The sequence below is a fragment of the Equus quagga genome, chromosome 8, assembly GCF_021613505.1.
Source record: "Equus quagga isolate Etosha38 chromosome 8, UCLA_HA_Equagga_1.0, whole genome shotgun sequence".
Lineage (NCBI taxonomy): Eukaryota > Metazoa > Chordata > Mammalia > Perissodactyla > Equidae > Equus > Equus quagga.
This window is the reverse complement of record NC_060274.1, coordinates 117,713,729-117,785,817: the sequence shown is the minus strand read 5'-3', so window position 1 is coordinate 117,785,817 and position 72,089 is coordinate 117,713,729. Positions and strand designations below refer to the sequence as shown.

General features: G+C 38.8%; 1 protein-coding gene across 1 annotated transcript; it reads left to right on the top strand.

Moving 5' to 3' along the window:
- The first annotated feature begins 11,626 nt into the window (after positions 1-11,626).
- KDM7A (lysine demethylase 7A) lies at positions 11,627-63,197 on the top strand. Its single transcript, XM_046669363.1, has 19 exons — positions 11,627-11,759; positions 16,772-16,889; positions 19,156-19,316; positions 21,347-21,488; positions 21,798-21,984; positions 23,174-23,336; positions 26,798-26,885; positions 28,124-28,230; positions 31,247-31,338; positions 34,473-34,562; positions 40,906-41,115; positions 42,640-42,764; positions 42,977-43,131; positions 44,361-44,458; positions 44,946-45,094; positions 45,234-45,442; positions 46,836-46,921; positions 55,715-55,988; positions 56,652-63,197. Coding segments are annotated over exons 1-19 (2,550 nt in total). The 5' UTR covers positions 11,627-11,758; the 3' UTR covers positions 56,747-63,197.
- The last annotated feature ends 8,892 nt before the right edge of the window (positions 63,198-72,089 follow it).

Below are 72,089 nucleotides of genomic sequence, written 5' to 3'. Positions count from 1 at the left end.
CAGACTGACTTCAGAGAACTCAACCATCGAAAATTAATTAAAAATTGAAAACAAAATATCTTTTCCCCCCTTTAAGAATGGCCATTTGAGTGTCTAGTATGTGCTCTGAAGAGACGTCATTGAAGAAAAAATACTAAGCCTAATTAAAGTCAACTTTGCTGCTTAGGCTCAAACCTCATATAATAAGTCCAGAGCTATATGAGCTGTGAATGGTACCTAAGAGGAACATGATAATGTTAATGGCTATCATTTATTACTTAATATATTTACAATACCATTGCTTGCTGTATGCCAAGCCCTCTGCTGTACGTATTTACATACGTTGTCCTATTTACTCCTAGGGGAACTCCTGCTCAGGGAGATTAAGAAACTTGCTTAAAGTTAAAACCTGCTTAAAGTTAAAACTTGCTCAAAGTGAAGCTAGAAATCAAGCTAAGCCTTTCTAGTTCCAATATTTATGCATTCCACTGAAGCCAGTTGACCCTTGTTTATGTGGTGGCATGGAACTAGGTTGGGTAGGCCTTCCCTGTTTATAGCTGTCCCAACATGTCAATGACCCCAGAGTTATGATATGAAAGGAAATATGGAGAGCAGGTTATAAGCTATCCTCTGTATTCTTGGGGTTAATTCACCTCAAAGGCCGCTCCCTACCCCCTTGGATGATGTTAGCATAGGGCTTTGGAGGGGTTGCATGATGACTCAGACCTCCGCTAATGAAGAAATTGAGTAGTTTGGCGCTTTGGGTAAGAAAGTGAACTTCTGATACACAGGTGAACCCTTGTACTGAAGCAGAATTTAAAATGAATGAATTTTATTACCACAGCCTTCTACCATCTAAGGAAAGATGAAAAATCTGCTAATTCATATGTTGAAAGATCTTTTCCTTCTTACCAACTGTTGCCTTTAGTTCCTGTACCAAATTCTTAAAAAATTCAAGCTGAACAGAATTTTTTTTTAAGTTGCTTGTAACTTTACCACACAGTATCAGTTTTCAGATAAGTTTTCAGCACAGTTAAAAATCAGCAGAAATTTACTGAGGTCGTCTTGTTGAGGGGGCACTGTACTTGGTATTGAGAGAAGTCTTGGGCTCAATTCAGGAAAGAGAGTACCTAAAATAAGTCAATATTAAACATAAATGAGTAGAAATGCATATCAGTAAAAGGTTGAAAGACTTTCTGTGGGATGAGCCCGTGACGTTTTCCCAAGGAGTTGGAATTTGAGTGGGGCTTTGAAGTCGAGGTAATGGAAGATTGCTTGGTGAAGAATGGGTGGAGAATTTGAAGCAAGAGGAAGATCTGATGAAGTTCACTGACAGTAAGATCTTAAAGAATTTGGCCTCGCACTCTCATAACAACGGAGTAGAGAAAATAAATGGGAGCATTATCCAAGAGGAAAAAAGAGAATGTTTGGCAGATCCTAGGGAATTCTGATTAGTCATTAATTCAGTTCTTTTCTCGTCAAGTGTCAAAAATAATGCCAGCTAAGCAACAATTTCAGAAGGTTAAGACAATAGAAAGTGCTAAAGTTGTCACTGTCCCACTCGCCAAATGGCAGTGGGGCTGTTCTTCTATAGATGGAAGCTATTCAGCAAAGGTCAGATTGTCACCCCTATAGGAGATCACCCCCTACCCCAACACACACAATGGTATAATAAACTTTGAACATTTTGCTGTTAGGAAAAAGTGGGGTGATTTGTGTATGAAGGAAAGTTTTATAAGAGAAGTACATGGAGTGAGAGAGACTAAAGAAGAGTCGAAAGTGATTTTTACGAAATTTGCTTTCAGAATTTTGCATTTTGTGTGTACTGCTGCATTTACTCTTAACATGTCTGTCATAGCTACATTGATTCTAGAATTCTTTTAACTGGGGGCATGTGAAGGGTGGAAGAAGTTATCCTTCCCTCTGAGAGAGAAACTGAAATGTTTGTAGTAGTTCCTTTTAGTGCCCTTCAAAGATCTGAAATAACGTTCTTGGTTTAGGAACATTTAGTTTTTATGTTTAATTTGATTTTTAAAAAAATTTTATATGATTAATTGAAAGGATTTTTTTCATATTTACTAATTTATCAAATTTGTTTTTACTGATTTACCAAATTTACTATTAAGTTCTGAAATTTTAAAATAAATGTAGCTATAAATGTTTTGCCAGTTAATTAGAATTGGTGGAAACCTGAGGACATCACAGACATTTTAGTGTAGGGGGGTATATGGGTGAGAGTCGGGGTAAAGAGTAGAAGCTGGAGAGAGGAACTGTGGATCTTTGAGGATTATTAGCCAAGTTTTGCCCAAAGCATCCTTGATTAATTGGGGTGTCCCTGTCTTCTCTTTTTTCCCTAAACCTTGTGGGAGTCACCCTTGTCTGTGTATCTTAGATATTCATAGATGTGTTTATGTTATATGCTGGTCTAGGTTTTCCAGGACGCATCTAACCTTTTTTCTCAATTCTTTTAGTGTAACCATCACTTTTTAAGAATGAGGAATGTGGCTATAGTCAAGGTTATGAAAAGAGAAACCGTGAGTTTCTAGAAGTGTCAAGTTGGTTTCTGTGGCCTTGAGTTTCTGTTCTGATTGGAGTGTAGCACCTATGACTGACACCTAATGAACCTGACTGTCAGAGGGAAGTTTGGTTTTAAACTCTGATTGAGTACAGAGACACCTCTCACACATCTTCTCACTTATCTACGGTGACCTCTTTTCTCCATCTTAGCCACCTCCTGTTATTACACTTGTACTTTATCACTGTTGTAGAATATACTACCTTGGAAATTTCGAATTCTGAACATTCCACTCATTGTGCATAATCTCTGCCCCTTAGAGAGCCCTTGCTCAAGGCCTTCCACTGAGTCAGTGCTCGGAAAAACACATTGAGACCTCTGAGACCATCTTGCCCTTTCCTCACCACCTTCTCTCTTCATGCCCCTTTTGTCCAGCTCAGATTTCACGGTCCATCATTATATTAACTTCCTTCTAAATATCTTCAACTCCCTTTCTGGTCTTTGCCTACAAAACCCCAACTCTAGACGGACCCAACCTCCTCCTCTGGGCCTGTACTGTGTGATGGAACATTGTTGAAAAAACAAAAACAAATCACACCACAGTGCAGAAATGGTTTCGCTTGGAGTTTGTGATCACAGACCTCAGGTGGACTTTCAAGACTTATGAGCAATGTTACTGTGTTTTTTCGTCTTTCATTCTTCAGATCTTCAGATCTGTTTTGTACTTTGTTTCCTCCTACCTCTCTACCACTTTCCATACTCAGCTGTTTATCTCACCTCAAACTAAGCTGAGAAAACAGAAGCCTTCAGACTGTAGTGTGATGCCCAATTTATCTATTTTTTCTTTTGTCCCTTGTGCTTTTGTTGTTGGTTCCTAACTTAAGGCCATGAAGATTTACTCCTATGCTTTATTTTAAGAGTTTTATGGTTTTAGTTCTTACATTAAGATATACAATCCATTTGAGTTAATTTTTGTCTGGTGTATCGTGGGGGTCCAAATGCATTCCTTTGCATGTGGATTTGTCTCAGTACCATTTGTTGAAAAGAAAAGACCCTTGTCAAAAATCGGTTGGTCCTAAATGTAAGGGTTTATTTCTGGGCTGTCATTTCTGTTCTGTTGATCTGTATGACTGTCCTTATTCTAGTACCACACTGTCTTAATTACTGTAGCTTTGTACCTAAGTTTTGAAATTTGAAAGTTTGTACCCTCTATTCAATGATTTTTAACCTTTTATTTGGGCTTGAGAAACTCTTTGGGGTATCATACAAAAAAAAAACATGGACCCTGGACATTGTACATAAATAGGTAGAAAATTTTGTGTAGAGTTAGTTTTATTGGATTGGGAATTCATAGTCTTTCAGTTAAAAAAAAAACTTTTTAAACAAGTATCATTTTCACCTTTTTCTTTCTGTGGAAATAAATGAAGTAAATCTAAACTGGACAAATAAAGTAAATTTCAGTTTTACTCAAAAGTAAATTGCAGTTACTCGGTTCAGTTACGTGGATTGAATATTCAAATGGCAGTGTCTCGTTAATTTTGACAACTGGTTTTGACTTTTTTGTCTTGATTGCAGCGAACTCTACTCAGACCCTCAAAGACCTTGTGGTGGCAAATGTACTGGAGTTCTCAGATAAGAGTTGGCTTGTTTTGGGGTGTCTAAAGATCTCTAAGATTTCTTGTTTTTGGTATTTTGTTGTGCTTGTTGGATTACACATTTCAGAGTTTTTGTTTGCTTAATTTTTTTTACATGATTGTAGATAGAATTTTATCCTTAAAAGTATTTTAATTGTAAAATAACAACACAGAGAAGTGTCTAAACTAGGGACCAGCCCTGTAGCCAAGCAGTTATGTTTGTGTGCCTCCGCTTCAGTGGGTCGGGGTTCACTGGTTCGGATCCTGGGCACAGACCTACACACCACTCATCAGGCCATGCTGTGGTGGCGTCCCACATAGAAGAACTAGAATGACTTACAACTAGGATATACAACTACCTACTGGGGCTTTGGGGAAGGAAGAAAAAGGAAGATTGGCAACAGAGGTTAGCTTAGGCCCAATCTTCCTCACAAAAAAAAAGGGAAAGTGTGAATCTAGAAGAAAATTATTGTATCCTTTCAACAAATCATTAAATTTGACTTCTTAGAAAGAAAAAAAAAAAAAAAAGGGAAAGTGTCTAAAAGATAAGTGTCCAGTTTAATGTATAATTACAAAACATACACTCTTGTAATAACAACCACCCAGCCACCCAGGACCCCAGGACACATCTCCACCCCCGTCCTTTTCGGATAACAACTCCCTAGAGGAAACCATGATCCTACTGTTATGACATGATCCATCCCTTCCTTGCTTTTCTTTCTGGTTTAATCCCTAAACACTGTGCTTCATTGTTGCCTGGTTTTGAACTTTATGCATAAATAGAATACACTGTATATATTATCTCTCTCTTTTTTTTAACTCAGTGTTGACTCCTTCATAGAATTTGTGCATTTAGTGCATGGGGCTATAGTTATTTCATTTTTATTGCTGTATAGAATTCCATTGTGAGAGTATACTGTAATTTATTTATTTTATTGTCGACAGACTATTACAAATAATGATTCTGTAACCATTCCTGTATAGGTAGGTATCCTGGTGCACATGTGCATGAGTTTCTCTAAGATAGATTTACCTAAAAGAGAAATTGCTTGGTCATAGAATATGTGATTCTTCAGTTTTGTTGCAAAATTATTTTCCAAAATGGCTGTACCAAATTTATTCCTGCCAGCAGTATACGAAAGTTTCTGTTGCTTCGTATTATCTTCAACATTTGATATTATCAGACTTTTTAGTATTAGCCAATTAGTATGTTGTTGTATTGTATTGTGGTTTATAATTTGTATTTCTCCCAATTATTAAGGAGGTTGCACACTTTTTCCTGTGTGTATCAGCCACTTGAATTTCCTTTTATGATGTGCCTATTCAAGTCTTTTGTCCCTTTTTTTTTTTTTTTTAAGATTTTACTTTTTCCTTTTTCTCCTCAAAGCCCCCCAGTACATAGTTGTATATTCTTCATTGTGGGTCCTTCTAGTTGTGGCATGTGGGACGCTGCCTCAGCGTGGTTTGATGAGCAGTGCCATGTCCGCGCCCAGGATTCGAACCGACGAAACACTGGGCCGCCTGCAGCGGAGCGCGCAAACTTAACCACTCGGCCACGGGGCCAGCCCCATGTCCCTTTTTCTATTGACGTTTTTTTCTTATTCATTTGTAGGAGTTTCTTTATATGCTGGGTATAATTCCTTTGGTGGTTATGTGTATTATAATGTCTTCTCCCAGTCTGGTTTATCCTTTCATACTTTATGGTTTAACGAACAGAAGTTATTTTGTATGATTGAAGTTACCAGTTTTTTCCCTTATGTATAGGGCATTTTATGTTTTGATTAAGACAACCTTTCCTGCCACAGAGTCATAAAGATATTTTCATATTATCTTATACAACCTTTAGAGTTTTCTTTTCATATGTGTTTAAGTTTTTAATCTACTTTGGAATGAATTTTTATGTTATGAGATAGGTGTCTAATTTCATTTTTTCCTCCATACAAATATCTAAAAGGTGTCTCAGGACCTTTTATTGAAAAGTCTGTCCTTGCTGCGGGCTCTGCAGTGCTTCCTGTGTTATATATAAATGTCCACACATGCCTGGGTCTGTTTTTGAGCTCTTGCATCTGTTCCTATAACCTTAAAATAAGTCTTGATACCTGGGGGCAGGAAAAGCGCTCTCCCAAGAATGCCTTGTATATTCTTGGCCCTTTACATTTCCACATCAATTTTAGAATCAGCTTGTCAGGTTCCACAGATTCTGATTTGGACTAAATTGAATCTATAAATCAGTTTGAGGAGAATTAATATCTTTGCGTTATTGAACTTCAAATCTGTGATCATGATGTATATCTCTGTTTTTATTTTTTTTATTTTTATTTTTTTTTAAGATTTTATTTTTTTCCTTTTTTTTCTCCCCAAAGCCCCCCGCCGTTACATAGTTGTATATTCTTTGTTGTGGGTCCACCTAGTTGTGGCATGTGGGATGCTGCCTCAGCGTGGTTTGATGAGCAGTGCCATGTCCACGCCCAGGATTCGAACCAACGAAACACTAGGCCGCCTGCAGCGGAGCGCGCGAACTTAACCACTCGGCCACGGGGCCAGCCCCTATATCTCTGTTTTTATTTAGGTCTTCCTCAAAGTCTCTTAGTTATGTTTTGTAGTTTTCCTTATAGAGGTTTTACATAGTTTTTGTTAAATTCCAGGGTACTAGACATTTTTAATGCACTTGTACATAGTGTTTTATTTCACTTTTTAGCTTTATATTGTTGGTATATGGAAATATGATTACTTTTTATGTGCTGATATTGAATCTAGCAACCTCTCTTTTTATTGATTCTTATAATTTATCTATAGGTTCTTTTGTATTTTTTGCATGTGTAACCATAGCATTTACAAATGATAGCTTTGTTTTTTCTTTTCTAATCCCCTATACCTTTTTAATTTTTTTTTCTTATTTTACTATACTAGCTAGACTCTCCAGGATAACGTGTTCACTAGAAGTGGTAACATCAGACATTCTTGTCTTGTTCTTAATCTCAAAGAGACCACTTTCATGTTATTTGTATGGGATTTTTTAGAGGTACCCTTTACCAGATTATGGAAGTTTCCTTCTGGTCTTAATTTTCTAAGAGGTTTTGTTTGCTTTTTAATCATAAGTAAATGCTGAATTTTATCAAATACTTGTCCTGCATTTTTTTAAATGGTCATAGGATTTTTTCTTTTAATCTGTTAATGTGGCAAATTTGACTGATTAAAATTTTTAGCATTCAGACCACCTTGCATTCCTGAGATAGACCAAACTTGATATTTGGTATCTTCGATCGTAAATGAAAACAGCTTATAATTTTCCTTTCTTGTATCATCCTTTCCAAGTTTTAGTGTCAAGGTTACGCTATCATAAACTGAGTTAGGGAGTAAGTCTTTTTTTCCTAGTGTCTGGTGCAAATTTTATATAATATTGGAATTATTTGTTCCTTGAGTATTTGATAGAACTTGTTTGTGAGACCATATGGGACTGGGATTTTCTTATGGGACAATTTTAAAAATGACTAAGTAACAGTTACAGAACAATTCAAATATTCTGTTTCTTTGTGATTCACATTTCCCTGTCTTATCTATATTTTCTAATCTCTTAGCATAAAATTGTTCATAATACCCTCTTTTACATTTAATGTCTGTAGAATGTATAGTTTTGTCCTTCTTTTCAGTCCTAATATTGGTTATATATGTCTTATCTCTGTTTTCTTAAACTTGCTGGAGGTTTGCCAATTTTGTAGGTCTTTTCAAAGAATCGATTTTTGGCTTCAATGCTCTATTGCATGGTTGTTTTCTGTGTCATCAGGTCTGCTCTTTTATTTTTCCATGTTTTAAGTTCATTTTGCTATTCTTTTTGTAACTTCTTGAGATAGATGCTTAGCTCCTTAATTTCAGCCTCTGTTTAATTCATGCATTTAAAGCTATACATTTGTGGTTGAGTGGTTAAGTTCACGCGCTCTGCTCCAGGCGGCCCGGTGTTTCATTGGTTCGAATCCTGGGCGCGGACATGGCACCACTCATCAGACCATGCTGAGGCAGCATCCCACATGCCACAACTAGAAGGACCCACAGTGAAGAATATATGACTATGTCCTAGGGGGCTTTGGGGAGAAAAAGGAAAAAAAGAAAATCTTTAAAAAAAAATAAAGCTATACATTTCCCTTTACATGTTTTTGTTATGTAGTATTTTTCATTAGTGTTCAACTTAAAATAATTTTCAGAGTTTCATTATGATTTATCTTTTGATCTGTGCATGATTTAGAAGTTTATTCCTTAGTGTCTAAACACATGAAGATTTTCTAGTTAACTTTCTGTCATTGATTTCCAGCTTAATTGAACTGTAGCCAGAGAATTTCTGATTTTCAGACCTTCAAAATTCAGCTGTGCCCAGTGTTTGGTCACTTGTTATGAATGGTCCATGTGTGCTTGAAAAGAATGTGTGTTCTGTGGATGTTGGATATAGTATTCTATAAATGTCCGTTAGGCCGTGTTTTTAATCCTGCAGTAAAAAATATTTTATATTTCATAGATTTCTGTTTTGCTTACTTATTCTATCAGATACTGAGAGAGTTGACAAAATCTTCCCTACAGTTGTTTCTGTTATATCCTCCTGGTATATTAAAATTTTTATCATTGTAAAGTGAATGTGTTTATCTCATTATATTTTTTGATTTGGAATCTGTATTGCTTAATATTAATATAGATGTACTTTCTTTGGATTACTCTTTTCATGGTATTTATTTACCCATCCTATTACTTTCAGTCTTTCTGTATCCTTGTTTTATGTGTGTCTCTTAAACCAGCAAATTGTATTGTTTAAGTCCACCTGCATAATCTGTCTTTTAACTGGAGCATTTAGTCTATTTGCATATAAGATAATTACTGATGTATTTGAATTTATACCTCCCTCCTATTTTGGTCTTTCTGTTTCTTTTTCTCCTCTCCTTTTTTTGTTGCTGAGGAAGATTTGCCCTGAGCTAACATTTGTTGCCAATCTTCCTCTTTTTGCTTGAGGAAAGTTCCCTTGAGCTAACATCTGTGTCAGTCTTCCTCTATTTTGTGTGTGGCTCGCTGCCACAGCATGGCTTCTGGCCAGCGGTCTTGGTCTGCACACGGGAACCCAACCTGGGCCACAAAGCAGAGTGCGCTGAACTTAACCGCTAGGCCACAGGGCAGCCACCCTGCTTTTTTAAAATTGATTTATTTTGTTTTATTTTTTTTCTACTGGTTTGGAAGTTATGCTCTCTGTTTCTGTTCTTTTAATTGTCTCCCAAGAAATTATAATATGAATTCTCAGCTTATTATTGAGGTCTCATTTAATCACTACCTTTCTTTCCTTCCAGTATAAGTGCCTTAGGACCCTGTACCTCCATTTGTCCTCTCCTGACACAAATGCTACTGTTGTCATCTGTTTTAGTTCTTTATATATTTTTAAATCTCACTTGACATTATTTTGTTTTGTGTAGTCAGTGTTCATGTAAATTTACCCACGTATTTATTACTTTCCTTAGCTTTTCATTTTTTTCTTGCATCTCAGCCCTCTCTGTGATCATCTTCCTTCTGCCAAAGGTGCGTCCTTTGGCATTTCCTTTACTGTGAGTTAGCTGGTGGTGAACTCTCAGTTTCTCAGTGTCTACAAATACTTTTCCCCCTTCCTTTTTGAAACATGTTTTATCTGAATATTGAATGCTAGGTTAATAGATATTTTAGGTTAGTAGATGTTTTCTTTAAGCACATTTAAGATATTCTAATGTGTTCCAGCTTCCATTATTGCTTTGAGAAGTCTCTGATCCTTGCAAGTAATATTTTTTTCTTCTCATGGCTTTGAAATTTTCTTACTTTTGTTTACTGCAATTTTACCACGATGTGGTTAGATGTAGATGTCTTTTTATTTGTCCTGCTTGGGATTTGTTTGGTTTCTTGAATCTGGATCAGGATGTTTCATTATTTCTGGAATTTCTTACCTGTTATCTCCTTATTATGTTGCTTCTGCCCCTATTTTCTTTTCACCTTCTGAGGCTCTGATTAAATGTATGCTATACTTTTTCATTTTATCTTCTATGGTTCTTATCATTTCGTTTGTATTTCCCATCATCTTATTCTCTCTGCTACATTCCGAATAATGTGACCACCATGCAGTTCACTAATTTTCTCTTCCAGTGTTACACCTGAGTTACTGATGCCACACAATTCTGTGTTAGTTCCGCTTTGGTTCTTTTTCAAGTACACGTCGTGATTGTGTTTTTGTTCTGTAATGTTTTGGGAGTGCAAACACATAAAATTTTACCCTAATAAAAAATTTTACCCTAATAAAAATGGGGAGTAGCAAAGCTGCTGTGGTCTTTCTTTAACTATTCCTGTTTTCAAGATGTCACTAATAAGTTTTTTCAGTCACTAGTTGGTTCCCTTAAACTTTATTTTTGTTTAAGTGCCACTGCTGTATACTCCATGGGGTGGAGAGTTCCAGGTACAGTGATTCAGACTAATTTAACTGGTTGGTTACTTAGAGCTATGAGATCTAAAGCAGAGCTGCTAGCACTCAGTGCTCTCACTTTGTCAGTGATGTTACCCAAACTTACTAACCACCTCTAGCTGATGACAGCGATATGTTAAAGTTAGGTGGTATTTTTGTCTACTCAGTTGTCGTAACAAAATACCTTGGACTAGGAGGCTTGAACAACAGAAATTTACTTTTTCACAGTTCTGGAGGCTGGATGTCCCAGCCTGAGGTCCAGCAGGGTCGGTTTCTGGGTAGGGCTGTCTTGGCTTGTGGATGGCCACCTTCTCTCTGTATATTCATAGTCCTTTCCTTGGTGTGAGTGTAGAGAGAAAGGGAGAGAGAAAGAGATCAGGAGCTCTCTGATGTCTCTCTTTTTTTTTTTTTTTTTTTTGGTTTTTTATTCTTTTCCTTTTTCTCCCCAAAGCCCCTCGGTACATAGTTGTATATTCTTCATTGTGGGTCCTTCTAGTTGTGGTATGTGGGACGCTGCCTCAGCGTGGTTTGATGAGCAGTGCCATGTCCACGCCCAGGATTCGAACTGACGTAACACTGGGCCGCCTGGAGCAGAGCGCGCAAACTTAACCACTCGGCCACAGGGCCAGCCCTCTGATGTCTCTTTTTTTAAGGACACTAATCCTGTTAGATCAAGGTCTCACCCCATGACCTCATTTAACCTTAATTACTTCCTTAGAAGCCCTGTCTCCAAGTACAGCCACACTGGGGTTACAGCTTCAGCATATGAATTTTGGAGGGACACAAAGATTGAGTCCATAATAGGTGACATTTACATAGTGGTCGAGGGTCTTATGGCTTATAGTTACGTTGCTTCTGATGTCTCTACTACTGCTAATAGGGAATCACTTCCCATGCATTTGGGTGTATTTTCCCCCACAATTATTCAGCAAGTATGTAGGGAAGAGAATAAAATTTATCCTTGCATATGTTTCTGTACTCTACAAAGTTTGTTGGTGAGGTTGTTGTACGTTTCTCAGCTAAATTCTAATCAGTCTATTATAGTTAAGATTTTCAACTTATTTACATATTGGCTTTATTTTTGTTTATCTTAGCTGTGTTGGAGTAGAAGAACATCATGCTGTTGACATTGACCTGTATCACTGTCCCAACTGTGCAGTTCTACATGGTTCCTCCTTGAGTAAGTACTAGAAGCTTACATAAAAATTGAAGTTTAGAACTTAACGTGTACGTGACAGTGCTTTAGTAATGCTTTGACTAGTTATATGATACCCACCTACATATAAGAACTATAGGAAAGATTTTTCTGAAGATATTGAGAATGCAGTTTTTGTCTGAATTATTAAAGAACTTATAAGCCAAAAGATTAAATGAAAAAAATTACTATTATTCTTAGTTCCCAGTGCAGAGCCCCCAAACTCAAGTACATATTTTCAAAGCTTTCAATTAGAGAAGTCTGATAAAGTAAAATTTTTCTGATTCTGGAAACTGTTTCATCTCTTTATAAAGTAAAAAAAACATGTTTCAGTAGTATTTGAGACAGTGTACAAGATGAGACTTTAATGCACACACATGCATTATATTTTTAGGAGAAAATTAGAGCAGTGGTAGTCTGAAATTGTACTTCTGTTTTCCACGTATGGTTGTCATGTTGAGTGTGGCCTGGAGTCCCACCCAGCCGTCCTCTGTGCTTGACACCACTCCCCTCCGGTTCCCGTCCAGGTCTCAGTTCCTGTCCCGAGGAAGAGCGTCTCTGTTTGCACTCTTTTTTTTTTTCCCTAAGGGGTGAAGGCACAGAGAGGGATGCTCACTCGTCCTCTGGACTGTACCAACATCACATATAAAATGGTATTTATTTTTAGCCTTTTACAAATGCTGCAGAAGTATAGATTGGAATATTAATTGTCATTGTACAAATGTGAGAGTAGAGAAAAGATTTAAAAGGCTTTGAATTATGTGATAACTATTTCTTTTATTAAAAATTTAGACTGCAAACTAGTATTTTTGTATTCATGAAACTAAAGGGGAAAACTGTAGCCTTAGTCATTTTAGAACTGAAAGAAACCTTTTCCTGAACATACCTCGATACACACTTGGGTCAGATGTAGGTAACCCATACAACCACTTTATTTTGAATGCAGCTTTTTCCTAGTACTTTTTTTTTTAATAGAAATTTTGTTCTGAGGTTATAGGCAAGTAATTTTTCAAAAGAGACTTATTAGCAACTGACGGCTCGTCTGTTTTGTTAGAAATATTAATAATTTACCTAGTTTCTTTGTAAGAGATTTAGAAACTTCAGCTATATGTGAATGCATTAAAATATTTCATTGTAAAATACAGATTATCTGTTTTGTTAATTACACAGTATAAAATTTGAGGTTAGCAATTTGGTAAAATTGTAACGTGTATTTGTCGTAACTGTTTTTGATGATTCTTATTTTGTGTAGCACTGAAGTATGTAGTGTATAACTTGAAATAGTTATTGACCAAGTGTAATTCTTGGAGTAAGTAAATAACGCTGGGTTATTACCTCAAGAAGGGAAATAGAACTAAAATTTATAACAGTTTTAGTTTAGAATTTAAATATATAATCCCCAAATGAAATAATTTGAATTTAATTTCTATGAAATATTAAGTGGGTTACTACTATGAGGCAGAATAATGTAGTGTTTAAAACACTACTGCATGTGATGCGCTCTGTTTTTTACTTTTCCTATATGATTTAATTTTTTAAAAAGCTTGTCATGCTCACTAAATTGATTTCACAGTCCATAACGGATCATGACCTGCACTTTAAGTAACGATGCTTCAGAGAGAAGCTTAACTATCACATGGCCTTTCACATGCTTCTCTTCTTAAGTAACGTAGGATCAGGCATTGGCTATCTTCTGGGCAAAAGTCCAACTCTGAGTGCCCATAGGGAAAATGCCCAAGATCAGTAATCGGTTTTATCTTGATTTAAGGCTCACCTTCCCCACCCTCCACCCTCCACCCCCAACTTGGGAATCACTTTTGGTCCCTTCCCCTCTGCTATTAAGCCTCTCTTGCCTGCCACTCGGGCAAGAGAGGGTTTCTTATTCCTTTCAGAGTTCCCCAGTAATCCTTATTATAGATGCCATTTGGACAGTAGAATACCTACTTAATATGGTGAATTTAGACTACCCTCTAATGGGAATTAAGGACTTTATTTGAGGGCAGGGATCAAAAAATAGCCCAACACTTAAACACACATTCTCAGTGCTCCTCAGGCACATGCAATTCAAACTCAAAAATTTCTCTCCTTTCCTTATAACTACTACTAGAATATTCCTTCACTGACTTCCTTCCTTTAAGAAACTCAGTCAGCTATTGCAGTGGCTGGTTCTATGTGTTAAGCATGTTGGGCCCAACAGGGCAGTTGTAGCCTCCTGTCAACATCCTGCAAGTCAGCACGTTTAAAAGCAAACAAAAGTAAGTGGCAGTTTATTGGGTGCCCCAGGCACTATGCTAGGAAGTACCTGACTTATGTTATCTCCTTTGATATTTATAACACCTTGGTGTGAGAAAAATTACCTGACTAGCTCTTTCCTATAGCTATGTGGTAGAGCTGGAGTTCAAACTCCTAGGTGTCCAATCCCAAATCTGTTTAAATTCTAATCTGTTCTGCCAAAATGAAAATTAAAACAATGTAATATCATAGTTTACCTATCAAATGGACAGCTTTCTCTTTCTTTCTTTCTTCTTAAATGATGATCCTCACTGTGACCCAGGGCTTTGAAATAGGCTGCTTATATATACTGGTAAGAATGTGAGTTACCCACCACTTTTCTGGAGGCCGTTTTGCAATATGTAGCAAGGATCTTAAAAATACTGAACCTTGGGACTGGCCCCATGGCAACATGGTTACGTTTGGTGCACTCCACTTCAGTGGCCCAGGGTTCATGGGTTCAGGTCCCAGGCGCAGACCCACACCACTGGTTGTCCGTGCTGTGGCAGTGACCCACATACAAAATGGAGGAAGATTGGCACAGGTGTTAGCTGAGGGTAAATCTTCCTCAAGTAAAAAAAAAACACAACTGAATCTTTCTTCTAGCACTTCTAGGAATACTAGAAGGATTATCCTGAGGAATTAATGGGGGAAACAGATTTATGTATATGAATATTAATCTCAACTTTGTTTGAAGAAAAGTTCACAATGTACTAGGTGCTTAAGAATCAAAAAAGGACCGCTCCATGGCCGAGAGGTTAAGTTCACATGCTCTACTTCAGCGGCCCAGGGTTCACTGGTTTGGATCCTGGGTGCAGACCTATGCACGGCTCATCAAGCCATGCTGTGATGGCATCCCACATAGTAGAACTAGAATGACCTGCAGCTAGGATATACAACTATGTAATGGGGCTTTGGGGAGAGAAAAAAAGAGGAAGGTTGACAATAGATGCTAGCTCAGGGCCAATCTTCCTCACCAAAAAGCATACTTAAAAAAAAATTGGATAACATTTAAAAAAAATTTAAAAAGGACTGTGATCTGATCTGTCAACATCAACGTTTTAAAATTCTAGGCTGCCTTTAAATTGCTTTTGAATATTTAGTAAGGAGAAAATACTCATGATATAATACAAAAAGGTAAGCAGGATAACATCATGATCTCAGTTGAAAATAAAATGGGGTTATGTATCTATATATATGTAGAAAAAAAGCCTGGAATGAAATACCCTTGAATTTTAGAGTGATTTTAAATGAGAAAAAGTAATACACAAAGGATGCCTTAATGATATTTTCCAGGAATGTTACTTTATGATTCTCAGTTTTTCCCATGAGATTTTTTTAAAAATGGAGTTTACTCTCTTTCATATTGAGGGTCTGACTGCCATAAATTACTTGGGAATCTTGTTTTAAACTCTTAGACATGAACAAGCCTGATTTCTACCTCTATTGGTTATTTAGTGTGACTTCCCTTTACCCATGTGAGGATCCAGTATTATTTTATTCTTATGATCTTTGTAAGGTGATGGTTGGAAATAACTTAGATTCGTAGAGTTGCCCCCCACAACGTTTTATTACGAAAGTGTTCAAACATACAGGAAAAGTTGAAAGAATTTTACAGTGAGTACCTCTAAATGTGCCATCCAGATTGTACTGTTAACATTTTACTTTATTTGCTTTACCATGTATCTGTCTGTGTAACTACCCTGCTATCTACCCATGTATCTATCTTATTTTTTTGATTCATTCTAAGTAAGTTGCAGACATCAGTACATTTCCCCAAATCATAGAGGTTTTAGGCTTGAGTGATTTTCAGACTTAAAAAAAAAAGGTGTAAAACTGAAATCTTACATTGATACCACACAAAAGATGTGTAGGTGGTGCCACCCTGGTGGAAAGAGGAATAAGGTCCAGTGCTCCTCCTGCAGCCTCTTCTGCATCTTCCCCTTTATTAAGGGTTCCTCAGTGCAGTTTGAAAAATAGCACTCATCCCCTTTATTTCCACATTGAGGAAACTGGACCCAGATGTGTTAAGTGACTTGCCCAAGGTTCCAGAGTAAGTTATGGCTGAATCAGGAGTCAAATCCAAGTCTCCTGATTTGATTACGGTGACTGTTCAAGATTGTAGCCTCCCACGGCTGTAGAACCACGGGATCTTAGCATTAGAACTAACCATAAAGTTATTTCTTCTGTCATCCCATTGGTCTTCCTTTAATTATGATGCAGTCACCTGCTCTTCTTTGTGTCAGTGTAACCATGCTTATTTTGGGAATAAATCTTGGCATAAAAGAGAAAGGAACTGTGGTGTTAAAATTGATTTCTGATGTGGGATCAAAGGCCCTATCCTGGGAGGATGACTTGGATAATCCATAAAAATCATATATGACGTAATGTTCTGGTGAGAATTATGATTTTAAAAAATTGTGAGATTTTATAGTATGTATAGATGTGGATATTATAAAAGACTTTATCTGCTAGTTTAAATTCCTTGATTTAACTTCAAAATTAATTTGAAATAAAGAGTAGATTTTTAAAAATCCACAGTTAATTGCCTATAATTGCACCATTACATGAAGTAAAATTTACTTCTTCAGTCTGGAAATGTATTAAAAAATGAATGTTTTTATTATACTTACAATTGTTATTTCTGATTATATAGAATGTAATGATTAGAAAGTATATGATATCACCAGTTACCAAAAAAAGTGTTTTTTAATCTAAAAATCCAGTGAAAAAGAGGAGGAACTGGCACAGGCACGACTACACAGAAATTGATGATGGTTCCAAACCAGTGCAAGCTGGAACAAGAACTTTTGTTAAGGAATTACGTTCTCGAGTCTTCCCAAGGTATGGAAACTTGTTCTGACCGAAGAAAATTTAAGAATGTTACCTGGTAAAGTGACATTATCTAAAGCAATATTTTCAGACTTCAGGTTGCAACCCATTATTGGTCTCAATCAGCTTTTTACCTTTCTTTTTTTAAAAGGGAAATAGAAAAGAAAATATCGGTACATTGCAAGTAATAGGAGTAAATAAGCATCGTTTCTTGGAACCTTTGTTATGTGTATGTGTACTGGGTCACTATGTAAAAATATATTTCTTAACTGTGGATCCCAGTCCAACAAGTTTGAAATACACTAATCTAAGGCCGTTGTTCCCAGGACTTGGTTCCTTATCATGTGCAGCTGCTGTTTCTCTTGCCCTTTCACCTCACCTGCTCCTATTTTCAGTCTATTGTTTTCTTATGTTGTTTTCATATCTGTCTCCACCCTAGGTCTACCAGAAGTACCCACAACCACTGCCCAGCCTCTCTGGTGTCAGCAGAACTGGGCTTTTTGACTTTTTAAAGATAATGGAAAGTATTTGAGTTCTCTGTGGCTCAAAGACAGTCAGAAGTATTATGCAGTATTTAATCATGCTGATTCTGATCATGTCCTGCTCACTGCTTGATGTCTGTTTAAAGTGATATTGCTTCCTAGTCTCTTACAAGATCAGATCCAGGCTGCTTACAGAGGGGAAGCACAATTTAAATTTAAATCACAGTATCACATGCAGCCTATTATGGAATTACTTCAGATCCCGTACCTATAAAACCGTTGCTGTTTCTTCACAGTCTTTAGGATTCCTCTCTGTCCCCCTCCCCCTTAATCTTTAAACAGAAACATAAATGATAAGCAGCTACATACTGTTGGCTCCCTCAGGTCGACTGAGAAGGAAAACGTGAAACACAGTGGTTTCCACTGATTTTTGTGATATTAAAGGCCCTATTGTCGAATATTCTCCTTTATCAGTTTCAAAGTCATTGGTTGAAGAAGTGATTGTTTTCCTTGATTGGTTTTGAGCCTAGGGCCAGGTTTTCAGCCTGGGTCAATGGGCTGGCTTTAGAGAGACCTGTGAGTTCCCTAAAACTGTATGAACAATTTAATGTCTACATGTGAATGTGCATTTTTCAGGGAGAGGAGCCGTATCATTTTTTAAAATAGGTTTGTGACCCAAGAGTAGGGTTAAAAATCCTGGCCCAATGATTCCTGTGGATTCTCTGCCAAAGTAAACACAAATCAGAGCTGGTTATAGAGATGGTCACAAATGCCCAAATTGTAATTACCATTAATTAAAAGTCTTTGGTTCTATTTTGTTTAACTCTGTAAACCTTCACATCATTTAGAACCATGGTAGAGTGACAATAACTAAATTGCACATACTTGATGTGATTAACACAGAAGTGTATCAAATGAAGTGAATGGGTTATCTTCCCCCTCCCCTATTTTAAGACTTATTGAGACCCTTATCTACATAAATAATATTTAAAACATTTATGTATATAGATATATGGATGTTTATATGCATCTAATTTTCAAAAACTGATGTTAATCATCAGAGAGGGCAGCTGGAGGTTCAGCAAGCCTTTTTAGTGGTTTAAGGTGACTACCTATTAAAACTTATTAAATACTGGTCCTAACACATCATTTAAATCAGGAGTTCTCAATTGGGGCATTTTGGGCATTTGTCTCAATGGGCAGGGACCACGGATGCTCGTCATCCTCCAGTGTGCAGGACAGCGATGAATTATTCAGGGTCCTCTGAGACTTTGAAATGTCTAACAGATATTTATGTAGGATTTTATAGCCAGATAAAATCCTGTCTGTTTCTACGTACTAGTTTTTATTCTAACGTACCCCCTACATTTTGCTCTTCTGATTTCCTGCACAGCCTGTGTTAAGTGGCTTCTGTGTTACTTCTTTTAAACTAACCACTCATTGCAACTAATTGTAAGCATCTCATTATTCTATTCTCTCTTCTAGTGTAGTTTACCTGAACATTTACATATTGAAATGTGTAATAAACTAATTTTTTCTTTTGTTATAGTTAAATCATTCTATATAATACATAGATGTTTTTCTAATTATATGTATTGGAGTAATTATTTATGAATTTTAGGATAATAAAAAGGGCTATATAAAACATTTGTTATAAAAAGGAGAATGAAGTATGATGGGTTGAGAACCACAAAGATAGATAATAAGGCAGTATATGAATTGACCCATTACCAGAATATTTTTTTTTAACTGAACTTATCGACGAAGATGACATTTTACTCTTGTATTTTCCTTAGTGCCGATGAAATCATTGTAAAGATGCATGGCAGCCAGCTGACACAAAGATATCTGGAGAAGCATGGATTTGAAGTCCCTATTATGGTCCCCAAATTAGATGATCTGGGACTCAGGCTCCCTCCACCTACTTTTTCTGTTATGGATGTGGAACGTTATGTAGGTACGAACTTGATTTCTTTAAGTACTTAGGAAAACTTGGTATAAGTAAAAATGATATTGTCCTAATAATGTTAAAAGTTGAATGAAGACATGTTAATAGTTTCATGAGTCAGGAAAAATGAAACTCAGTATCATGTATGTTGAAAATTATTTTTTCTCAGCAGACCTATAATTGTCAGAAAAACAGAACGAAATGTTTTACCTCTTGGTATTTACTCAGCCTCATTCTGCTGTATTTTTGTTGTCATCAAATTTTCTGATACTTGCTTATGAAAAACTGTTTACTGAAGAGTAGCTACAGATACCAGAAAGAAGACCCTCGGAAATTGGATTGGTTCGAGGCCTCTGTAGCATTCAGGTGCAGGATTTCTAGATCCTGCTTTAGTGACCTCCTGCTGCCTAGATAAAGACTGCAAAAAAGAAGTGATTATTTTCAAACCTATTTTTATATTTTTATATTAACAACTTGGTGATATTGCCGTTTAATGATGACTGGACTTAGTTTGCTATTTTGAGGCCCAGAAAGGCGTAAGAAACAAGGGGGGAAAGCCTTCATCTATTGTAATATTGTTGACATTTTCAGTCATTTCGTTCATTTTCATCATGGTTTTTATAAACTGTCTCCATGTAGATCTCATTTCTTGTCAGCAATGGAGATTATTTGAGGATTAGATCTCAAATCTACCTTGACTCAACCTGTATATTCACTACAATATGTTATTTCCTGAGCATGAACTATCTAAGACCTTGTCCCTTTACTGAGCCATTGGTTGACGGTTCTCACTGATAGCTGTTTCACTGAGGAAATCCAATTAAATGTCATGATTTCACATTCAGCTAATTTTGAATTATTTGATAATGAGGCTGAGGTTTAACCTAAACCTGTTTGCGTAGATAGTACTGTAAAATAAATGGCTAGTGTGATAACGGTCATCTGTCACTTAACAACAGGGATACGTTCTGAGAAATGCATCATTGAGCGGTTTCGTCGTTGTGCAAACATCATAGACTGTACTTACACAAATCTAGATGGTGTAGCCCACTACACACCTAGGCTATATGGTACTAATCATAAGGAACCACCATTGTATATGCAGTTCATCATTGACCAAAACATTGTTATGTGGCATGTGACTATAAGTATAGGAAAAAATATCCAGACTACTTGATAGCTAACTTTTTATCACTGCAGAATACTTCAGTTAACAGAATTGTCTTGCCTCCTAAGTATAAAGTAAAGTCTACTAGGCAATACTTTCTTAACTTATATAAAGTTATGTTAAAGTAGGAAAATGGCATTTGTTTTCTATTTCAGATTGATTAAGTATTGCCATATTTTGAATTCCACCTTATATTGTAAAACTGATGACTCTCCTTCCTAGGGTGATAGTTCATGGTGTACTAGCAATACCCGTGGTTTTATATGAAAATTGTAAATTAGTCTCAATTCAGAACTCATTTCACAGACACAAGTATGAACTGATTTTTCTTGGACCAAAATATTAGAAGAGAAGACCCTACCAGGCAAGCAGAAATTGATTATCCTGGTTAACTTGTTCACTAATTCCCCAATGACTGATCGGTTTTTCAAAATGATAGACTGAGAATCTTAGGAGCGTAGAAGTGAAGGGAAGAGTCAGTCTCCTCATTTGATGCAGGAGGAAATTGAAACCCAGAGCATGTGACAATTTCCACATACCAGTATCATACATTTTTGCCATTATGATCTTCACACAAGAAATCGTTGGTATATAGAAGGGTTTGTAAACATACAAGTTTTTACACTCAATGTTAATTATGCAGCGCTCTCTTAATTGCTTTATTCTTTCCCCCAAATACTGACCCTTTTTTCAAAAGTTCAGTTGGACTCAAAAAGTGAGGATATAGGAAGAATCTTTGTCTAGGCTATGTAGTTTTATAGTTGGCTTAAATTATCATACAGAGTAAATATGGTCTTTAAATATTTTTGTTTAGGGCATCTATTGATATAACTCTTAAGCCCAATGATAAGACTATAATTTTCCTCTGCAGGTGGTGACAAAGTGATAGATGTCATTGATGTGGCAAGGCAGGCAGACAGCAAAATGACACTTCACAATTACGTTAAATACTTCACGAATCCTAACAGACCGAAAGTGTTAAATGTGATCAGCCTTGAATTTTCAGATACAAAGTGAGTAGTTCTGGCCATTTTGGTGTAGCCTTCTGACTGTTAGCTAAGTGTAGTTAAATGATGAATTTGTTTCAGTAAGAAACATAATTGTGACTTCTAAAGTGGTCCAGTGATAGCAGTGTTGTCCATTTGGCTTTGGCACACTCAGAGAATATTTAAAAATAGTATGAGTTTTAAACTTTAAGTGTTGTTGTTAACCTTAAGTTCTAGTTAATTTCTTGGTTTGGGTTGAGATGGGAGATGCAATTTTAAGAAGTTGTAATTTGCATGATGTGGGGGTGTGTATATTTGTGTGTTTGTTTTTTAAAGGATGTCTGAATTGGTGGAGGTCCCTGAGGTAGCCAGAAAACTTTCCTGGGTGGAAAATTATTGGCCAGATGATTCAGTCTTTCCCAAGCCATTTGTTCAGAAATACTGCTTAATGGGAGTTCAAGACAGCTACACAGATTTCCACATTGACTTTGGTGGAACTTCAGTTTGGTACCATGTCCTCTGGGTAAGATTCGGGTATTTCTTTATTCTCTTATTGACAAAAACATGTAAGTCCTATTTCCCCAGCGGTGCATTCATTTGCTGTAAATGACATTTGTAAAGAGGGAAGTTTTTGTCCTTTTTAAGTAGGATTTATCATTTTACCTTTAAGCATTATGGGTTTTTTTAACCCAAGTAGAGGAGGAGTCATGAGTTCTTAATTTATGTTTAGATTCTTTTTTTTGCCTCTGTCTTATAAGTTGGTCTCTTTTAGCTTTTGTCTCTTTGTTTCCTCTTCCCCCTAGTCAATAATCAGTTAATTCCTGAATCAAACACCTGAAAAGGAGCAAAATTACAGTAATAATTTCTTCTGTCCTTCAGATTAGGCTAGCACAGCTAGTTGGATAAGTCAGGAATGCCCATAAAAATACTGATTCTTCTTGGCAGCTTATATTCACCTTGCTTTATCTAAAACTGCACTGTTCAATACTTGTGGCTAAATTTAAATAATTAAAATTAAATATGATTTAAAATTCAGTTCCTCAGTTGCACTAGCCACATTTCAGATGCTCGGTAGCCACATGTGACTTGTGACTGCTCTGTTGGATAGCACAGATGTAAAACATTTCCATCCTCACAGAAAGTTCTGCTGGACAGTGTTGGTCTAGAAGTAAATCCTCGTCTGTGTCAACTGCCTGTGCCGCAGCCATGCTCTGCACTATATTTGATGCTGTGTCTTGAGCTCCTGTCCTTTTCTCCCTGAGAAAGCAAAGTGTTAATTCCTTAAAGGGAATTTATTTACAGGTCTTTAAAAATAATCGTTGTATTATATATCTTAGAAGAAAAGGCAAAGGTAGCTGAGATGACTCTCTGCAAACTGGGTCCTGTTAACATGTGTTTACTTCTATACCTTGATACTGAGATCAGTAGGATGTTTATGATTCTTTACCTTCCTTTCTTGTCACTATTTCTCCAACACTGCTTTATTGACTTCTTGTCTTATTTGGGAGGGGGAACTTTAGTTCCTGTGAAGATGCTTCTGAAAAGCAATGGCTGTTGATCAGGTATGTGAAAATATGTCTTTCTGAGCCTGAAAACATCTGATATTTATCTGATTTAATTTAGATCATTGTATTGGGAAATTTCATCAATGTAAGCCATTGTAAGAGTATGGCTTTTCCTTGTTCAAAAATAGTGTGATTACTTCCTTCTAGGGTGAGAAGATTTTTTATTTAATAAAGCCAACAGATGAAAATTTGGCACTCTATGAATCCTGGAGTTCATCTGTGACCCAGAGTGAGGTGTTCTTTGGAGATAAGGTGGATAAATGCTACAAGTGTGTGGTAAAGCAGGGACATACCTTGTTTGTTCCTACAGGTAAGGTTTTAATCCCATCCCCACTCCCTGTGGTTGATATTTAGTTATATGGAGTCAACTTCTAATTAGAACCTCTGGCTTTAACACGTTTGGAAAGTAGCTTTGCATAGCCTGAGAGGTCTTTCTGATCTTGGACTTTTTACTGCTTTGTCCCTTAGAAGGCTTCTCTTGTAGTTAGGACTTGTTTTGGCATTGTGTTTTATGTCATTTGCCTTCATTTTTATTTCTATTCAGATAAAATCCACATGCCATAATATTCACCCTTTTAAAGTGTACAATTTGGTGGTTTTTAGTAGATTAACAAGGTTGTGCAACCATACCACTAATTCCAGAACATCTCATCACCTCAAAAAGAAATCCCATACCAATTAGCAGTCACTCCCCGTTCCCCCTCCTCTGAGTCCCTGGCAACCACTAATGTCCTTACAGTCTCTGCGGATCTGCCTGTTCCAGACAATTCATATGTAATATGTGGATTATGTGGCCTTTTGTATCTAGCTTTTAGTTAGCATAGTGTTTACCAGGCTCATCCATGTTGTAAGATATCAGTACTTCATTAATTTTTGTGGCCAAATAATATTCCATTGTATGGATATATCACATTTCATTTATCCATTCATCAGTTGATGGACATTTAGGTTGTTTCCACTTTTTGGCTATTATGAGTAGTGCTGCTTTGAAGATTTGTGTAAGTTTTTCTTTGGAGGTATGTTTTCATTTGCCTTGGTTATATACCTAGTAGTGGAATTGTTGAGTTATATGGTTTAATGACGTTTAACTTTTTTGAGCAACTGCCAAACTGGTTTCCAAATGGCTGCGCCACTTTGCATTCCCACCAGCAATGTACATGTGTTCCGATTTCTTCACATACTCGCCAACACTGTGCTTATCTTTTGTATTTTTGCCATTCTAGTGGGTATGAAGTAGTGGTATCTCATTGTGGTTTTGATTTGCAATTCAATAATGAGTAATGATGCGCTGAGCATTTTTCTTGTGCTTATTGGCCATGTGCATATCTTCTTTGGAGAACATGTATAAAATCCCTTTGCCCGTTTTTAAGTTGAGTTTATCTGTCTTTTTCTTATTGAGTTGTAAGTATATATTCTGTATACTAGACTCTTAACAGTATATGTTCTGTATACTAGACCCTTAACAGATAGATGATTTGCAAATGTTTTTGCAAATATATTCTGTGGGTTGTTTTTTCACTTTCTTGGCAATTTCTTTGCACAGAATTTTAAAATTTTAATGAAGTTCCCCTCAATTTTAACTGGTCAGCCAGCCCTCCACTCCTGTCAAAGGCCAAGCCTGCTGTAAGAATCTGGGCTGCTGTCTTGGGACAGTTAGGAGGCAATGGGTATGTTTGGAGGGACCCTAGGAAGGGGCGGAGTACCAGCCTTAGCTTTAGCCGCAACTGTAGGTGCTAGGTGTGTCATTTTGAGACATGGCTGAGTGTAGGGTATGATTTGGGTGACCTTAATGGCTGCAGAGTTCCCAGGGATCTGTAACGACAGGCCCTGCTTTCTCGCCTTGCCTCTGGTGTAAACAATAATAAATATGGGTTGAATAAATAAATGCCTAGAACTATCAGAATTCATAAATCTAGATAAGTATCAGTATTTTCATTGTGAGTGGTCTAAGCTCCTCCCTTAAATCCTCTTCTTGGTGCTCCTTTCTGTAACAAATATTTTGTTACGCCCTCTTCAAAATCTTGAATTCAAATTCCTCGATAATATAAACCTCCTATATCAATAATTCAAAAAAAGCTGATTTAATGACCTAACTAGAATGTAAAGAAGAAATTAAGAGGTAATTTATAATAAAATACTATTTGAAAATGTGCCTGCTCAGGCACAGCAGCGTTAGAAGACAGGATGAAATAGTTAAATGCGTAAGCTGGCAAATCAATACAGAGGTGCGATCGGTAACTCAAATTCTATAGCCTTGGTGTATATTAATGGTTCTCAAACTTCGTTGAGCATTAGAATCATGGAGGGCTTATTAAAACAGATTGCTGGACCTCATCCGCAGCAGTTCTGATTCAGTAGATCTGAGGCGGGCCTGAGAATTTGCATTTCTAACATGTTCCCAACTAATGCTGGTGCTACTGATCTGGGGACAATGCTTGGGGAACCACTGCTATAGATAGACGTTGTGATTTTTTTTTTCCCAAGGTAGTTGGCAACTGATAAATTTCCGAATAAACTACAGTACAGTTTTGTTCAACTTACAGAATAGTTGTATTCCTGGAAAATTGTGCCAAAACCATCAAAAAATACTTTGTTTACATATATAATAGAGTTATAGTTTCTAGGCTCAGACAGTTAATGACGGATTTGTACCAATTTGAATGCCCAGTAGAAATTCTAAAGTCCTGAGTAAAGCAGGACAGTTTCTTACTGTGTGGAATTGTCCTGCATTGTTGCACCTCTGACTGTTGCTCATGAAATGACAGTAGTGCCCCCTGACCATTAGGATAATCAACAAAGCCCCCCAAATTTTCCAAAACATCTTCTACAGGCAATACTGCCTCTATTGAGAACCACTGATCTCTAGGATTTGCAGCTGACATAGACTTCTAATTTGTGATTTCAGAGTCAAGCTCATGGCTTTGTGCCTTTGAGCACACAAATGGGTATCACTTGAAAGTCAGTCTTTTGGGGAGTTTTTTGATATTGTGTCACAGCACAATGAGGGATCAGAAGATGAAAAGTATAAAGACAATGGGATCTATTTTAACAGCTAATTTTTACATGCAAACGTATGTGAATATATTTATTTATATTTATGCAAAGTCTATGTTCAGTCTATGCACATTTCTTTCAAAAGTTAGGCATCATCTCTTAGAAATGATTCTCACTTTGAAAACATTTTTATGGGAAAACAAGACATCGTTGTGACTGCCGACATTTACGTTTATAGCAGCATAACCCTCCATGATGAAATGTAGATGATCTACCTTTACCTTCTTGGAAGCAGGTCTCCAGTTGAGTCTCTGGTTGATCCTCCTCTGCTTGATCCCTAAGGGTACTCATTTCAGGATGACACTAGGGAAGTAAAGCGCCAGCCAATCCCAGTGTTTGTTTAATGGAACTGTGCTTGCCTCATTCCAGCCAAATTTGACTTGTCTCAGAGTGAAATCTTTGATGTAAACTTGGATTGTGTTTTTAAACTAAAATAACAACCACCACGAAACCTTCACCTATCCTGTACTGTGATTTTGTCGATTGGATCAATGTGTTTGTTTCCTCAAACTCAGCACAGAGCCTGGCATGTAATAGGCATTTAATAAATACTTGAATGAATGAATGTATACATTGTAATAGACATTGACTTCTCTAGCGCTGGAATGTGAAGTATACTGATTTTCCTATTTCCAATTACTTATTTTCCAGGTGGATGTTGTATTTGTTTGATTTAGATATTGAAAAGTCACTGATGTGTACTTTGAACTATTTCAGGGTGGATTCATGCTGTGCTCACTTCTCAGGACTGTATGGCTTTCGGGGGGAACTTTCTGCACAACCTTAACATTGGCATGCAACTCAGGTTTGTGTCCTCAGTATTTAAAGGATCTTTTGTCCTTTCTTAAATAGGACATTGTTTAAAAGTTTCAACATATTTTAATTGAGATCTCATGGAGACAGGCCCTGAGAAATTACTAGGAATAGGAACTTTTAAGAAAATTATTGTCTTAACATTTTCTCAGGAGGACAGCTTGATGCATTTCAAATCTAAAATAAAAAGAATAATTGAGACTAAATATCTCCCCTCATGGGCTGTCCTTTGGCTATTTTTACAGTGAGAGAAATGAACTAAATCCAGTCAGACTCAAGTGTGACATATGGTGCTGGGGACAAGCAACCCTAAGTTAGGAATGCTGTCAGAATACCTGCTTTATTTTTGCCATGGGTACAGGATTATCAGCTGTTTCCCCTTCTGTGTGAGAAATTGTCCTTTGGGTAACTGTTGCCCTGGTGACCTAGTGAGAGTAGAATGTTAGGAGGCACCATTGCTTGTGGTAAAGTGCTCCTGACTGATAAACTGCGTCAGGACTGGGAGAACCAGAAATACCTAGCAGGAAGCCATATCTTTGGGCTTTCCTGAATGTGGTGACTCTTATAACTTGCATGCCCATGGGGAAACCCAGAAGCTATGCATCTGTGGAGTTATTGCAAGAAATACTTGCTTTTACCGGGCCTGAAGCTTTAAGCCAGGGCAGCTCCCACACCTGCCAAGTGGGAATCTTGTCTCTTTATAGCTGAGCTGTCCCTGGGGGAAAGATGACTCTTGTCTTCCCCAGTATGGACTGCTGCAAGGACTCCCATAGACGACGAACACCGTACCAAGTTGTGGTTCCTGTCTTCTCACCTTGGCCAGTGCCAAGAGTGGTCCTGAGCTCGAATGCTTAGTAGAGCCTAAAGAAAGCTCCTTGAGTGGGTGTGGCAGTGCTCTCTAACACGTGGACCTATTTCCTAAAGATAGTGTTTTATTTATTTTGGTGGAACCGTTATAAAATTCCTCCTGTTAAAACTAGGATACAAATCCCAAGGTGTGATCTTTTTGAAGGCCAATGTAATTCTTCAGTATATTGTCAAATTTGTTAATGCCACACCTTGAGAAGATCCCAGTTCAGTCTTATGCACATGTCATTAAGTAGCATACAGTACTTGATTGGTCTTATGTGTCCATGGCCTGCTCATTTTATTTTCCTCAAGTTAGTTGCCCCCATTTAACTTTGAAATGCTAATATTAAAATTAAATTTCTACAAATTTTATTTATTTAGGTGTTATGAGATGGAAAAAAGGCTGAAAACACCAGATCTTTTCAAATTCCCGTTCTTTGAAGCCATATGTTGGTTTGTAGCCAAAAACTTGCTGGAAACCCTGAAAGGTAATTAATAATCTGTACATTTTGTTCTATGATATGACGCATGATGTTTGTAAATTTACTAAAAGCCACTGATAGAAAGAGAGGCCCTTTTAGTATAGTGTGGCTGTTGCCCCTATTTTGTTTTTTAAATCCATGATTTCCCCCGCCAAGAGCCTTTTTAGCAAATTAGAGTCTCTAGTTCATAGCCTTGAAAGTCAGATGTGTGAAGAGCTGCATCACAAGAGCACAGGTAGTATTGGAAAATGTTCATTTCACCTGGGACTCTGTAGCCTCCACACATTGTCAGGATGTAAAAGTGCCTCACCCGCAAAAATGAAGTTTACTCCAGGAGGCTGTTATCTAACATGTGTTCCCAAACATTTGCTTTAAAAAATTGAGTGGATGTTTTCATGTCCTCAGAGAATCAGGTAGTGCCCGTGCCATTACCTTCGTGACCATTATGCTAGCCAGGAGAAGGCACTTGTTAGCACAAACCAATTGAATGTCAGGCTGTGAGTCTGCAGTTGAAGAAAAATGGGGTTTTAGGGGGATATCCTTTTATTTAAACTTGAAAGCTACCCTTTTTATGTAAAATTTCAGATCTTGGTGTTTTATCTTTTGGTTTAATAATCTTTGAGCAGTCAAGTTGGAGACTGAATGTCACTTCTACTTTTATCCATTTTTTGCTTTTCATGCACTGTTGTGCCCATGAGAATACAGTTCATCGGGTTTTTGTGTTGTCTAACTTTTCTAGTCAGTTTGCACATAGTGTTACTATATTATAATTAACTCCCAGGAGAACAGAAATAAACAGATGAAATAGTAAAGTCTATTCTAAACATTTGTTTCTTTTTCCATTTAAAACTTACGCAACGCAAGAAGAAAAGGTAAAATGAAAAGAAACAACAAATAGCCTGCTTCCCAGGATAGCATGCACAGAATTAAATGATAAAACTCATTTATGGTTTCTTTCCTCAAAAAAAAGCAAAAAACAAGAAACCTCACTCTCTTTGGAAGGAAGGAGCAGTGGAGGCTCATCCCACCCCTTTTAGCACAGTGTAGAAGCAGATGTCTTGACGATGGTACAGGTGTTTACAGTGGAGGTAGGATCCCATGGATGCAGAAGAACAGGTGCTTTCTGCACAAGACCAGTCTCTGCTCCAGAGATGTATCCTTATCTTGAATCCCTGCCTCTGTCAGTGTTTTCAGGTATTGTTCTTGGCTATGGAATGTCACAGTGGACCATAGGGTTGCCATATATAGTTTCCAGTAAAATACTGGACAGTAAAGTTCATAGTCTTCTATCCAAGTAGAAGCCTAGAAAAATAGCAATACATAAATATTTAATAAAAACACTTATAAATATCCTTGTTTTCTGGAAATAAAACCTAATTACTGAACCCTCCAGATAATATATTGGCAATTCAGTACTCAGAAAGTTCAGAGCATTTTTTCCATGTTTTCTCATCTCGCGCACACACATACACACACTCCTGGGGTGATGCTTTTCCCCTAATGTCTAAGAGGGGCTCATAATCAACTTCTTAGAATAAATTAAGAATTTGTCTGAAAGACAAAAGCTTACTGTTCCTCTTGTAGCCACAAACAGCAAATTGCTTGGTCTTAGGATAACGATTTAGCCTTTGTTTAGGCCATTGCCAGTTCAGAAATACTGAGGTCTGATCGAAAACATGACTCTGTACATTAAAGACTTTTAAAAAAAGATTATAGTAAGAAGATGTTTATAGGGGCCAGCCCCGTGGCTGAGTGCTTAAGTTTGCACACTCCGCTTCAGGGGCCCAAGGTTTTGCTGGTTCCAGTCCTGGGTGTGGACCTACCACTGCTCATCAGGCCATGCTGGCGCAGCGGTCCACATAGAAGAACTAGAAGGACCTGCAGCTAGAATATACAGCTATGTCCTGGGGGGGCTTTGGGAAGAAGAAGAAAAAAGATATTTGTACATCAGATTTTAAAATGTTTTCATTTCACCAGCCGGCTCAGTAGAGGATGCCTGGCAATCCTAGTGAGTCAGTGCAGTCCTGCTGAGGCTAGAGCCAAATGACCGTTCTGTCAATTGCCACCATCCGAGGCATTCATCCTGGAAGCAGGAATGGTGGTCTTGTTTCCCTCTATTAGGTCATTCTTTCATCCCTGACTTTTTAACTTTCCACTGTGGCCTGTTATTTGCCAGCTCTCAGAATGTTAAAAGGCTTATATGGTGGGTTCAGTGAGGGTGGATTGTATGAAACAAGTCTTAATTGTATTTAGTGTCAGTAATAGTAAAACAACCAGTTTTGGATTTATGTAAGTAAATTAGCCACTGGGCAGAAGTTAAATCTTTTGCTTTTGCTTCAACTTAACCTGAATTTTAGACCACATCTAATGTATTTTGCTCAAGTTTTATGTAATCAGTTTAGTTTAAAAACCTAGAAGAAACATTTGTGTGTGAGTATGTATTTACCTTCACAACAGTGAAATGTGTCGTGCACACGGTCACTTGTACCAGCCACACACCGCATACACCTATACTCTTGTACGGTTTAAAGAGTTGTAAGGCTATCTCTCAGGTCACCTCTGCCCTAGGGAAACAAAAACAGCCTTGCCAGTACTTTATAAATGCCCAGTTATTTTTCCCATTGCACCCTCTTCCTTCCTTTCTAGAGAGAACCACTAACCTGACTTTTGTGCTAATCCTTTTCTTCAGTTTTGTCACCTATGTCACAAACTGAAATAGTTTAATTTTGTCCATTTTTAGACTTCCTATGAATAGGTTCAGACTCACGTTCTCTTGTGACCTATTACTCAGCGTTATGTTGGTGAGCTTTCTTTTAACTGGAGCATTTAGTACAACTGCATTTAATGTAATTTTATTTCTTTTTTTCCTGCCTTTTCAGTCAATTCTTGTTTCTCTTTTTTCTATTCTATTAATTTGGAAGTTACACAGTTTGATATTTGGTGGTTACTCAGAATCTACAGTTAATCCTTTTGACTTCAGAACATGTTAACTCCTTTCCCTACTCCACTTCCATTCCCACAGAACTGAGAGAAGATGGTTTTCAGCCTCAAACTTACCTAGTACAGGGAGTGAAAGCACTGCATACTGCTTTAAAATTATGGATGAAAAAAGAAGTAAGTAGTTTTCTTCAGTGAAATCATGATTATTTTTTATATTGGCAGTATTGGAAGACAGAGTCCTCATGCTGTTTTGGCAGCACTGTGAGTGGCCGTAGTACAGGGACTGGAAATCCTGCTTTAAATACAACCTGCATTTTATTACACAGTATACACAAATATACTGGTTTATGTTTGTATTTACGAGAATAAAGTAGGTATTTCTTTAATCTTGAAAAGAAAGTAATTCAAATGTATCTAGGATATTGACTAAGAAATGAACTTGTAGGTATAGAATAATAATCAATAACTTTGAGCTCTCATGGTGTGCTGACCTCTGTGCTTAGTGTTTATATCCATAATCTCATTTAATCCTCATAGCAACTATATGAGGTTGGGGAGCTTTGGTATCCCCATTTTACATATGGGGAAATTGAGGTTCAAAGAGTTTAAGTAATTTGCTCAAGATAACTGGTAGAGCTAGGACTTAAGACTAGGTCTCTGATCACAAAGCCTGTGCTCTGATCCCTCTGCTAGACTTACATAAAAATAAAGGAAAAGGGAGGTCAAGGTTTAAGCAGGAGCTTTCCATTTTCACTAAAACGTAGTCTAGTTGTTTGCATTTGAGTCCCACCACCTCCAAGAGGTCATCCCAGATCTCCATTTGGAATTAGTGCACCCTTCCCTTATGCTTCCATAGGATATTTCTTGTGCCAGTGGACTTAAAAGTTAATGTCTGTAAAGTGATATATCCCTGTCCCCTTCACTAGGTTTATGAACTCTTTGAGAGCAGGGCTTTCTCATCTTTATTTCCCTCCTGGAACTTGACACACGACACTTTAGTAAGTGTTAAGTAGGTGAGATGATGAAAATATATTTCCATGCTAATGTCTTGAATGTCCACTTGAAATAAAAATCCTGCTCTTAAGAGATATTGGGAGACAATAATTAATAGATTACCCTCCCAGGGGCCAGGTCAGTGGCGCAGCTGTGAAGTGCACACGTTCCGCTTTGGCTGCCCGGGGTTCACTGGTTCGGATCCCAGGTGCGGACATGGCACCGCTTAGCAAGCCATGCTGTGGTAGGCATCCCACATATAAAGTAGAGGAAAATGGGCACGGATGTTAGCTCAGGGCCAGTCTTCCTCAGCAAAAAGAGGAGGATTGGCAGCAGTTAGCTCAGGGCTAATCTTCCTAAAAAAAAGAAAATAGATTACCCTCCCAATGATTTTGTACTCCCTTTTGCTTTATCATTGCTTCATACCCACTAGAGCAAGGCACTGTGGAAGCATTCAGAAAAATAAAAATCATATCTTCCAGTATCAAAGATGTCATCATCTAGATGACAAGTAAAGGCACAAACAGGTTACAAAACTATATAACAAGATAAGATCAAAGTGAACAATGTTTTGCAAAAACTATGTAATTCTTTTCCTGCTAACGGCTTTAGACAAGTTGTTGTCAGACTTGTGTGTTTATCAGAATTGCTTTTAGAGCTTTTTGAAATAAACTCTCAAGAGATTCTGATTTAATAGATCTCGGGTAGGATCTGAACCTCTGTTTTTAACAGAGTTTGTTGGTTTTTTTGATAATACAGTAAAAATTCATCAATAATAAATATTGTTAATTCATTACATTTGAAGTACACATTTAAAAGCATGAAATTTGCATTGAACTATCTGTTAACCTTGCTCTAAGATGGGTGGTGGCTCAGCATAGTGGTTAGGAGCATGGACTCTGGAGTCAGATGTTTGGATTCAGATCTCAGCTGTGTTACTAGTAACCTACTTAACCTCTGTGCTTCCATTCCCTCAGTTGTAGAATGAGAATAATCGTAGTATCTCTGTCATAGTGTTGTTGAAAGGATCGAGTTAACACTGAAAAAGTACTTAATATCTTGCCTGGCACACTGTTAGCACTTAATGTTACTGTTGCCATTAGTTTGTTTTAACAAATTTTGCAAAGACCAAGGAGAGGATGTAAAGCAAAAGTAAAATCTAGTATTGTTCAGTGCATCTAAAAAATCAACATGGGGGTTGGCCTGGTGGCGTAGTGGTTAAGTTCATGCACTCCACTTTGGTGACCCGGGGTTCCCGGGCTCGGATTCTCAGTGTGGATCTAGCACTGCTCATCAAGCCATGCTGTGGTAGCATCCCACATAAAATGGCGGAAGACTGACACAGATGTTAGCTCAGGGACAATCTTTTTCAAGCAAAAAGAGAAAGATTGGCAACAGATATTAGCTCAGGGCCAATTTTCCTCACACACACTCAAAAAATCAAAATGTTCTTAGACACAGAGATTAAAATTTGGAAATAGACATTGTAAATAATGACAGTTGTTTGCAGTTCAGTAGATATGGTAACTCACCAGTTAATTCCTCTTTCCTATTGATGCGATCTTCTTCCTGTTTTGTTTTTGGCTATTAAAAGAAAAAAGTTTACAAAAATTTATTCAAATTAGACTTCCCATGAGAAAATAGGATTTTTATTTTATGGGTTTTTTTTAATGTTTTTTGAGTGTGTGTGAGGAAAATTGGCCCTGAGCTAACATCTGTTGTCAATCTTCCCCTTTTTGCTTGAGGAAGATTGTCCCTGAGCCATCATCTGTGCCAACCCTCCTCTATTTTGTATGTGGGACACTGCCACAGCATGGCTTGATGAGCGATGTGTAGGTCCATGCCCAGGATCCAACCTGTGAACCCCGGGCTGCCAAAGCAAAGCGTGTGAACTTAACCACTACATCACTGGGCCAGCCCCGAAACTAGGATTATTTTAGTGCCTGTGTTCGCCCTTACAAATCCTATGTATGATGAATTAAATGTTAGGCTTAATTAGTTACTTTACTAATTATAGTAGTAGGTAGAATTACAGTAGGCTTTGAGGTGTAGAGTAGAAGGTTACTTACTCAAAACAGAGCAAAATTCACTGTAAGACAAGTCCACCTTTAACTCAAGCTAAGAGGATTTTATAAGTTAATAAGGATCTCCTTAGAAGGTATTTTACCAACTACATGAACTCTGAGACCTGGCTTATTAGCATTTGACTATGTGTGTAAAATTTAGAGAACCCAAAAATTGGTTTAGTAAGTTAGTTTTTACATATTAAAGTGTAAGTAACTTTGGTTATCTTGTCTTTGTTAATCCAAATACAGCTTGTATCTGAACATGCCTTTGAAATTCCAGACAATGTTAGACCTGGACATCTTATTAAAGAACTTTCTAAAGTAATTCGAGCAATAGAGGTAAGTATAGAAACTATCATGTACATCCTTGGTTACTGTCTGCTTTGAGAAGCGCTGGATCTACCACCACACTACAAACATTTGAAAACCCTTATGCTCTTAGAAGAAACAGAATGAGCTGCGTCTTGGAAGGAGTCTCAGGTTTTCAGGCTTCTGAAGTCCTACAGGGAAATTTGGAATATGGTATCATAATGAAGTAATCAGGAAGCAGTTACCAGGTTACTTCAGGTTACTCCCAAAATAAAAAATGCACAATAAACAAAACTTTCAGATCCCATTCGTTTCCACTATGCAGAGATGAATACCTATTAAGCAGTTAGAGAAAGAGAGAAAATGTAAGGTGAGTGAGTAGAGCTAGGGGAAGCTGGGTTGGAAGCAGGGATGGTATTAGTGGGGTGGGGCAAGGAGATCCTTTTGACTGAAAATATTAGAGCAACTTGGTTAGGTAAATGCCCTTTGATAGAAGCCCATACAGTATGAGATTAGGTGTTTTGATTTATTAATTAAGAGCTGTTCTAAGTATTACAGAAAAGGGGTTTTAATTAAAGTAATTCTTCAAGAAGGTGATTCTGTTATTGTCTAGCTTGAACTGAAAGGAAATTAATGGACGAATGAAGGCTAACTACTAATTTAACAGCTTAGATTAGGGCTGTGTTAAGAAAGGTGTGGGTCTGTATAAAAAAATTATAAATCTTTGCTAAGGGAATTAAAACAGAACTTGAATAAATGAGAGTGTCACTTAGAAATATGTAAATTCTAAATTAATACTACAAATTTAAAACAGTAAAGTATACCTGGAAGAATAATTGGACAAAAATAGCCTACAAAGTTTTTTTTTTTTTAATTGGAGGGTAGGGAGTACAGAAAGCAGCAAAATGGCCAGTAGAATAACCTGCAAAGAAAATAAACAGGTATTTCACTAAAGAAGAAATAGAAATGGCCAATCTGATAAAAATATGAAAAATATTCTCAATATGTGAAAAAGTATTCAACCACATTTTACCAAATAATTTATGATTTCATATGATCATTTATCAAATTGGCAAAGATAAAATTGCGTATTCTTGCCCTGCTGGTAGGAAGTATAAATTAGTTTATGCTTTCTAAATGGCGTATCCCTTGACCTAGCATTTTCACTTTAAGCCGATAAAATAAATAAGAGGATTCCAGTTAAACTTGGTAGATTGACCATACCTGCTTACCGCTATCACCTCTTAGAACCAAAGTGATAGTAAGAGAATCAAAAAGAATCCCTGAAGACAAAGAGAAGAACAGCGATGAAGACTCCAACCAAATTTTGGAAGCTGGAAAGCAGATGTACGAGTGGTAACTGATTGGGCAGACCTGAGAGAGCTGAAGCCTGAGTGGGCAGTGGGAGGAGGCCAGAAGCAGGTCTTGTTTGTGCAGTAGAACCTTCAGAAAGGTTAGGGACGCTAGGACTCGCTGAATACGAGAGTGGAGGTGAAAGTGAAAACAGGATTTATTAAAGGTCTATTTAAGAAGTGAATTGATCTCTAAATCCTTTCCTTACCACATGGAGAAAACTCGAGGTTTAATTATTTGAGAGGCTGAACTTGCAACTGGACTTCGGGACACTGAGCCCAGCTGAGGGAGATGGGTACCATACTAAAAACGAGAGGATTAAGTGACAGTCTACATAGTGAATGATTCTTCCACATGGCTCCCAAAACACTGGCAGCCTGGCTTGTACCTCCCAGGCCATGAGGAAGGTCCTCTGATACAGACAATTTGAAACCGTCCAATGGAACAACCCAGACAGGTTCCTACAGTGAAACCCACCCGTTGACAACGCCCCACTCACACAGAGCTCCCAGTTAGCTTTTTACTTTTTACATACAGTGAAATGCCAGATCATAAAAGTACAGTTTGAGTTTTGATAAAAGTATACAGCTGTATAACCAATACTCCAATTGAGATGTGAATCATTTTCATCACCCCAGAAGGTCCTTTCTTGCCCACCTTCTAGTCAGTCTTTGACTACCATAAGCCACCACTGTTCTGACTTCTATTGCTATCGTCATAGATTAGTTTTGCCTATTTTTGAATTTTACATAAAGGCAATCTTACAGTATATACTATTATATACCATTTTTGTGTCTGGCTTCTTTCAACATAATGCTTTTGAGATTCATCCCTGGTGTTGCGTGTGTCAGTAGTTCTGCTTCGTTGCTGAGTAGTATTCCACTAAATGAATATACCACAATTTATTTTCCATTTTTCTGTTGATTGATATTTGGGTTATATGCAGATTTGGCCATTATGGATAAAACTGTTATAAACAACCTTGTATGTCTTTTTGTGGTAAATATATCTTTTCATTTTTCTTGGATAAATATGTGGGAATAGAGTTATCAAGTCATCGGGTAGGTGAATTTTTAATGTATGAGAATCTGCAAAGCAGTTTTCCAAAGTGGTTGTACCATTTTACACTCTTACCAGTAATGTGTAGGAGTTGTAGTTGTTCCACATCCTTGCCAATATTTGGTGTTTTCAGTCTTTTTAATTTTTGCTATTCTAGAGAGTATGAAACATTATTTCATTGTGATGTTAATTTGCATTTTCCTGAAAGCTAATAATGTTGAGCACCTTTTCATGTGCATGGCTATTTGTATATTTGCTTTTGTGAGGTATCTGTTTTTAAATTTTTGCCCATTTAAAAAATTATGTTGTTTTTGGGGCCAGCCCCGTGGCCAGGTGGTTAAGTTTGCACACTCTGCTTTGGCGGCTCAGGGTTTCACTGGTTTGGATCCCGGGTACAGATGTGGCACTGCTCATCAGGCCATGCTGAGGCGGCGTCCCACACAGCACAGCCAGGACCTACAACTAGAATATATACCTGTGTACTGAGGGGCTGTGGGGAGAAGAAGAAGAAGAAAAAGAAGATTGGCAACAGATGTTAGCTCAGGTGCCAATCGTTAAAAAAAAATGTTGTTTTTATTATTAATTTGTAGTTTATTATATATCCTGAACACATATTCTTTGTCATTTTGCTTGCATCCTTTTATGCATATATGTATATATAGTGACTATTTACCCACTGCCTGTGGCTTATCTTTTCATTATCTTAATGGTATCTTTTTATGAGCAGGAAGTTTTAATTTTGAAGAAGTCCAATTTATAAGTTCCTTTTCTTTTATAGTTAGTTTTTTTTTTTTGGTATGTCTTAAGAAATCTGTGCCCACCCCAAGGTCTTAAAGATACTTTTTTTTCTCTAGAAGCTTTTACATTTAGGTAAATGGCCAATCTTGAATTTTTCTGTATAGCATAAGGTGATAAATCAAGGCATTTTTGCCCCATATGTTTATTTAGCCTTCTTAGCACTATTTCTTGAAACCAATTAGCTTTTTAGTGCTTCCCTTTTAAAATGCTTAGAGAGCCAAGAAGAGTTTTGAAGACAAAGAACAAAATTAAAGGAGAAATGAAAAAAAAGGTATTCGAAGGAAACAATAAACAAATAAGTCTTCAGCCCAAAACCCAGATGTAATTGATAGCCTCAAGAGAGGAAGAAGTAAATATGGCCTCCATAATAAAAGAACAGGAGGCTACCACAAAGCAACATTCAAAGCGAAAGAAGAAGTGTTGTTGGAAATTGGAAATATAGTAGAAAAAAGTTTAGTAGAATGGTTGGAAGATAGAGTTGGGAAAATCTCCCCGTAAAGTTAAAAACAAAGGACAGAGATAGGACAGAAAAGTTAGAAGGTCACCATCAAAATAATAGGAGCTCCAGAAAGAGATAACAGAGAAAACAGGGAGAGGATTATTAGAGGAATAATCAAAGAAAATTGTTTTAGAAGTCAAGAACATGTCTTGCCAGACTGAAAGCCCTACAGAATGCCCAGTACAGTAAGTGGAAAAAGACCTATGCCAAGGTACATCATGGTCAAATTTTAGACTACATGTAACCAAGTATATCCTATAAAGCATTAGGGAAGGAAGTATTATGGGTCATATCGAAAGAATTGGGAGTCAGATTTCTCGATAGTACCACTGCAGCCTGGAAGACAATGAAGTGAAGTCTTTAACATCCTGGGGTGAGGGAGATGCCAGCCTTCAAGTGGGTATTCAGCCAAGTTATAAGTCAAATATGATAGTAAAATAAGAATGTCAAAGAGGCAAGATCTCAGAAGTTTCCTAAGAGGAAACTCTTAGAGGATGTGCTGTTCCAAAAGAGAGGGAGTAAACCAAAAGAGAAGGGTCCCTGGAATGCATTCTTCCAGCAAACCCATCCTAGAGCAGTGAACACAACAAAGGCCCTGCCCTCATGGAGCTTAGTAGAAAGAGGCTAGCCGCAATATTTTAATGTATCAGGAATTGACAGGTGCTATGAAGAAGAATAAAGCAAGAAAAAAGGATAGGGAACGACAGCCAGAGGTGGTGGTGGGGGTTGCAGTTTTATGTGGTGCAGTGGGAGCAGGTTGGGAAAGGTCTTCGATGACATGTGCAGGCCCAGAGAGCAGACAGTCCAGCAGGGATCAGGAGAATGAAAGGCTCCGTGTTTGTTGTTCATTTGAAATTCAGATTTTACTAAGTGTCTTGCGCTTTATCTGGCATTTCTGTCCAGGAAGGAGGTCTCCAAAGAAAAATATAAAACTGATAAATTATCTAATGTATTTGAGTGTTTATATTCTTCTAGTGGAGAATTTTGGGATCAAGCAGAGATAAATACAAAACAAAACAGGTGGAGAGTGAGGCAATTATAAAGTTAAAGGAAAGTCAAAGGGTATAAAAGAAAGGAAATGTAATAATAGTATGTTACTTGGCACTGGATTATAAATAATTTTTACTGAGTCCAATTTAAATTCTGAACATTGGAGGAGGAGGAAGTGTGTGTACATTTAGGAGAGGTGTGCAAGGATTAAGACTTTATCTTGCATAGTAGGAATTCAGTGATATATGAAGCTGAAAAACCAAGAAATAACAGTTTAAACATGTTATTTTGAAATTTGGGGGCAAATAATTGAAACAGCAATGAGAAGAAAAGCTACAAGAGATGCAGATGCTGGGTATTTACCCAAAATAATTGAAACAAGAACTTGAACAGTACGTGCATGTTCATAGCAGCGTTATTCACAGCAGCCGAAAGGTGGAAGCAGCCCAAGTGTCCATCACAGATGAATGGATAAACAAAATGTGGTGTATACATACAACGGAATATTATTCAACCTTCAGAAAGAAGGAAATGCTAACACATACTACAACATGGATGAACCTGGAAGATACTATGTTAAGTGAAATAAGCCAGTAACAAAGGAACAAATATTGTATGCTTCCACTTATATGAATTTCCCAGAGTAGTCAAATTCATAGAGAGAAAGTAGAATGGTGGTTGCCAGGGGCTGGGGGTAAGGAGGAATGGGGAGGTAGTGTTTAATGGTTGCAGAGTTTACATTTGGCAAGATTAAAAAGTTCTGGAGATGGGTTGTGGTTGGACAGTAATGTGAAATGTACTTAATGCTACCCTACCAAACCCACTTAAAAATGGTTAAAGTGGTAAATTACCACAAATGGTATACGTTACCACGTATGTTATGTGTTACAAAATTATGTTATGTGTATGTTACTACAATTAAAAAAAGACTTAGAGACGGTTGCCTCTGGAGAGTGGGAATCCGGATGGGAAGAGCAGACTGCTGTTTTTCATAATGTGCTCATAAAGTGTTAGTTGGGTTTTTTTGATGAAGAAAATTCTCCCTGAGGTAAAATCCATTGCCAATCTTCCTTTTTTTTTTTTTTTTTTTTTTTTTTTTTGCTTGAGGAAGATTAGCCCTGAGCTAACATCTGTGCCAGTCTTCCTCTACTTTGTATGTGGGATACCTCCACGCTATGGCTGATGAGTGGAGTAGATCCATGCCCAGGATCTAAACCCACAAACCTAGGCTGCCAAAGTGGAGCACACAGAACTTTAACCACTTGGCCACGGGGCTGGCCCCATAAAGTGTTAATTTTTAAAACTACATTGATGTATGACTTTGGTTTAAAAAGCAATTAGTGATTTATGCAAATATGTATGTGAAAGAATGTTCATCATAGGAAAAAACTGGAAGCAGCCTAAATAACTACCAGTAAGTTTTAGCCTTTAAATTAGCCTTTAAACACAGCCTTTAAAATGATACTGAAAATCAAGGAAATGTGTTTACGGTATATTACGTGGGGGAGAGAAGGGACTAAAAGTCTCAACAGAGCTGTTTGAATCCAGTGATTTGGTCTTTTTTTTAATCTGATTAAACTGAATGGTTTTTGTTTACTAAAATAGTCTTAATGGCTGATTGTTAGGTATGTATGTGGCCTTGTCATAAAAATACTCTGAATTTAATTCTTAAAGGAGGAGAATGGCAAACCAGTTAAATCTCAGGGAATTCCTACTGCGTGTCCAGTTTCACGATCCTCAAATGAAGCAACTTCCCCATACCATTCCCGACGAAGGATGAGGAAACTTCGAGATCATAGTGTCCGCACTCCTTCCAATCTAGACATTCTAGAGCTCCACACAAGGGAAGTCCTCAGAAGACTAGAGATGTGTCCGTGGGAAGAGGCAAGTATTATGTCTCATGATTACGAAAAGAGACTCAGTTGTTCCTGAAAGTTCTTTTGAAGGATAATGAAAAGCGAACAGTCGGGCCATCCTGGTTCTCTGACTTGGCTTAGGGGTTGTGGAGTCAACAGTACTTGAGCCGTGACAGGGCCTTGCTTCAGCTTTCTCAGCGTCAGTGTGGAGTAGGATGAAGAGACCTCCTTTATTTGCTGACGTGTTTGAGTGTTTACCAAATGCCACATGCTCTTCTAGGCTCCAGGGAAGATACCAGAGTGAGAAAAACTTGAGTCCCTGCCGTTGGGTAGCTTCCATCTTAGCTCAAGTTGGAAGGATGGGAGACAAAGAGACATACTAAAATAATATAATTTCAGAGGACGAGTGTTAGGAAGGAAGCCGAAACAATAAAGCAAGAGAATAAAGGGGCAGGGGTGGCTGGCTACTTTAGCTCTGGTGGTCAGAGTGCTTCCAGCATTTGAACTGACATTTAAATAATGGAAGAAATTGGATGGATACACAGATTTGAGGAAAAGTGTGTGGGCAGAGGGAAGAGTAAGTGCAAAAAGCCTGTCCCTGACCTGACAGCATCAGCATGGTTGACTGGGAGACTTAGAATAAACCCATTAAAGTCTGAGAAATGCTGCCTAATGGACAAAGGGGAGGAGGAGTGGGGCAGTAATGAGATCAGTGTAGAGCCTTTGTAAAACATGGTAAGGAGTTTGTGGTGAGAGCTGTATCATCCATAGTTTTACATTTTAGTAGAGGATAGGCAGTAATTTAAAATGAATAAGATAGGGATATCTCTGGATTAAAATATTTTTAAAAGTTACATAGAAATTAGAACTTTCTCAAATATTTTAAGTTTTATGTAATTGTATTTATACTATTTTAAGCTTTCGTTCTTCTAAACCTCCTTAACTCATAGCCATCTGGGAGAAGATTGAGCTTATTATGAAAGGTTCTTTTTATTATTAAAGAAAAAAATTACCACAAAAAGGGAATATTCTGTATTAAAAACCAGCTATTCTTGTGCCTTTATGTCACATGGTGGCCTTTGTTCCTATTGATAACAGTGTGGTGACCTATAGGTCGCTGACCGTGTCTGGTGGGCGGACTAGGGGTTAGGTCAAGGATGGGGTGACTGGGGAGGACCCAGTTGCTAGCCCTTCAGCAGGAAGAAGCAGAGAAAAGAGAATTAAAGTACATGATTGCAGTGCTTCTCCAGCTCGTCAGCTTTCTGCAAGAGTGAACTGTCTTTGAATTTGCTTTATGCAGATTTTACATTCTGCTTTATAGAATGTGTTTTATGGTTAACGGCCCTACAGAAAGATGAGCCATATTCATGCTTTGGTTTTAGGAACCATTTAGCTTTGATGCCACACCACTGCATGGCACTAGCCTGGGCAGGTGCCCAGCACAGCTGGGGATGCAGGGCCGTGGGGGGAGGTGGTGGTATACTGTTTTCCTTTAGTCAGGCAGGTATATTTGAGGGCGGAGGTTAAGTAAGTTCTGTTTTTGTACTTTAAGGATATCTTGAGCTCTAAACTCAATGGAAAATTCAACAAACATCTCCAGCCATCTTCCACAGTACCTGAATGGAGGGCGAAAGATAATGACCTACGATTACTGCTGACAAATGGAAGGATAATTAAGTATGTAAAGTAGATCAAAGTGTCAAACAGATTTGTTTTCAGTCGATTTCCTCTGTTCATTTAATCCCTAGGCCATACAATTTGCACACTTAATTGAAATATGGGGAAAGTGTCTCTCTTCTCCACTCTCTCTGTAAATTAAGGGGGAGGGTATACCATTTGGCTACATAGTTGCAGTGTTTTCTGACTTGGTTATTTTTCTCTGTATACAGAGATGAGAGACAGCCCTTCGCAGATCAAAGTCTTTATACAGCAGATAGTGAAAACGAAGAGGATAAGAGAAGGACAAAAAAGGCAAAAATGAAAATAGAAGAGATTTCACGAATAGAGGGGATGGAGAATGAAGAATCTCAAAAACCACTTAAGAGTATGTTTGTTTTAATGGTCATTTTAAAGGTCTGTTCATTACTAATGTGATAATATGTAAAGTAACTTGGTAATTTTAAAGTTCTTAAATTTGTAGCAGGATCGAAAATTTTTGTCTCTAAATACTCTTTTGAGAAATCTGAAGTATTTCTGAGTAGTTTATTCATCAGGGAACTGCTGACTGTGAATGCCAAGTGAAGTGTAGTGTCCAGGGAAGGTGCTGCTGATGACGAGGATGTGTGCTGGTCAGTGACACCCTCGTCTAGTGACAGTTTTTGCAAGAGTCACATGAAAGCTCATGCATTTTATGGGCCTCTAGTCCAAATAATAAAACAGTTGCAAATTTAAAACAATTTCATCAATAATTTTAGCTAACATGTATGTGGTTTTCAGAATTAGGAGACATATATAATTGGCTGATCTGAAGCTATTAGTAATCCATGTGCTGTTTTGCTTTATTGCCTATTGACAAGAAGGCCTCTACTTGGTTATTAATCTGTTATTATCAGTGTCACAAATCGTAACACCTCCTCCTCGAGATTTTTTTTTCAATAGTCTTAATTTCTCAACATTTTTCAGGGCCTCCATCTACTTTTCTATTTTAAAAAGTAGTTAAATATTTTGGTACTTGACAAGTAAATATTCCGGATAATTAGCATCATTTAGTCCATGTTGAATAGCTCAATTTCCAGGTAAGTTTAGTATTGCTGTAGTCAGTGATTCTGCGTTTGCTCACATGCCGGGGTAAAGGCAGCTAGTCAATAGGATTCATCAAACGGTTGCCACGTGGTAGTGCCGCGTGGAAGAGGGAGGCAGTGGTAAAGCCTGGTTTACAAGCTTGTGGAATTCACTACCTACGTGAATGCTTTCTAGGTTTAGGAGAGTCATCTTTTTGTTTTCTGTTAAGAGAAATTATGCAAAAGGGAAAGTAAAAAGCATCTTGTAACTAATTTTACTGTTGGAGATTTTTTTCTGGAAAGAAATGTAACATGGTCAACCCACCCAAATAAGGGATATATGATCATGTTCAATAAATACCGTAAATGTTTTAAGAATCTTGATCAATTAGGGAGGAAGTCCTGGGGGAAGAAAGAAATGATGACGAAAGCAGTGAAAAAGGATGGAGCAGGCACAATGAGACCTATCACAAAGCTAGACAGGCTTTAGATGTCACCATGGTCATAAAAGTCTAACGACTTTCTGTTTTTCTCTCATCCTTTCCCTTCTCAGGGTTTTTTACAAGTGTAAAATCAGAACTCAGGAATCGATCATCAGAATATTCTGATATTTCTGATTCAGAAGACTCGGGACCTGATTGCGCTGCACTGGTATGCCCCAAACCCTGTACCTTGTGCACTGTTTGATGGAAAGATGAACACCTGCTTTCCTTCTCGTAGAAGGAAAGTGAATGACAGCTCTTCCCAAAGTCTATCCTATGCCCTTTGTGGCCCAGTGTCTTCCTTATAGTGGTAATTACACGCCCATACGCATATCGTTGTGTGACTACTTACATTTGATAAATGTAGCTTTGGTCTGCTTTTGTAAAGGGTGGAGGGAGATACTGTTCTTATGTTTCTCATATTTCTCATAGGTTATTTATTTTGCCTTAAAGAAAACCTGTACTGTGTTCTTTACTGAGAAATTATGTTACTGTAGTTACTAGAGATTTTCAGTTTTTCATATGAAATACAGAAATAATTCTGTGATAAGATTCTAACTTTCCCTAGATAGATAAAGTGGTTTTGATTAGTTTGTACAGACTTGCTCAGATTTCTTATTGTAGGTTCGTTTCTGTTTAATTGTTTATTATCTCAGAAAAATAATTTTACCACTGAAGAGTCTGAAAGTTCAGGTGATGAAAAGAAACAAGAAATAACGTCAAACTTTATGGAGGAATCTAATGTGATGAGGAGCTTCCTTCAAAAGAGCCAGAAGCCGTCTAGAAGTGAAATTCCAGTTAAAAGGTAGGCTTGCTGGTGGTAGTAGTCTTATGTAATGTTGTGATATAAACGACATGAAAACGTTTTTTTAGTTTTAAATTTTCCCAAAGATTTCCTTAGAATAAATAGACTCCTTTTTTTTCTGTGATGATCTGCTCTTTAGGGAGTGTCCTACCTCGACGAGCACAGAGGAAGAAGCTATTCAGGGCATGCTGTCCATGGCAGGGTTGCACTATTCCCCATGTTTACAGAGGCAGATACAAAGCACAGACTGCAGTGGTGAAGGAAACTCCCTCCAGGATCCCAGCAGCTGCCACAGTAGTAACCATGAAGTTAGGCAGTTGTATCGTTACGATAAACCAGTGGAATGTGGTAAGAAACATAAATTATCAGTCTCTAAAAAGTAACATATGACCCCCCACTTAATAGCTCTATAATCCTCATTGAGGTTAGAGATTATGATAAGAACTGTTTATTGCACATCTGTAGTTGGAAATGGTGTTAAGCATATGGGCCAAGAAATACATAATGTTAACAAATGTAAAACAATGATGTTAACAAATGTAAAATACAAGTATGTAAAATGCAAGTATAAGAACTAAAAACGTAAGTTAACAGGTTAAGAGTTGTGTTCACTGGCATAATTCTACTATTGCTGTTGCGAGACACTGTTACTTCCCTTTCATAAGTTGATCAGGGTGGAAGGAATGTTTTGGTGTCTTAAATGCTCTGCTAAACTGGAACAATCAAAATCAACCCTTTTTCCTTTTATGGGAGAGGGAACAAGTTTTGAACTCTTTCTGACTGAAGATATTCTCTCTCCTACTTGAAAACAAAGTATTAGCAAAGAGAGAAGACTCCGTGGCGATATCAGTGATGCCACCTAGTGTTTTCTTTTCTGCGCCTTTAGGGAAAAATTTTGTTTCCCTGAAAGCCTGAGGAGGATTGGGGAGAAGATGGTACTACATTAAAACTGAGTGCCTATTATAGAAGTTGTGTTCATTTCTGTCTAATTGTGTCCGCTACGTACCACGAGCTTGACATTATTTCACTTAACTCTTGAAACAACATTTTGATATACATAATACAACTTTTACATGTAAACTAGAAAAGGTTTAGTGAAGTTAATTTAACTTGCCCATACTTACAAAGCTGTTATTCAGTGGTATTGGAATTTGAACCCAGGATGATCTAATCTCAAAATCTTTGCATATTGTTTAAGAGGAAACTGAGGTTTAGACAGGTTAAATAACTTGCCTGAAGATGCATTGGTAATGGAAGAACTCAGATTCAAATCTGGTTTGTCTGACTTTTCACTACACCATTCTATCTCCCTGTAATCTCTTGGGTCCCTTGAAAAGAAAGCTTCTATGGAAATACTACTACAAAATTCAGGCAAAGGTATGTCTTTATTCTATATGGGAAAATATGCCATTTTTAGAGACAGTGTATTACATTTGGTTTTACATCTACAACAGATGGCCATAGAATTTGACTCTAGATCTTCCGGCATCTGACATAAAACCTGTCCCATAAAGACGGTCTTTGAGAGAATTGAAAGAATTAACATGTTAGGTTGTGAGCTGGTGACTGGCAGAGGGAAAGGAGTGTGCTGAAAGTGTATGAGTAAATACCTAAAGAGTTAATGTATTAATTTTTTAATAAAATGTCAACATAAATTTGCTTTCAATTTTAAGCATTAGGCTAACTCTGTTCTTTATAATCAACTTTGTGCAGAGGTAATTTAACTAAAACTTCTCTTTAGGATACCATGTCAAGACTGAAGATCAAGACTTGAGGAGTTCTTCCTGGGTTAAACAATTCGATACAACTTCCAGATTTAATCTTCAGGTATATTCAAGGTTTGAAACACTAAAAGGAGATTTAGAATTGTTATTAATTCTGTTTTTGCTTTCTTTTTTTAAACTGCAACCAGTGTTCAACCATTAGATCTGGAAAGCTAAAAAATTACAATTAAGTGCACATTTGAACAACTATCCATTTTTAGGGATTCTGGTATAATGACTAGTGCGAAGCTCATGGATGGAATGTGATCTTGAAAAGAAAAGCTTATTCAAGGAAGTAGTTAAAAACTCCTGGCTGCCACCACTTTTAGGTTATTTCTGGCTAGGATGAAACAGAAAAGAAAAAGAAGTACTATGACCATCTCTTTTTAATCTCTGACATTGTTTCTTGAACATTTTTAGACACTAAATTTCTTTGAGAATTTGATGACAGTTACGGACTCTCTTTCCAGAAAAATGTTCATCCATAAACACTGATGTTTGCTTACATTTTCTTATGGTGCCTCGCCCCCACCCCAGACCATCCATTGACTCCATCTTAAGAACCCCTGCTCCAAGAGAAGACACTTGGTGTCCTAGGATCCTAGCGTATTAATGCTTAATCCAAACAAAGTGAATCCAAAGTAGCTTTTTAAAAAACCAAAACTTTGCCAGTAGCACCAAACAAGGAAAGCAATACGACCTTTTGCTGCAAACCTTGGAAAATGACAGCCAAAGAATCAAAATTCTCGTGGGACAGAATGAAGTCCCCAAACGTCCCCAACCTAAAGCATACTTTTAGTAGTGGACTTATGGGTGGTTTTAATTTTCTTCATTTGGCATGTCTATATTTTCTAAATACTTATCAATTACTTTTACAAGAAAAAGAGCCAAGTTATTTTTTTAAGGCAAAGTTTTGTGAGTACAAGTTCTTTTAATAGAAGGATATGCTCCAGAGTCAAAAGTCAAGTAAGAAATCCCTTAACTATTAATAATTCAATTATTCAGTGTATGATTTTATAGTGCCTCATTGGTCATAAAGTTTATAACTTACTAGCATTATAGGATTCAGTATTAAAAGTAAGCTATTATTTAAATCTAGCTGTTGCTTTTATAATTGTCTTTGAAAATAAAGTAGTAGAGGATAAATGACTAGCAAGATCTCCTTAGAGAAAATCTAATTTATTTTGCCTGCTAGAGAGGTATTGTAGAGAGGCATGTCAAATCATAATTTAAAGACTAATTTAAAGCAAATCTGTGTTTAATGTTTTTTTTTTATTAAGATTATGATAGATTACAACCTTGTGAGATTTCAGTTGTACATTATTGTTAGTAATGTTGTGGGTACATCACTTCACCCTTTGTGCCCTCCCCCCACCCCTCCTTTTCCCTGGTAACCACCGATCGGTTCTCCTTGTCTATATGTTAACTTCCACCTGTAAGTGGAGTCATATAGAGTTCGTCTTTCTCTGTCTGGCTTATTTCGCTTAACATAATACCCTCAAGGTCCATCCATGTTGATGCGAATGGAACAATTTGGTCCTTTTTATGGCTGAGTAGTATTCCATTGTGTATATATACCATATCTTCTTTATCCAGTCATCAGTTTCTGGGCAGTTAGGTCTTGGCTATTGTAAATAATGCTGCGATGAACATAGGGGTGCATGGGACTCTTGGGATTGCTGATTTCAGGTTCTTAGGATAGATACGCAGTAGTGGGATGGCTGGGTCATAGGGTATTTCTATTTTTAACTTTTTGAGAAATCTCCATACTGTTTTCCATAGTGGCTGCACTAGTTTGCATTCCCACCAACAGTGTATGAGGGTTCCTTTTTCTCCACAACCTCTCCAACATTTGTCACTCTTGGTTTTGGATATTTTTGCCAATCTAACGGGTGTAAGGTGGTATCTTAGTGTAGTTTTGATTTGCATTTCCCTGATGATAAGTGATGATGAACATCTTTTCATGTGTCTATTGGCCATACTTATATCTTCTTTGGAGAAATGTCTGTTCATGTCCTCTGCCCATTTTTTGATTGGGTTGTTTGTTTTTTTGTTGTTAAGCTGTGTGAATTCTTTGTATATTATGGAGATTAATCCTTTGTCGGATAAGTAGCTTGTAAATATTTTTTCCCAATTAGTGGGCTGTTTTTTTGTTTCAATCCTGTTTTCCCTTGCCTTGAAGAAACTCTTTAGTTTGATGAAGTCCCATTTGTTTATTCTTTCTATTATTTCCCTCATCTGAGGAGTTATAGTGTCCGAAAAGATTCTTTTGAAACTGATGTCAAAGAGTGTACTGCCTATATTTTCTTCTAGAAGACTTATTGTTTCAGGCCTAATCTTTAGGTCTTTGATCCATTTTGAGTTTATTTTTGTGAATGGTGAAAAAGAATGGTCAATTTTCATTCTTTTACATGTGGCTGTCCAGTTTTCCCAGCACCATTTGTTGAAGAGACTTTCTTTTCTCCATTGTACGCCCTCAGCGCCTTTGTCAAAGATTAGCTGTCCATAGATGTGTTGTTTTATCTCTGGGCTTTCAATTCTGTTCCATTGATCTGTGCACCTGTTTTTGTACCAGTACCATGCTCTTTTGATCACTGTAGCTTTGTAGTATGTTTTGAAATCGGGGATTGTGATGCCTCCGGCTTTGTTTTTCTTACTCAGGATTGCTTTAGCAATTCGTGGTCTTTTGCTGCCCCATATGAATTTTAGGATTCTTTGTTCAATTTCTGTAAAGAATGTCCTTGGGATTCTGATTGAGATAGCATTGAATCTGTAGATTGCTTTAGGTAGTATGGACATTTTAACTATGTTTATTCTTCCAATCCATGTGCATGGAATGTCTTTCCATTTCTTTATGTCAGCGTCAATTTCTTTCAAGAAAGTCTTGCAGTTTTCATTGTATAAATCTTTCACTTCCTTGGTTAAATTTATCCCAAGGTATTTTATTCTTTTTGTCACGATTGTGAATGCGATTGAGTTCTTGAGTTCTTTTTCTGTTGATTCATTGTTAGTGTGTAGAAATGCTACTGATTTACGTATGTTGATTTTATACCCTGCAACTTTGCTGTAGCTGTTGATTGTTTCTAATAGTTTTCCTATGGATTCTTTGGGGTTTTCTATATATAAGATCATGTCGTCTGCAAACAGCGAGAGTTTTACTTCTTCATTGCCTATTTAGATTCCTTTTATTTCTTTTTCCTGCCGAATTGCTCTGGCCAACACCTCCAGTACTATGTTGAATAGGAGTGGTGAAAGTGGGCACCCTTGTCTTGTTCCTGTCCTCAGAGGGATGGCTTTCAGTTTTTGTCCATTGAGTATGATATTGGCTGTGGGTTTGTCATATATGGCCTTTATTATGTTGAGGTACTTTCCTTCTATACCCATTTTATTGAGGGTTTTTATCATAAATGGTTGTTGGATCTTGTCGAATGATCCATTTGATGGATCATTCGATATTGAGGATATTGAGATGATCATGTGGTTTCTGTTTCTCATTTTGTTAATGTAGTATATCACGTTGATTGACTTGCGGATGTTGAACCATCCCTGTGTCCCTGGTATAAATCCCACTTGATCATGGTGTGTAATCTTTTTGATGTATTGCTGTATTCGGTTTGCCAGAATTTTGTTGAGGATTTTTGCATCTATGTTCATCAGTGATATCGGCCTGTAGTTCTCCTTCTTTGTGTTGTCCTTGTCAGGTTTGGGGATCAGAGTGATGTTGGCTTCATAGAATGTGTTAGGGAGTACTCCATCTTCCTCAATTTTCTGGAATAGTTTGAGAAGGATAGGTATTAAATCTTCTTTGAATGTTTGGTAGAGTTCTCCAGAGAAGCCATCTGGTCCTGGACTCTTATTTTTAGGGAGGTTTTTGATTACTGTTTCTATTTCTTTACTTGTGATTGGCCTATTCAGATTCTCCATTTCTTCCTACTTCAGTTTGGGGAGGTTGTAAGAGTCCAGGAATTTGTCCGTTTCTTCTAGGTTGTTCAATTTGTTGGCATATAGTTTTTCATAGTATTCTCTTATGATCCCCTGTATTTCTTTGGTATCTGTTGTGATTTCTCCTCTCTCATTCCTAATTTTATTTATTTGAGATTTCGCTCTTCTTTTCTTGGTGAGTCTGGCTAAGGGTTTGTCGATTTTGTTAATTTTTTTGAAGAACCAACTCTTTGTTTCATTGATCCATTCTACTGTCTTTTTAGTTTCAATATCGTTTATTTCTGCTCTTATTTTTATTATTTCCCTCCTTCTACTGACTCTGGGCTTTGTTTGTTGTTCTTTTTCTAATTCTGTTAGGTGTCGTTTGAGGTTGCTTATGTGAGCTTTTTCTTGTTTAGTGAGGTGAACCTGTATTGCAATGAATTTCCCTCTTAGGACTGCTTTTGCTGCATCCCAAATGATTTGGTGTGACGTGTTCTCATTTTCATTTGTCTCCAGATAATATTTGATTTCTTCTTTAGTTTCTTCAATAATCCATTGTTTGTTCAGTAGCGTGTTGTTTAGTCTCCACATTTTTGCACCTTTCTCTGCTTTATTCTTGTAGTTGATTTCTAGTTTCATAGCATTATAATTGGAAAAGATGCTTGATATTATTTCAACTCTCTTGTATTTATTGATGCTTGCTTTGTTTCCCAAAATATGGTCTATTCTTGAGAATGATCCATGTGCACTTGAGAAGAATGTGTAACCTGCTGTTTTTGGATGAAGTGTTCTATATATATCTATTAAGTCCATCTGGTCTAATTTTTCATTTAATTCTATAATTTTCTTGTTGATTTTCTGTCTGGATGTTCTATCCATTGGTGTTAATGGGGTGTTGAGGTCCCTTACTATTATTGTATTGTTGTTGATGTCTTCTTTTAGTTCTGTTAAGAGTTGCTTTACAAATTTTGGTGCTCCTGTGTTGGGTGTGTATATATTTATAAGTGTTATGTCTTCTTGGTGGAGAGTCCCTTTTATCATTATATACTGTCCCTCTTTGTCTTTCTTTATCTGTTTTGCTTTGAAGTCTACTTTGTCTTATATTAGTATAGCGACACCTGCTTTCTTTTGTTCATTATTAGCTTGGAGTATTGTCTTCCATCCCTTCACTCTGAGTCTGTGTTTGTCTTTGGGGCTGAGGTGTGTTTCCTGGAGGCAGCATATTGTTGGGTCTTGTTCTTTGATCCGTCCTGCCACTCTGTGTCTTTTGATTGGAGAGTTCAATGCATTTACATTTAGAGTGATTATTGAAATGTGGGGGCCTCCTGCTGCCATTTTATGTCTTGTTTTCCAGTTCTCTTCAATTTCCTTTGTTTCTCGTCCCATGGTTTAGTCTGTTCTGATGGAGAGCTGCTACTCTCTGTTGTTGTCCTTCTACTTATCTCCTTTGCTCTTGGTTTTGGAGCCCCTTTCCTTTTTTTGATTTTTCAGGAATGAGGGTTTTCCTGAGCATTTCTTGAAGAGGAGGTTTTGTGGCAATGAACTCCCTTAATTTTTGTTTATCTGGGAAAGTTTTTATTTCTCCATCGTATTTGAAGGATATTTTCGCTGGGTAGAGAATTCTCGGCTGCAGGTTTTTGTCTTTCAGATTTTTGAATATATCATTCCACTCTCTTCTAGCCTGTAAAGTTTCTGCTGAGAAATCTGCTGATAGCCTGATGGGGGTTCCTTTGTAGGTTAATTTCTTCTGCCTGGCTGCCCTTAGTATTCTCTCCTTGTCGTTGACTTTTGCTAGCTTCACTACTATATGCCTTGGGGTTGGTCTACTTGCATTGATAAAGTTTGGAGATCTATTGGCTTCTGTCACATGAAGTTCCATCTCTCTCCCCAGGTTTGGGAAGTTCTCAGCTATTATTTCTTTGAATAGGCTTTCTGCCCCCTTCTCCCTCTCTTCTCCCTCTGGTATACCTATAATCCTTAGGTTGCATCTCCTAATTGCGTCAGATAATTCTCGGAGAGTTTCTTCATTTCCTTTTAGTCTTAGTTCTCTCTCTTCCTCTGCCTGCAGCATTTCTATATTCCTATCTTCCAAATTGCTAATTCTTTCCTCCATATTATCGGCCCTACTGTTCAGTGCGTCCAGATTTTTCTTAATCTCCACTATTGTGTTCTTCATTTCCAGTATTTCTGTTTGGTTCTTCTTTATAGTATCGAACTCTTTTGTGACATAGCTCCTGAACTCATTGAGTTGTCTATCTGAATTCTCTTTTAATTCATTGAGTTTTTTAATGATGGTTGTTTTGAAGTCATCATCATTTAGGTTATATATTTCATTGTCTTTGGGATTGTTTTCTGTGTGTTTGTCGTTTTCCTTCTGTTCTGGAGATTTAATATATTTTTTCATATTGCTTGATGGTGTAGATTTGTGCCTCTGCATAGAGATAGAGTTTAGTTACTGCTTCCACTTGTTTCTGCTGGTGTGGTGAGGGGACAGCTGTTTATACTGCACCAACCAGGAACCCTATCAGCTGTTGCTAACTGGGCCTGGGCCCCTCCTCATAGTCACAGTGATCCTGTGGGTTCCCTCTTCAGCTGTGGGGGCCGTCACAAGGGGGCTTCAGGCTGCTGGTCCCTACTGTTGCAGACCACCTAGACGTGCTCCCTCCTTAGGGTCTGCAGCGGTGTTATGGGCTTTCCCAGCGGCCAGGGGCAGGATCACTTATATTTGCAGCTCTGTCACTGTCAGCACCCACAAAATCTCACTTGTCCACTATGGGTCACAGCAGAGCTATGAGCAGCTTCTGCAGTCTGTGGTTAGCTCACCTAGCTATGCTACTTTTGTCCCAGGGTCTTCCAGCCTTGTGGTTGCCGGGTGGGTGCTCTCTACTAGTGCTGTGCAGAGGCTATCACTGAGGCTGCTGTGAGACTGTAGAGTTTCCCCCTGGGCTACGGAGCCGGGCTGCTGGAACTCCACCCAGCCTCAGTCCTCTCCCCCAGGATCTCGGGAAGCCCCTTGCCCTGTCTGGGGGATAGCCGGAGACCTTGAGTTCAGTGGCAGCTGGCCGGCTGCTGCCCTGCCTGGGATTCTCCTCTTCGGGACCCTCCCAGTGTTGTGGATGCTGGGCGGGGCCTCTCCACTAATGGCAGGTAGAGACTTTGGCTGCTGCCCGGACGGAACTCCAGAGTTCCCCCCCCGGGCCGTGGAGCCAGCCGCTGGAGCTCCACCCAGCCCCAGTCCTCTCCCAGGAGATCTCCGGTAGTCCTGAGCCCCTCCTGGGCGAAAGCCCGGTCAGTGGAGCTGGCGGCGGCAGCTGGCGGGCTGCCGTGCCGTTTGGGATTCTCTCCGGGAGCCTCCCAGCATTGTGGATGCTAGGCAGGGCCTCTCCGCTAATGGCAGGTAGGGATTTTCCCCGCCGCCTCTGGTGGGTAACTCTGGAGCTTCCCTCTGGGCTTAGGTGTAATTGCGGGGTGCTTAGGTAGGGCTCTGGTCACCTGTTTCCACCGTCGCTCCTCTGGTGTGCGCTCCCTCCTGCCCTTGGTCTGTGGCGATGTTCTGGGGGTGTCCGCTGGAAGAAAGCTGCTTGCAGGTACTAGGCTGTTCGGGGGTCAGGGTCGGAGAGTTTTCCCCTATCTCCACCTCCTCCCGGAGGGAAGTCCATCCGCCTTCTGATGTATAGCAGCGTGGGTCTCTCAGGCATCCTGAGATGCTATATGGATATCCTTTGTTAAGCAAAGTCCAATGAATGTCCAATTAGTTGTAGATTCGAAGGGGGAGAGACAAAGAAGACTACTCACGCTGCCATCTTGGATCTTCACTCTTAATGTTGTTTTTAAAACTTATTTGAGGGGCCGGCTCTGTGGCTGAGTGGTTAAGTTCGCGCGCTCCGCTGCGGCGGCCCAGGGTTCGGATCCTGGGCGCAGACGTGGCACCACTTGTCAGGCCGTGTTGAGGTGGCGTCCCACATCCCACAACTAGAAGGACGTGCAACTAAGATATACAACTGTGTATGGGGGGGGGTTGGGGAGATAAAGCAGAAAAAAAAAAAAAGATTGGCAACAGTTGTTAGCCCAGGTGCCAATCCTTAAAAAAAAAAGAAAAAGAAGATTGGCAACAGTTGTTAGCCTAGGTGGCAATCTTTAAAAAAAATTAAAAAAAAAAAAAAACTTACTTGACCATTCCAGAATCAGAAATTTATTTTACATCACGCACCCCCCTCATAAAACTAGTTTAATGAAACATCACATCTGCAGTATGCTCTTTTCAAGTTTGTGTTTTCCTTTCTCTTTTAATTGTGGTCATGACTGTCTCTGTTGATTTCAAGACCCACCAATCAGTAGCACTTCATTTGTTTTGTTCCTGACAGTTCACTCAGTAATCCTAAGAGACTGAAGGAAGAATTGTTAGAGGAAAACCAGACTTGGGGCTAAAGATCTAGGGATTTTTTTAACAAACAACTTAAATACAGTGGAGATGAACCTTACAGAAGTTAGGTTCTAAAAAAGATGGTACGTTGCACCATGAAAGAGATATGGGAACTGTGACATGCTGAGGAAGTGGTAGGTCCGCATCTCATCCATGTGTTCCTTCCATGGCACATGGGAGCACGTGCTGACTGAGTTCAGGAGGCTTTGTTTAAGTTATTCATATTCTCTCTATATATTTATTTTTATATATATATATTTTTAACATTTTCTTCTTGACTCAAGTTATAATGCAACTTCAAGACTTGAATCCTTCAGAGCTGTTATGTTTTGGAATGAGACGCCCATCATGAAGGGGTGGTCTTCTGTGGCTACTACATGTTAAGAAAACCAAAGTTTAGTAGTCTATTTCTTCTATCTCTTGACTTGCTAATGCATAGAGAGGTTAAATACCTCACTTATCTTAAAGGAACTCTGAAAATTCAGCCTTATTTCCTTCCTCCTCCTTTAGGATCTAAGTAGAGGCCAGAAATGCATCAAAAAGGAAGGTTCATCAGAAATCAGTCAGAAGGTACAAAGTAGGAATTCTGTGGACAGCAGTGGCTCAAGCCCTCAGAATGGAAAGTATACGCAGAATTCAAGCTTGATTTCAGGGGCATGCCAGATCAGTAATGGCAGTATAAGCCCAGAAAGGCCAGTTGGTGAAACTTCCTTTTCAGTGCCCCTTCACCCCACCAAGAGACCTGCGTCAAATCCGCCACCTATCAGCAACCAAGCAACGAAAGGTAACTGTTACCTCTTTGTAGGTTAAGTGTATTTCTGACTCGGTCAGAGGGTGGTAGTGGCAGTTTAGATAGACATAGTCTCTCACTCAAGTTGCTTACAGCCTGATGCATTACGGACAGCATGGTCATTGTGGTATGCACAGGTTACTGTGAGAACAGAAGGAGGATTCCTCAGTCAACCCTGAGCATCAGGGCTTTCTGATCAGGCTTTCTGGAGGAGGAGGTAGATCCTGAAAAGGATGGTAAGGGGTTAGCCATGCTGAGTTGGGAGAAGTGACAGGACAGACAGCATTGAAGGCTAAGGAAATAGTATGACCTATGGCACAAAGGGGAGAAACAGTCCATGGGGTATTTATGAAACTTCAGGCAGTTTTGGTGCAGAAGCACAGTTTGATACAGGATATGGTAAGAGCTCATGCTGAAGAGATGGGGGGGATCACACTGTGGAAAGGCCTTGTAGGTCTTGTGAAGGAGGTGGGCCTTTATCTCTCGTGTGATCAGATGGTGGAAGGGTTTTAAACAGTGGAATTCCAAGATTGTGACTTTGCCCATTCAGAACACTTAAAAGGCTTCCCTGCCATGTTGCTCTCCCTAAAGTCTTCCAGGTGCCATCTGTCAAGTATGACTTTCATTATGATTTACACTGTTGTTGGTGTTTTATAGGTAAACGTCCAAAAAAAGGAATGGCAACAGCCAAGCAACGTCTTGGGAAGATCCTTAAGTTGAACAGAAATGGCCATGCACGTTTCTTTGTGTGATGGAGCTGCTGCTGTGGCCACTCTTCCCTTTGGAGACCAGTCTTGGGGGTGCAGGAGCCTGGAGCTTCCGCTGTGCCCCCGCCTGAAGCAGTCTGCATGTACAGTAGTGAACACTGCCTGAAGAACAACGTGAACCGATGCTGCATTTTCACTGTGCCACACCCACTCAGCAATAACCGTTTGGACCTGGTGGGGGGAGAGGAAGAAGGAGGTTAGAACCTTAAAAAGAGACCTTGAACTGGAAAGGGTCTCTTGTCAGGGCTTGAATTTCATTTTGTTGTTGGTAGTGTCTTGATTTATTTTCAGTGGTAGGGTAAAGAATTATCAATAATTTATTTAACAGATTTTTTTTTTAAAGTTAACAGCTTTTAAATTCTTTCTTTTTTAAGCTATTTATTTGGAAGATTTCTGGAGAAATATCTCACTAATTTAGATTTAAGAATGTGAAGGTTTTTAAATTATTTTTGATAGTGTGTGTGTTACATGTGGGGAAGAGCCACGGTAACAGTAACTAGTCTGGACTCTTAAATTTGATATTCAGGTTAAAGTCTTAAACAGGGATTTGATGCATTAATTATTTTAAATTAAGATGTATATGAAAATCATTTTATTTTATATATTTCATGTGTTTTTTATAAGCTATTAGCTTCGCTTTTGCTAACATCCAAGGTGCATACTGTTACCCAGGTTGGTTGATTACCTTATACCCCCCCCGCCTCTGCACTCCCCAGCATTTTGTGACGACACAACAAGACTCTTCTCTTTGCAGGGAAACACTTTCGTAGCCAATATGTAGGAACTACATAAAGATCCCACATTTCTCATTTCATTTGACATTGCAGTTTTCTTCTAAATATAACAATAGGCTTCTTGCTTTTCATTTTTTGCTGATATCTGGGTCCCAAAGAGAACAGCTTTAATATCTTTTTCCTACTTGTGGGAAAAGTATTATAAGTTTGGTTAAGTTGTCATGTTTGTAGTTTTTCAAATACATTTGTAACTACAGAGGGCCTTCTTCATACTGCTGGTGTTGGAGGGCAGGACCAACACCTGCCACAGAGGTTATATTTTATGATGCTCTTATTCTGTGTACCTAACTTGTTGGAAAATATGAAATATGATTTGACTTAGTATATTCAAATCTGCATAATAAGCCGTAATCTAATAGGACTATACTATATTAAGTTGTATAGAAGCAAGCATGTTGGAGTAGATCTTTTGGGTGTGTGTGTGTGTGTGTGTGTTTAGCTTTTTATTTCTTAGCCTTCTAAAGAATTATCTCAGATATACGGATTTAATATGGGTGCTTCTTGCAGTTTCTTCCATCTATCCCAACTTAACCAGTACGTATGGAGGTTAAATATCTGGTTGAGCTTTAAGGAATCATTTATCTCCTTTATGCAGTTTTTACTAAATGCCAGTTTTCAGTTGCTCGTAATAGCTTATATTTTCCATTTCCCCCCCCTCCCCCCCCCATGGCATAAAAATAAGTGATTTCTGAGAGTGGGATGGAGATATTCCCAATCCTGACAATAGAGCATTTTACAAATTCCTACAAAGAAAATATAGGCAAATAGGATAAAATTTATTTTTCTGGAGAAGAAATGTGGCCATTTTATAGATTTTTCTTTTTTTTTGCTCAGCAAAGTAGTGGGACTTTCCCTTCTGTATTAAGTATCACATGAAGAGCTAAGAAAAAAATCTATACCATCGTCTTTCATGGTTGCATTCAAATGTGTAGTTTCAGAGAGAAATATTTCTTACTTTATCTTCATTCCAATATTTCATGGAATAAATATGAAATAGCTTATGAATTAGCCTTTTTGGTCCAAGTGACTGGACCAAAGTCTGGGTCTTATCTGGGTGTCAGGAAGAAGAATTATTATGGAAATACTAAATGTCTATAAATGGCCTACTTAAACTCTTCTACACTAGGCCAAAACTAGTTAGGAGATGGGTACAGTCAGTTATTTGATTGATCGTTGGATCTCAAGATGTCAAAAATTTGGGTTTGACTAATTCTCCCACCTTCCCCACACAATATATTACTGTGATGTTTTAGTTTTCTGTAGACACTGTTTTAGTGTTACAGTACACATGTTTTTTGTTTTGGTTTAAGAAGTAAAAGTTATAATTTCTTTTTCCAGCTACATCATCATCTGAGTTCTTTTGTTTTCTTTGCATTTTTCACAGCTCTGAGTATTTTTAATTACCTTACTTTTTTTCTTTAGCTATAAAAATTAGAATAAAACAATTTATTCTTATGAATTAAAATTGTGGCCAGTGTCCACCCTGTGTACTTAGGCCGGTAAATACTAATTTTAAGTAGCCAGTATGTGGAATTTTTAAGTGAAGGTACTGTGGATTTGTTTTTGGCAGTTTTAGCTCATTACTTGGCTAAGTTAAAAAAAACTTCCAGTAAGGTAATATAACCACTAAAACAGAATACATGTATCTTTTTCTGAGTTGGTAGAAATTCAGCCACTCATCCAGTGACTTTCCTAGTCAAACCTCTTGTAAAGGTCCTTGCTGTGATGCGTCCCTTTATCTCAAGGAAATGCCTGAACTTGGAGGTGACTGCAGCCCATATCTGGACTCCACTGTAATAGACAACATTTCGTCTTTCCCTCAGTCTCATTTATAAACAGTACTACCTACAGACACTGCAACTTAGACAGGAAAACAGCAGTAGTGGCATTTAGCTAGTTATAAGGAAATAGAAATAGATAAAACAATTATGATTTAATATATGCAATTTTAATTGTAGTAGTAGATAATTTTCCTGTATTGATTCAAATAAGTGACTTCTGTTCACTTAGTATCCACTGTACTGTAATTCATGATGTCACATCATAATATGCTCTCCAGTATTGATTAATGATGTAAACAGTACAAACCTGACAATTTATAATAGTTCAGTATCCTAGAAATCCATTGAACTTCACAAGCAGTTAATTTTTAAAGCAAACAAAATTGAGAATTCTGACCAAAATCATCTTATAAACTCAGAGAGAAAACAAGCCCATCTTTATCACTACTTAAACACTTAGCTAGAATACTGTTCTATTTTTTAATAATCCTAATTATTACCTTTTTAATGAACTCTATTCATATGAGATCAGCAGGTGTTTCTCAAACATCTACTATGTGCCCAACACTACTTAGTATTGTGGGGGAATATAAAGTTGAAGTTGTGGTCTCTGCCCTCGAAGGTATCTTCTCCAGGACATAAGCAGTATTATTTTCACTTCTAAGCACACTAAAGCAAAAGAGGACCCATTCATTGGAAAAAAAAAAAAGGCATAACTTTATTAGTTTCAACTGAGATATACTATACAACTATAGAAATGGAAGTATAAAACATTTTTAATTTTTAAACTTTAAAAAATATTTCAAAAGCTAATAATTTCATGTTGGTAATAGAGAGGCATGGTGTAGCATGGAAGGGAGCAGAAGACCTGGGTTTTTGTCCAAGTTTTGCCATTTATATATCAGCTATGTGACCCTGAATAAGTCACTTATTCCCTCTGAGCCTTAGTTTTCTCATTTGTAAGTGTGGATAAAAATGCAGTAAAGAAAAGTATTCTTTAATCTATTGACACTTCATACTTGCAGAGACCTTATCGTTATTTAATTTACAACTAGTAATTAATGAATGCACATTTATATGCATTTTTAAATGAAAACTGCTGTTACTCATAAAATTTAATTCATATTAAATATATGCCCAGAGCATGCTACCTAAAATATCTGAAGAATCTCTAACAAGGTGCTGAATTAAAATCAAAATCAGTGGTTGAAGTGAAAGAAGAAGAAGTGAGATAGTTTATGGATAAGAGTAGAATGTTTATCCTCGAGTAACCATTAAGACAATTTCAAGTAATTGGAAGATGGACTTCGGTTTTTCTCAAGAGGAGTTAGGACAGTAATGCTCCACAGATTCTGCATACTCTTCAGGCACTAGATAAAAGGAAAATAAGTCATGGAATTAAAATGATTTACCAACTACCCATGGAACTAGGGGGAAAAAATAAGGTGGTTAGAGAGCTGAAAGTCAACAAAGACAGCTCAGGGTTGGCTAACAACGCTTGTTGGGTAGAGAGAGAACCCACTGGTAATGGAAGAGCAGAGGCTCAACTGGACATCTTCAAAAGAAAAGATTTTTTCTGTGGTGATAAGACTACTCCCCAAGGAGTCGATGAGTGAGTGTATGGCCCAGTACACTACTGCCGGAAGTAACTATTGCAGTGTATAGGCATTTTATGATTTCCTATTAAGAGATGAGGGCTTCATAATGTAAATCTGAAATTTTTTAAAAAATTCATTTTTCTCATTAAATGTTAAGCTAATTGCTCCCTCCAAAAAGAGAAGCTGAAGATCACCAGTCATTTTCATATGCCTTAGACCTTCATCTAAAGCAATCTTGAGCCTCAGATCTTTAGCTTAGGAAAAGAGTGTCACCAGTAAGTAAGGGAGACAAATGAAACCCAGATAGGGCAGTGACTGGGCCTGGGTCACAGTGGATCCTAGACCTCTGGTACTCGCTTCCTAACACAGCCCCTGTTCTGTGATTCGGCAGCCTCTGCTCTTCCTGTGGTGGCTGATATGCTTCCTAGAAGCCAGCTGGAAAGAAGGGGAAGAAGGGAGATACTCACTACATTGCTGTTGGATGTAATGTAATTTAATATGTAGCCTTACTAAAAGTCCTTCCCTTATTTTAATTTGTTTTTCAGTGAACATTGTGCCATAACTCAAATATTTGATATCCCTTACATAAACAAATTTTTAAAATTATGGTCATTAAGAAGCAAATGCCTGTTTCCAAAGCAATTAGCTTATTGTGATTGATTGTGGTTTTACTGTTTTGTAGTATTTTTTTTTTCTTTAATGGGTAGGGGAAAATAATACTCATTTACCTGCGTTCTACCCCTTAAAGTCTCCCTCTCACCTTTAGTGCCCTTTCTAATGTCCTAAAGCTTTGTCTTAACAAATGCAACATTAGACTTTTTTGTTAAAACCTTTTTGAAACTATTCAGTGATTCTTCCAAGTTTATCCACTCTGCACTATTTCACTAATAAACCCTGGCTACCACGTAGCCCTTGACCTCCAAGTAGTTTACCTATGCAAGACCTGTGACATTCTGAACTCACTTTTCTTTATTTCAGAAAGCAGTCCTAAATGGAACTTAATCACAAAGATAAGCCTTGCCTCCACCCAGTTTTATTTTGGCCGTTTCCTTTTCAAAATGTCAGCTGTTTTCCCTCAAGATTTTTCACCAAAACAATGATCATAAGTGCTGGAATATATAATATTTTGCAGGAATAAAATAACCCAGACATACTCTCATATCTCTCTGGTAGCTTTTGTTTGGTACCAATTTACCAGCATTAAGTGTAATATGTGAGTTGATTCCTCGCCTAGAATCATTTCTTCCCTTTAAGATTCATAAGTAGCCTTTTATTTTTACAAAGCATACATATAACTTCCACATTATAGTCAGGGACCTACGGTGTAACTTTCTAAGTGAACCCCAAGGTTATTTTATCTTGCAAAAGAAACCTAAACCAAACTAAGGGCCTTACATTTATGGTTAGACTGAATCAAAAGCTATAACCTCAGTTTTTCCAAAAACAGCTTCTGACTGCGAAAGCAAGTCATGCGGTTGTTACCAGGTATGAAATAGCACTGACCAGGAAATGCACACGCATCTTTGCAGGCTGTGTTTCCTTCCGAAAAGACTTTTCTACTTTTAATATAAATTAAGCCATAACAGTTTCATGCTGTGGAAAGAGGGTGAAAAGGTTCATTTTAAGAGATTATATAATATGAATGTTCACCTTTACTGTGAAAGGTCTAACTTTGCCAGTGCTTCAGCAGGTTTGATTTGGTGGGGCGGGGAAAGAGGGTGGTGATGGGAGGGGTAGTATTGGTTTTAGGAGTTTTAAATCTGTGAAATTTGAAAAGGGGACAGTTGTTGGCTATGGTATTTACTAGTTTTGTAGTAATGTTTTGCTAGCCTGACTGACTTTCCTTAACTGATTTTTACGCCCATGGTCCAAGGCAACTGTTACCCTTTCTTGTTTGGGGTGTCTGCGGAGTAGTGTCTTGTCTGTTTGTATAGGCAGTCAGTGTGTGTGCACATGTGTGTCCTTTGAATACAGAAGCACACTGTGTGACAACGGAGTGGGGTGTGGCTGGGAAGTGGGATGCTGAAGCTTTAAGAGCATTTTTTTCCGATTCATAGCAGTATTTCCCATCTTTTGCCTGCAGGCAGGGAAAGTGTACAGTATTTATTTCATTTCTGTTTTAAATTTGTAAGTCTTTAAGTAGCTTACATTGGTTATTATAGGGGAGGACAAGTGACTTGTTTAAAGTTGTATTTGGTATTCTTACTTTCCAATTTCTGTATTTTAAAATATTAAAATTAAAATTGTATTACTTCTGTTTTGATTTTTTTTGGAACTCTGTGTTTTTCTTTTGCTCATTTTGTTTGAAAGTACAAATGTTGAAAGTTGTATAAAATGTGTCTGAAAGAAAAAAATCTGAATTCTATGTCCAATTCTGACTTTCTGTTCCCTTTTTCTGCTTATTGAAATCATGGGAGAATTATTTCAGAATGTGAAAAATTGTGTCAAACTTACGCTCCTTCCTCTTTCTGGGGACTTAAATGTGGAAAGTAGTGTGTCTTATTCTTTTATTGGATGTGTTGCTGGAGAAGCAGTTGCTGAAAAAGAGGACAGAACATGAAAGGGCAATTGGCAAGATGAGGCTGTGCTGCAGCCACGGCTGCGGGTGCTCACTGATGGACATTTAAGGGCACTCGTCCCCAACCTGGGCGCCCACAGATATTTATTGAGCACCTGCAGTGTACCAGTGCTGTTCTAGTGCTGGAGCTACGGAAGTAAACAGAACAAAGCCCCAGTCCTCCAGGAGCTTATGGCAGAGGTGAGAGGTGAGGGAGAGTAAGGTGCTGCCATGACCTGGCCACCTAGAGTGGAAGTGCAAGTTAGGTGAGAAAGACGAGTTCTGTTGTGGACTTGGTGCCTTGGAGGGGCCCAAGAGCCAAGTCTGGTATGATCTGAGTGTGGCGAGGCCTTGCCTTGGGCAGGTGAGAGAGGAGCCGTGGACCAAGGAGGAAGGAGCACTGGGGCAGCACCTCTTGGCAGGAGAGGGCCCTAAGGGGGCAGGGAGTGGGCAGAGTCCACTCTGGAGGAACCCAAGGGCAGATTCATGGAAACCCTGGTGACAGAAGGACCAGAGGCTTCTGCTCTTCCTATACCTAAATGCGCTCAGCTCTTCCCAGCGTGTTACCCAAAGCACAGTTACACCTCCTCCTCCTCCTTACTGGACTGCTTTCGTCCAGCTGACTGAATCTAAATCGGAACGAGTCTGTTCTTTTGTAAAAATCCATGTACTATCTGTAAACCAAAGGGATGCTGACCCTTCTTCAAGCTCGTCTGTTATCATGCATTAATTTTCAGGACCTGACTCTCCTTAGACTTTTGGCCTGATTGTTTTGTTTCCACCAAGTAGTGAGACTGAGCTACATCCGTCACTGTGGGATGTGGGGTGTTCCCCACCCCTCATTTTAGAGTGGGAAGAATCGGGCTATGCTGCAGGCAAGGTTTTGAACAGAAGCCCTCATTTTTTTAATTTTACCCCATTTGAGTACTTACTGTACAAGGCATGTTTTCATTTCTTCCTCACAATAACCCAACAAGGTAGGTGCTATGCTCCCCATCCCATAGCTGAGACTGAGGCCAGAGACGGTAAATAACAAGACGAGGTTCACACTGCTAGTAAGTAGAACTGAGATTTTCAGGGAAAGCCTAACTCTAAAGGCTGTGTTATTTCTTCTGAATTGTCTTTCTCTAATTATTTTTAATTATTATATACTTTCAATTATTAAAAAGGAATAGATGACCCTTAGGAATGTTTTCTGTTCTAAAAATTCTTTTGTAAGCACCCATTTTGGATTGAAAATATATTTTCTTGCAGAAGTTTTCTGTGCTCAACTGAACTTTGAGTCTGTACTTTCCCAGGGACTGGGCACACAGGAAAGAATGCTGTTCATCGTCTAGGATCCCACTTTCTAGTGAAGACCAGGATGTGAACTAGGGACATGCGATACTGTTAACAATGTGTGAACCTAACATGAACTCCCAGACGGAGTTCACAGAGCTGGCATATGAGTAGAGGCTGTGCCAGCACAGCCCTGAAAGTGGCTTCCGCGAGCCAGCACAGCCTCCTCTCTGGCTGCCTCTACCCTCCCCACTGAAGCCCCTCCTGCCGTCATTTTCTGCCCCTCGGCTCTGGTCAGTGCCTTGGTCCAGGTAAGGAAGGAGAAGGAAGAGCCTTCTTCTGCATGCTGTGCACTGACACTGAGGCTCTGCCTTCCAGAGCCTGGCTCCTCTCCCAGCCCCCAAAACTCCTTACCACCCACCTCCTCATCTTTCACTTCTGGGCTCCCCATTCTTCCCTTCCTTGCTTGGGCTCTCTCCATCCTAGGTCCCAGAAATACCCTATACGGTTTTAAAGTGCTGATTCTGAGGGGCTGGCCAGTAGCAAACTGGTTAAATTTGCCCACTCCACTTCATTGGCTGGGGGTTTGCTGGTTTGGATTCTGGGCCCAGACCTATGCCTCTCATTGAGCCATGCTGGGGCGGCGTCCCACATAGAAGAACTATAATGACCTACAACTATGTACTGGGGCTTTGGGGAGGGAAAATAAAAAGGAGGAAGATTGGCAACAGCTGTTAGCTCAGGGCCAGTCTTCCTCACCAAAATAAGTAAAGTGCTAATTCTGAAACTTTGTAAATTCTTCTCTTTTATGCCAGAGTTGGAAAAGGAAGAAAAAAATGAAGGCCCTAAAAATAGAAAGTAACATCTGTAAATTCCATAAGTTGTTTTTTAAGGCAAATATAACCTGGGACAAAAGATTTGCAATAGTAGTAAGAAATGGCTTTTGACCTTCCCCTAAGCATTTATTCTAGAAGCTGCCCTACCTAGGGAACTTGAGATACTCTTCAGTTTCTGGAGTAATACACGCAAAGTTAGCGGTGGCTGGTGACCTCTGGGGAATGGACTTGGAATGGTGACATCACTGAGGCTGGGCCCTTGCACACACTTCAGTTTTACATTTTTTTGGATTTGTTTTCTAATTCAAATAGTGTGTTAATTTTGTAATTTAAAAAGACAAATGCATTCTACCCTTGGGTATGGTTTACTGCCCCAGGGACACACTGCTTACACCATGTACCTATTCACACCCCTCAGGAATCAGGCTGGCTCACAGTGCTCCATTAGTGGCCTAGCAAGGCGGGGTGGGTCAGGGATGCTGAATGGGACACAGATCAGGTCACCCGGGGCTCTGGCTGAGAAACACCCCCTCCTCCCCTGCTCTCTGCCTTGTCTTTGTTTCCATTGCCACACTGCTCTCTCTGCAGCATGTACTTGTTCCTTGTTCGTTTGTCTGAACCACTAGCCTGAGTTTAGGGCTAGAACTGTATATATTACTCTCCTATCATGAGCACCTCCCAGAGTTTAGCAGAAATCTCACTAAAAATACATTGAATAAACACTAACAAACAAGGATATTCCTCATTGTCATGATTCTTTCTTCCTCTCTCTCTAGCTGTAGGACGAGATAGGGAGGAGGTAGAAGAGAGTAAAAGAGAAATGCAGAACAATGGGAAGAGAACCCTATACGATTTTAGAATCCTGTTTCTGTCAATTATTAAGAACTGTAGAAACTCACTGATATGGTGTTATAATGAATGGATGTTTCAAGTTTCTTTACAATAAGAAAAAGAAGGTAGACGAGATTTTTCTTGAATAAGATAAACTGCGTGATTATATAGCTCACTTAGGACCTAAAACTTAAAATTTTATTGTAATTGCTTTGTAAACTTTAGTGTATATAGGTGTGCCTTGCTTTGAAAATATATAATATAGTAATGGTTAATGTGGAAAACTACAGATTAATCAGGTGGTACCTAAATATGAAAGGATTTTTTTTTTTTACCTAAAGGAAAGGAAAAGGTGCTTTCTGAAAGAGTTACTCGATTCCACAAAGATTTGAAGCAGGAGCCTTCATAGTGCTGTTGCTCTGCTTTAATTCCTGAGCAGTGTGATGTTCAGGGAAGGAATCGCTCAGGGGTTCAGCAGAGCGCGCCTTGGAAGACAAATCACACAGCTGGCCTGGGAGTCGACAAGCATATCAGTACGCTGAGCAGCGTAGAGTCTTTGAGCTGTAAAGGTTTCCAGTCAGAGAGGGGATCCTGGCCCAGAGCAGGGCGAGTGGAACGGAAGTTCCAGGCTTAGTTCAACTCCAGATCCATGTGTCCTGCTAGCTGGGGCCACCTGGTGGAGACACCTTACAGCTCTATATCAGATCCCAAATCCCCACGTTCTGTCCCAAACATGCTTCCCTGTGAAGGCCTCACAATCTTCAGTTGTCCAAACCAGATTCCCATGTGCTGTTCTCCAATTGTCCCTCTCCTCACGCCAACCAATGATTCACAGAGCCCTGTCCATTTGTCCTAACACCTTTAGTCCACCTTCTCTTGATTGCTACCACCAACCACAGCCTCACTGCAGCTCTCATGGGAGCTCTTAGGATTGAGACCAAAATTCTTGACGTGGTATCAGTCAGATGTAGATTCAGCTGCAAGGGAGAGAAAACCCAAAACACGAATGGCTTGGGTAAGATAGAAAGCTGGAGGTAGGCATTCCAAGACTGGTGACTACTACACGAAGTTGTCAGGGGCCGAGATCTATTCTATCCTGCTGGCCTGCCATCTTTGGCATATGGCTTTCACCTCATGATCCAAGATGGCTGCTTGGATCCTCCAGCCAGCAGAGGGGAGGAAGGGTGAACCTGTAATCACTTTATTCTATAATTTCTTTATTCTTAAGAGATCTACAGCCAGGACTTTGGAGGCCTTGAGAACTGAGCCACCTAATGTCTGGGTGACCTTGGGCAAGTTGCTTAATCCCTTTCAACTGAGTGTCAGTTTTTTCAGCTCCGAAATGGGTATAATAGTAGCTTCAACTTCATATGCTTGTTAATGAAAAGCAGACGAGATAACCCATGTAAAGCATTTAGCATTGTGCCTGGCACATATGTGCTCAATAAATGTAGTGGTAATTGTTGTTATTGTCTCCTTTTTTTCAATCTGTTAATCTCTTAATTACATCAGAATAACCCTGAGGACAAAGACCAGAGGTCCCTGCTTTTGGACCTTGTATGTCTTTGCACAGTGCTAAGCACGCAGTGGGAACTGACTGAGGATGTGCTACTTTTAATATTTGTCACTGTATTATCAGTCCGCGTCCCTTGGAGCTTCGCTGGGCTGTGATTGATCTGGAGTGAAGACATCTGCCTCACGTCTGCTCCTGAGTCACGCCTTGGCAGCTGTTTCCTGTTGCTTCTGTGGTCACCACGCACTTTATGTCAGGTCTCTACCTAGATCCCTAGGACTCTGCTGTGCTCTATAAATGGTTTCATCAGCCCATGCTGCCTCAGCAGAGGGAGGAGAGAAATGGGAAAGACTATACTGTCCTTTACAGACAGTATAGCCTCCCACAGTACCACACCTGGAACTAAGAATGCTAATAGGCATTACCAAAGGGTTTGGGTAGTTGAAAGGAATTAGGAGAAGACTTTTAATTTGTCCGTTAAATATGATTATCCCTCACAGCCCGAGGGAAAATGAACCATTTTCAGGAAGACCCTATTCTCTGGCCTTGCTTCTGTTTCAAGACCTAATTTTTCCACGTCCCTAAGAGGGGACATCTCCTCAGTATGTGTTGTGTTGGGGTTCCCTGGAAGATGCTAATGTTACCCTCAAATTGCATAATTGGGAAGAATTTAATAAAAGGACTATTTACAAATGAGCATGCAGGGATGAGGGAAAGCATCAAGGAATGATAAGGTATCTTGGGGGCTAACATCAGAGAGGAGGAGCCATTACCACTCCTGAAGGATCAGGGAAAGGAGAAGTCACTAGAACGCAGAGGAAGAGCTGTGTGGAGAGGGCCTCCCACAGGAGCTGTGGCCTCTGGCACAAGGATATAGTGAACTACCCAGGGAGGTGAGTACCCCAGCCTCATTCTCTGATCTCTTTCCAGGACCTTCCACTGGTGGGTCCTACTGGAAGCTGGACAGTCAAGAAGGCTTCTTAACTTTGTCCACAGAGGTCAGCCTCTGGGAGCACACAGTAGGGTAGAGGAGAGTGGAAAGTGGACCTGGAGGGGTAAATGGAAACTAGCACAAATCCTCTACTCTCCAAAAATTCCACACCCACCTCTTGAGAAAAGCAACCCCTTCTACCGAGAAAGGACCAATTTCACCCCAGGAGGTAGCCTTCAATATCACAATAACCACCAGCAGTGATTCTCTCAAAATCTGAGTTATTCTGTCAAGAATAGTAATATTGGGGAGTGGATGGTACAAAGGTGGACTTTGGCTAATCTGTGGGGTTGGGGAAGACTTTTGACACTCTAAAGACTGGTCTCTTCTGAGGTTTTCTTGCCTACGGGAGGTAAAGGTATGCCCATTTTCTTTCGTTTGGGGGCTACTTGTCTAAGTTTTCTAGGGCTGATGTAACAAAGTACCTCAGACTGGGCAGCTTAAACAATAGAAATTTATTTTCTCATAGTTCTCGAGGCTAGAAGTTTGAGATCAAGGTGTTGGCAGGATTGGTTCCTTCTGAGGGCCAAGCAAGAAGGAAGGCTCTCCTCCAGGCCTCTCTCTTGGCTTGTAGATGGCCGTCGTGTCCCTGTGTCTCTTCACACCGTCTTCCCTCTGTACATGTCTGTGTCCAAATTTCCTCTCCTTATAAAGACACCAGTTATATTGGATTTGGACCCACCCTAATGGGATTGGACCCACCCTAAGTTAAACCCATTTTAACTTAATTACCTCTTTAAAGACCCTATCTCCAAATATAGCTACATTCTCAGGTACTGGGAGTAAAGACTTCAACATATGAATTTTGGGGGGACACAATTCCACCCATAACACTGCTGGATCAAGTCATACACATACAAACAATAACTCTCAAAGAGTAAAGTTTAAAAAACCATTTTTTAAAAAAGGAGAAACATTTTTCTTACCACTACACTATCTACTTAGAGTCCCCTGATCACAATAGCGGTGACCAGTGCATAAGAAATGGGACTTTTTTTGGGGGGGGGAAGATTAGCCCTGAGCTAACATCTGCTGCCAATCCTCCCCTTTTTGCTGAGGAAGACTGGCCCTGAGCTAACATCCATGCCCGCCTTCCTCTACTTTATATGGGGGATGCCTGCCACAGCATGCGTCCAAGTGGTGCCATGTCTGCACCCAGGATCCGAACCAGCAAACCCCGGGCCACTGAAGCAGAACATGCGAACTTAACCACTGTGCCACCAGGCCAGCCACAAAATGGGGCTTCTTACAGAGTCATTGGTCTGCTCACAACCCTTGAAATGATCTCTTTACCGTAGGTCAGATGAAGCTTTGGCACCCTACCCCTGTCCAGAGGAAATCCCCAGGCTTGAATACGGTTCCATCTGGGTGGTGGGATTATGGGTGATGAGAGCTGTCTTTATTCCTTCCTGAAACATTTATCAAATATCAGGTGCTGACTAGGCTCTGGGGAGGTCAATGGGAAAAAGACAAGGTCCCTTCTGTCAAAGCAGGGGTGATAGCCAAGGAATAAGCAATGTATTAGTCATTGAGACAGCACTGCAGCCTGGTCCGGGGTCACACGCTGCCCCATGCCTCGTGTTGAGTCTGGTCAGCAGTGCAGACTTCCTCTTCCTCCATGGGGATTATCTCTAACCCTCAGTGATGTTCACATGACCCAAACCACAGAGTGTGCCATGGACACTGACTGTTCTGCCCAGATGCCCTTGGATCCTTTTTCCCCCGTCTGTGCACTCATCTGCAAGCTTTGCTACTGGAGCCACTTTGCCCAGGTGCTGGTGCAGAGAGCCAGAGGGCACGGGGCTTTACTCCTGCCCCTGAGCCCATTCCCCACAGGCCTTAGCCAATGCTGGATGGATGATGGTGCAGGAGAATGATAGTCCACAGGAGGGACAAACTCAGAGGAGCATTTATAGTTGACCCTCCTTATTCACAGATTCCGTATTGGCAAATATGGAGAAAATGCGTGTTAGGTAAGCTTCATTCAGGCATGAGAAATAGTGCTGTTGGCTATGAGTTCAATGTTAATAAATCAACAATATATATTAGATAAGGTGTCTTTAAACAGAGATACACATAAAACAAGGTTGTGCATTCATCAATTGCCAAAAATGTGAACAGAGGCTCATAGGAACCTAACCCTGTATTTCCCCCAGGAGCCATAATTCAGTACGCACGAATTCAGTGTTCATGTTGACTTTATAGAACATAACTCCCATGAATAATGAGAATCCACTGTGCATTCCAGACTCCCCTGTGTGTTCAGGCTGAGGCTGGCTTCTCCCCATTACCTCTCTGGAGTCTCCCAGTCCTTTACCAGTTTCTCTTGGGAGCACTTCCTTAATAAATTACTTGCACAAGAATCAGTGTCTCAGGGTCTGCTTCTGGGGAACTGGACCTGAAACAGAATGGCTGCACTCTTATCTCTTTCCTCCCTGGCAGTTCCTTAGCCCCTGGGGAAATTGGTTTCCCCTTCCCCGCAGAGAGCAGCTCTGTGTAATGCAAGCCATTGGGAGGGCAGCGTGGTCAAGCCACAAATAAGCAGGTCTTGTCTTGTAGTTGCTCAGACAATGGACTCCCAAATTCCCTATAATAAACACTAGAAAGGCGTCACACGGTGAGTGTTCCCAGAACAAATGTGGTCTGCCCAAGGGGACTGCTACTGCCCAGAAACAGTATAGGGATATTTCAAAATAACAGTTTCACCTCCTTACGTAAGGATTTAATTTCCACATAAGCAAGCCTCTATTATGTTTCAAGTCACCACTTTCCAACACCATCTTCTCTCCTCCCAACTCTTACTTTCTATGTCTTCACTGTTATTTATATTATTTGTTTATTGTCTGTCTTTATTATGTACGTATTTATTTATTATGTGTCACGTAGTCCCCCCTTACACTCCCTTCACCTTCACTTTCCTTCTATACCCAGATTGGTTTCCATGATCTATCAAGACAATTTCTCCTTTGCAGAGGCCCTCAAAAACTTGCCCTGATCTCTCTCCATTGTAGTCAAAAGGCAAAACCCCAATCCAAGTTGAACTCAGCTTCTTTGCAGCTCAAAAGCAACGAAACTCTTGGAGAGAACCAATCATGTAACCATGTTGACAGGTTTAAGTTTAAATTTATGATCCTCAAACTTCAATGGGA

Coding starts and splice junctions, on each gene's coding strand:
- KDM7A (XM_046669363.1), top strand. Junction 23,337..26,797: donor TACCTTGTTTGTTCCTACAG/GTAAGGTTTTAA, acceptor GAACTATTTCAG/GGTGGATTCATGCTGTGCTC. Junction 45,443..46,835: donor CGATAAACCAGTGGAATGTG/GTAAGAAACATA, acceptor ACTTCTCTTTAG/GATACCATGTCAAGACTGAA.